At 33.0% G+C, this 72,089-nt stretch overlaps 2 protein-coding genes, 1 long non-coding RNA gene and 1 other non-coding gene across 5 annotated transcripts; 1 reads left to right on the top strand and 3 right to left on the bottom strand.

Moving 5' to 3' along the window:
* Window positions 1–15,036: 15,036 nt before the first annotated feature.
* On the bottom strand, window positions 15,037–16,768 carry LOC100246788 (oxoglutarate-dependent flavonoid 7-O-demethylase 1). Of its 2 annotated transcripts, none has more exons than XM_002267369.5 (4): window positions 16,502–16,768; window positions 16,019–16,260; window positions 15,598–15,922; window positions 15,037–15,515 (listed from the first exon to the last, which is right to left on the bottom strand). In XM_002267369.5, exons 1-4 carry the CDS (start codon window positions 16,754–16,756, stop codon window positions 15,267–15,269), a joined length of 1,071 nt encoding a protein of 356 aa, XP_002267405.1. In that variant the 5' UTR covers window positions 16,757–16,768; the 3' UTR covers window positions 15,037–15,266. The 2 variants fall into 2 exon arrangements, with proteins under 2 accessions (XP_002267405.1, XP_019081558.1); XM_019226013.2 differs by having other exon boundaries at window positions 15,661–15,922.
* A 14,310-nt stretch (window positions 16,769–31,078) lies between these two features.
* Window positions 31,079–32,257, top strand: LOC109124213 (uncharacterized). Its single transcript, XR_002032133.2, has 4 exons — window positions 31,079–31,175; window positions 31,418–31,501; window positions 31,810–32,005; window positions 32,104–32,257. It is a non-coding gene; the product is annotated as an uncharacterized LOC109124213 (long non-coding RNA).
* A 6,449-nt stretch (window positions 32,258–38,706) lies between these two features.
* LOC109124170 (uncharacterized) lies at window positions 38,707–48,223 on the bottom strand. The gene is made up of 7 exons (XM_059733830.1): window positions 48,016–48,223; window positions 40,623–40,770; window positions 40,233–40,480; window positions 39,938–40,141; window positions 39,686–39,778; window positions 39,495–39,602; window positions 38,707–39,393 (listed from the first exon to the last, which is right to left on the bottom strand). The coding sequence occupies exons 2-7, from the start codon at window positions 40,765–40,767 to the stop codon at window positions 38,881–38,883; spliced, it is 1,311 nt and encodes a 436-aa protein (XP_059589813.1). The 5' UTR covers window positions 40,768–40,770; window positions 48,016–48,223; the 3' UTR covers window positions 38,707–38,880.
* Window positions 48,224–65,143: 16,920 nt separating this feature from the next.
* On the bottom strand, window positions 65,144–65,250 carry LOC132252751 (small nucleolar RNA R71). The gene has a single exon (XR_009464530.1). It is a non-coding gene; the product is annotated as a small nucleolar RNA R71 (small nucleolar RNA).
* Window positions 65,251–72,089: the final 6,839 nt, after the last annotated feature.

Genomic DNA, 72,089 nt, shown 5'->3' with positions numbered 1-72,089 from the left:
CCACTCACTTGGTACTTCTCCAGTAACCAAAAAGTTTGCAATGTGAGAATACCATGGAGCTACATCTACTGACATGAGAGACTCCTCAGGGAAGTCATCATTGATAGGCAGACCATGTGAGTCATGTGCTATCACAAGTCTGGACAAATGGTCAGCTACCACATTTTCTACCCCCTTTTTATCCCGGATTTGGAGATTGAATTCTTGGAGCAAAAGAATCCATCTTATCAATCTTGCCTTGGCATCTTGCTTGGTTAGCAAGTACTTCAAAGCGGAATGGTCAGTGAACACCACTATAGAGGACCCTACCAAATAAGCACGAAACTTATCCAAGGCAAAAACTACTGCCAACAACTCCTTCTCAGTAGTTGTGTAGTTCCTTTGAGCCTCATTCAAAGTTTTGCTTGCATAATAAATCACATAGGGCTTTCCATCTTCTCTTTGCCCTAAAACAGCCCCCATAGCAAGATCACTTGAATCACACATTACCTCAAAAGGTAATTTCCAATTTGGGGCTCTGACTATTGGTGCAGTTGTGAGGAATTGTTTCAATTCCTCAAAACTCCTCTGACACTTCTCATCCCACACAAACTTGGCATCCTTTACCAAGAGTTCACAAAGAGGTTTTGAGATTTTTGAGAAATCCTTAATGAACCTCCTATAGAACCCGGCATGTCCAAGGAATTGCCTAATTCCTTTAACATTTGTGGGAGGTGGCAACTTAACAATCAGCTCCACCTTTGCCTTATCTACCTCAATGCCATTTTTGGAGATGATATGTCCTAAGACAATTCCTTTTTGTACCATAAAATGGCACTTCTCCCAATTTAGCACTAGGTCTTTCTCAATACATCTATGGAGAACAGCTTCTAAATGCATCAAACACTCCTCATAAGAACTTCCATATACAGTGATGTCATCCATGAAAACTTCCATGATGCGTTCCACCATATCACTGAAGATGCTTAGCATGCATCTTTGGAAAGTTGCAGGAGCATTACATAGACCAAAGGGCATTCTCCTATATGCAAAAGTACCAAAGGGACAAGTGAAGGTCGTCTTTTCTTGATCTTCCAAATCAATTTCTATTTGGAAGTACCCTGAATAACCATCTAGAAAACAATAAAAAGGATGTCCTGAGACTCTCTCAAGGACTTGGTCCATGAAAGGCAATGGAAAATGGTCCTTCCTAGTTACTGAATTCAACATCCTATAGTCTATACACACCCTCCATCCTGAGGTAGGACGTGTAGAGACTTCCTCCCCTTTCTCATTCTGGATCACAGTGATTCCAGATTTCTTTGGGACTACTTGGGTGGGACTCACCCACCAGCTGTCTGAGATGGGATATATGATCCCAGCTTGAAGTAGCTTCATGATGCGACTCATGGTAGCTTAGCTTTAAAGGCGTATCAACAAAATTTATACCTTGAATACTATTACTAAAGTAGCCAAGCTACTATAGCATAGTGGTTCTAGGATCGTTCACTGGGAAGGGTTTTCGCAAACACAAGTGATATTTAATTTAGGAAAATAGGTGATTTTCTTATGGCTGTTAGCTTTAAAAAAAAGATGTAAATATTTCAGAAAGATTTAAACTAATCTAAGCTAACATTAAAGACTAAAATGAAAGGGTGTAAAAACAAGTTTCTCAAAGATAGGATAGCTATGCTCTGGCTCTTATGCAAATTGGAAATCTCAGGATAGGCTCCTCGCGTTGGGGTTGCAACTATGGTGATGCTTGCTTCCCGAACCGGTATGGATTTAGCAAATCAAGTTTTAATCCTTTAAAATGGCAAAACAGATGGTAGTGAATTTCATCAATGGTTATTCACCTTAGACTTCCTTTGAATGGCTCGTAAGAGATAACTAATGGTCTAAAGCCAAAAGCTTACCAAATATTGGCAACTCAAAGTCATTCTAGGTGATAAACTCACCTTTCAATGGCCATTTGAAATTGGTTCTAATGGATTAATACAAAACTTGGAATTGAAAACCTCACCTTCCAATAGCTCGTAGGAGATAACTAATGGATAGAAATCCAAAAGCTTATCAAGTATTGGCCATTGGAAGTTGTCCAAAGGAAATAAAAACCAAACTTTGCCTTAATGAACCTTTAATGAAAAACGTCTACCTTACCTTCCGAGTGCAAGAAATTTCCATGGGATTGCATCCAAGCCATCACATAACATCCCTACTTTGAGAAACTAAAAGTTTTAGCCAATCATCCTCTAAGGAAAAGCCCTTAGAGGCTATTTGGCTACTAAGAAAATAGAAACGGGAGAGCTGGAGAAGAGAGAAAAACAGAGCAAGGCTCCGTCTATATATATGCGTCTATCTTTTCAAGAGGTGATTTCCACCCCTTATATAGTCTTTACAAAAGCCAAAGCTTATGATTGGTTAGTTACAAGGATAATAAAGGAAATTACATCACAAAATACAAAGGAAAATATCTAAAGTGGAGTCGGCAAAGGGCAGAGCAAAATTCGCAACACGCATGGGTTATGCGAACCAAATGCGAACCAAATGCAAATTTCGCATATGCTCTTGTGGAATGCGAAATTTTCGCATATGCTGGAGCAGTTGGCTTCCGAAGGCCATATCTTCCTCATTTCAACTCCAAATCGTGCACGGTTTGAAGCGTTGGATTCTTGACTTCCAGAGCTTTGAAATGGTATATAGAATGTAAAAAATGGACTTCGGGAAGTGCTCCAAAAGTGCGAAAGAAGACTGCAGCTGCTGTCCTCTGTTTTCCTCTTCTCCATTGTTTGCTTTTCCACTTTGCTTCTCTTTGCTTGTGCTCGTGTTTCTACTTGAAATTCAAGCCTGTAAATGTCCAAAATCCTTGCTTTAACTTGTCCAAGTAGCTCCTCCATCATTTGGCATGCTTGAATCGATTCATAAGCTGATAAAAACATGTAAACTTGCCACAAAATGGTTAAAACCAATTACTAAGGACCTTAATGAATTAATTGGGTTAAATGAATATGATTACTACTCAAAGGTGCTTAAAACCATTATAATTAGGTCTACAAAATAACACTTTTTGGTAGTAATCACACCCCCCAACCGACTCATTGCTAGTCCCTTAGCAATGGAGGAGATAAAAACTAAGTAAACTATAATAATATACATAAAAGGGATCATGCAAATCACTCCAAAAAATGATATGAGTGGCATGATGGACATCCATGGATCAATAAAGATGTGAAACTCAACCTATAATAAGAGTTGTCAAAGCATTCACTTGATCATAGAGTACAAAGAATGGATATTATGCAAGTTTAAGCATCAAAAGAATTTCCACTCTCAAAAGATCCAAATCAAATTCTTCCACTAAAATCTAAGTGTTAATGTGATTAGCTTCCGAGTATGGTATGGATAACTATCATCTCCCCCCAACCTAAGTCTTTCTTTAAGCTTAGCAAAATTAACCATCTCTTGATAGGCTAGGAACGCACCTTTTATTCACAATTCTTTTCACTTACTAAACTTAACCAATTCACCCATGTAACAAGCAGAGGATCGGTGACTCCCAACCAATAAAGGCTTAGGGCACCAGGCTTTAAAGGCTTTCGCCACCCCTTCGGACCATGCTCAAGTTTCAAGGCAAGCAAAGAAGTTTATTCTATATATATTTTTTTCTTTTTCTTTTTCTTTTTCTTTTTTTCAAAGACTCATTGGTCTTTATGAGGTGTCCCAACACTATTAAAGAGAGGTTAAAGGTGTCAAATTATGATTTCTCAAGCTTAGAGGGTGAGATAGTTTCACATCTTATAACCGGAATCTAATGTATGTGTGTGCGAATAGCTTAAGGTGGAAGAGATAAGTTTGCATGCAATGGGAGTTTCAACAATTCATCAACTTTTAGAAGAGCATAATACAAACTCTAAGACTCATGTAATCAAGTTGAAACTCGACTTCTCTCATTTAATTTTGAGAGTTAATCCTTAATATCCATGGAGTTTAAAGCAAAAATTTTAAAATTTAAACAAAAATTAGCTAATTTAACTAAGTAAGATAAAAATTTAAACTAATACTTACTTCCTCATCTCTCCCCCCAACCGAGATGAACATTGTCCTCAATGTTTGAATCGAAAATAAGGAGGAAGGAAGTGGTACCTCATGTGATGTGGACTTGGAGTTGAGAAGGTTGAACCACCTATTTCAAAATTCAAAAATTGAATGAGAGAGGAATTTATACTAAATATTTACAAAAATGATGAGTGGGCCCCACTTTGAGTAGCTGAGGACAAGGCTCAAAGGCTCCATGCCATGATGGTATACTGATATAAGTTGCAATGACATTTGAATGTAGCTTACAGGGGTGTTAAAATTGGAGATTTTTGGCTAAAAACAGGGGAAACTTAAAAATTCGCACAAGGGGGTGTTATGCGAAAATTTCGCACAAGGGGGAAAGGTAATGCGAATTTCGCATTTGCACTATTCACATGGTGGAATGCGAAATTTTCGCATTTGCACTATTCACACGCCCAAATGCAAAATTGGATTCTTTCAAATGGTGATAACTTCTTCGTTTCAAATCCAAATCGCACACCGTTTGAAGCACTGGACTCCTGAATTCCTAAGCTTCAAAAAGAGATATGGTATGCATAATTTGAGCTCCAGAAAGTGCTCCAAAAACGTGTCCAACAGTAGCAAAATGGGGTGCGGCTGCAACATTCCCGTTTAGCTTTGCACAGTCATCTTCAAACGGCCATAACTTCTTCGTTTCAGCTCCAAATCAAGCACCGTTTGAACCTATGAACTCCTGACTTCCCAAGCTTTGAAACGAGATATCGTATGCATAATTTGAGTTTCAGGAAGTGATCTAAATGTGCCCAACAGTTGCCGAAATGGGGTGGTGCGAATTGCTCTGTTTTGGCTTTTCTCCCCTGTTTTCCCTTGTTTTCACCATAACTTCGATTTTTGCAAGCATCATACCTGCATGAACACTTCAAAACTCATCTTAAAAACATATTAAAACTAAGAATTCAAACTAAAACATGCATAAATTTAAAGAAAGCATATAATTTAAATGAAGCTGATAGCATGTACCCCAAAAAGAAGATGAACTATTTAGCTCATCCTCACTCACACACCCACTTCATGCTGAATTCCCCCTGGATCCCACACAAAATTGGCATCCTTCCCATTTGGTCCAAGGGAATTCGTTTCTCTTCTCTTCCCCGGAGAAGTGGATGCTTTAAAGGGTTCAAGTAACCCTTTGTCATCTTGAACCTTATGATTTTCAATGGAAGGTTGGTCCATAAAGTTGTCATAGCAATCCCCCACCAAAGTGTCGATCTTCAACACTCTCCTTGATCTTTTTGCATTGGTTCCTTGAAGGTTATGGTGGGGTTGAGGAGGAAGCTTCCTTTTCCCCCTTGCTATGTCGAGATTGGTGAGCTTATCAATGGAGTCTTGAACTTTTTCTATCCTTAGTGATAGATCATTATAAACCCCCTCCATTCTTACATTCATTGAACTCTCCAAATTATCAATCTTTTCATTAAGATGAGAGTTGATCTTTTGTTGCTCACCTACAAAGTCCTCCATGACTTTGCTTATCTTCAAAATGGCTTGCTCCAATGAAGATGTACTCATTGATGGTTGAGGTTGAGGTTGGGTTGTAAGGTTGGGATGGTTATTCCAACTTGAGGTGTAGGAGCTTTGGTAACCGTAGATGTCTCTCATAGTTGGAATGGTAGGGCACTCCCCTACCGTATGCTCATATGAATCATCTCCATTTAAAGCATACTTACTACCCCATTGGCTTTGTTGAACTTGCCTTTTCCCTAATTCAATCCGATCCCTCATGGATAGGTATGCAAATTTGTCCTTCTCATGATCATAATGAGAGCTTTGATCTTCATGTGGAATTTCCATTTCTAAAAAAAATGATATTCAACTAAGGCTCTTTTCTTCAACTTGTACCAGGGTTCCCTCTTGGTCTCGAATCCAACAAGGAATGCACAAATTGAAATTAAGACAAAAATAAAAGAAAAGAGAATAAAAAATTTAACTAAATAAAACTAAACTAAAAAAAAAATTACAAGAAAACTCACCAAACTTGTGATGAAGATCACAAGTTACCCTTAATGGTTGCTTCACTGTGCTTGTGGCACCTTCCCCGGCAACGGCGCCATTTGATGCGACTCATGGTAGCTTAGCTTTAAAGGCGTATCAACAAAATTTATACCTTGAATACTATTACTAAAGTAGCCAAGCTACTATAGCATAGTGGTTCTAGGATCGTTCACTGGGAAGGGTTTTCGCAAACACAAGTGATATTTAATTTAGGAAAATAGGTGATTTTCTTATGGCTGTTAGCTTTAAAAAAAAGATGTAAATATTTCAGAAAGATTTAAACTAATCTAAGCTAACATTAAAGACTAAAATGAAAGGGTGTAAAAACAAGTTTCTCAAAGATAGGATAGCTATGCTCTGGCTCTTATGCAAATTGGAAATCTCAGGATAGGCTCCTCGCGTTGGGGTTGCAACTATGGTGATGCTTGCTTCCCGAACCGGTATGGATTTAGCAAATCAAGTTTTAATCCTTTAAAATGGCAAAACAGATGGTAGTGAATTTCATCAATGGTTATTCACCTTAGACTTCCTTTGAATGGCTCGTAAGAGATAACTAATGGTCTAAAGCCAAAAGCTTACCAAATATTGGCAACTCAAAGTCATTCTAGGTGATAAACTCACCTTTCAATGGCCATTTGAAATTGGTTCTAATGGATTAATACAAAACTTGGAATTGAAAACCTCACCTTCCAATAGCTCGTAGGAGATAACTAATGGATAGAAATCCAAAAGCTTATCAAGTATTGGCCATTGGAAGTTGTCCAAAGGAAATAAAAACCAAACTTTGCCTTAATGAACCTTTAATGAAAAACGTCTACCTTACCTTCCGAGTGCAAGAAATTTCCATGGGATTGCATCCAAGCCATCACATAACATCCCTACTTTGAGAAACTAAAAGTTTTAGCCAATCATCCTCTAAGGAAAAGCCCTTAGAGGCTATTTGGCTACTAAGAAAATAGAAACGGGAGAGCTGGAGAAGAGAGAAAAACAGAGCAAGGCTCCGTCTGTATATATGCGTCTATCTTTTCAAGAGGTGATTTCCACCCCTTATATAGTCTTTACAAAAGCCAAAGCTTATGATTGGTTAGTTACAAGGATAATAAAGGAAATTACATCACAAAATACAAAGGAAAATATCTAAAGTGGAGTCGGCAAAGGGCAGAGCAAAATTCGCAACACGCATGGGTTATGCGAACCAAATGCGAACCAAATGCGAATTTCGCATATGTTCTTGTGGAATGCGAAATTTTCGCATATGCTGGAGCAGTTGGCTTCCGAAGGCCATATCTTCCTCATTTCAACTCCAAATCGTGCACGGTTTGAAGCGTTGGATTCTTGACTTCCAGAGCTTTGAAATGGTATATAGAATGTAAAAAATGGACTTCGAGAAGTGCTCCAAAAGTGCGAAAGAAGACTGCAGCTGCTGTCCTCTGTTTTCCTCTTCTCCATTGTTTGCTTTTCCACTTTGCTTCTCTTTGCTTGTGCTCGTGTTTCTACTTGAAATTCAAGCCTGTAAATGTCCAAAATCCTTGCTTTAACTTGTCCAAGTAGCTCCTCCATCATTTGGCATGCTTGAATCGATTCATAAGCTGATAAAAACATGTAAACTTGCCACAAAATGGTTAAAACCAATTACTAAGGACCTTAATGAATTAATTGGGTTAAATGAATATGATTACTACTCAAAGGTGCTTAAAACCATTATAATTAGGTCTACAAAATAACACTTTTTGGTAGTAATCACTTCAAAACTTCATTCCTCACCACTTCTTGCATGTGAGGATTCAGTCTCCTTTGGGGTTGCCTCACTGGTTTTGCATCTTCCTCCATATAAATATGGTGGGTGCACACCAAAGGGCTAATCCCTTTCAGATCAGAAATTTGCCATCCTATGGCTTTCTTACATTTTCTGAGGACTCCTAAAAGACTATCCTCTTGATCACTAGTGAGGGTTGAGGAAACTACCACTGGACATTTCTCATCATCCTCCAAGTATGCATACTTCAAACCCACAGGAAGTGGCTTTAAAATAAGCTTTGGAGGGTCCTCCACAGCAACTCCTTGTGAGTCTTTCTGGTTGAACAGTGGTAAGATCTCTTCCCGTCTCCTCCAAGGAGACATAATGGCTAGCACATCAGAGGGTTCAAGGAACCCATCTTCAAGGACTTCCAGGTTTTCATTCAAGCTCTCCTCTAAACTCTTGTCACAGTGCTCTTCAACCAAAGTGTTGATCAAGCACACCTCCTCAAATCCTTCCTCCTCATCAGGGTAAAGATGCCTCTTACATAAATGGAATATGTTTAATTCCAATGTCATGTTTCCAAATGTGAGCTGCATCACCCCATTCTTACAATTAACAATAGCATTGGAGGTAGCTAGGAAAGGTCTCCCTAGGATGATTGGTACATAATTTTCTTCCTTGACAGTGGAATCAGTATCAAGCACCACAAAATCCACAGGATAGTAGAATTTGTCCACTTGAACTAGAACATCCTCTATCACTCCTCTTGGGATTTTGACCGACCTATCAGCTAAGGAGAGGGTCATGGTTGTGGGCTTCAATCCTCCTAGTCCTAATTGTTTATACACAGAGTATGGGAGCAAATTCACACTTGCTCCCAAATCTAATAAAGCTTTTTCCACATGTGTCCCTCCAATGTTGACTGATATGGTGGGACATCCCGGATCTTTATACTTAACTGGGGACTTACTCTGGATGATAGCACTCACTTGCTCAGTGAGGAATGCATTCTTTGTCACCTGTAAACCTCTCTTGACTATGCACAAGTCCTTTAGAAACTTTGCATATGTGGGGACTTGTTTGATCATATCAAGTAAGGGTATATTCACCTTCACTTGTCTCAGAACCTCAAGAATTTCTGATGAATTCTTGATTTCTTTCTTTCCATGTAAAGCTTGAGGAAAAGGGGGAGGCATATGTTTCTTCATCATATCCTCCTTAATCACTATCCTTGGTTCTTCCTCGATGCTTGATTTGGATGCACTCTTCTTCCCACTCTTCTCTTCCTGGTTATTGCCCTCTTTAATCAAGGGTCTCTTTGATATGAGTTCTTCATCATGCCCCACCTTAGGCAGGGGTTGATCAACCTCTTTTCCACTCCTTAAAGTGATCACAGCTCTAACCTCCCTCAAATTTGAAGACTCACCATCTTGGGTTTCAACTTCATGAACACCCTTGGGATTTTGGCTTGGTTGAGAGGGGAACTTTCCCTTCTCAATCACTGTGTTTAGGTTGGTAAGCCTAGAGATGGAGTACTGAATATTATCTATCTTCTGAGATAGATCATTTTGCATCCCCTCCATTCTCTTTATTTGAGAACTCTCAACATTTTCAATCTTTTGATGCAATTGGGAGTTAATTGCCTTTTGTTCACCCACAAAGTCACCCATGACTTTACTCAGGTTTACAATGGCTTGCTCCACTGAAGATGGTTGTTGAGGTACTTGGGTTTGGCCTTGTGGTTGGTATGGAGGTGGCCTTGGTTTCCAAGAAAAATTTGGGTGGTTTCTCCAGCTTGAATTATAGGTGTTTCCATGAGATGCACTATTGTTGGGCCTAAATTGCCCCACAACATTTACTTGATCACCTAACATCTCTCTCACAGCTGGCATGGTTGGACACTCATCTACCACATGATCACATGATTGGCAAATGGTGCATGGCATAACATGGACTTGCGTTTTGGAAATGGCTTGGACTTCATGTATTTTTTTCAATTCAAGTTCTTCCAACCTCCTAGCTATTGTTGCCACTTTAGCTTTTATGTCCACGTCTTCACTTAACATGTACATTCCAGCCTTTGGATTTTGGGTTTGTTGAGAGGGAAACTTTCCTTTCTCTCTTGAGTTGGGCTCATCCCATCCTCTTGACACCTCAGCCACGTAACTTAAAAAGTCCATGGCTTCTTCAGGATTCTTACTCATAAAATCTCCCCCACACATGGTTTCAAGAATTTGCTTCATGGAAGAAGACATTCCATCATAAAAATAGCTCACTAAGAGCCATGTATCAAAACCATGATGAGGACAAGCATTGATGGCCTCCATATACCTTTCCCAACATTCATGGAACTTCTCATTTTCTTTAGCAGAAAAATTTGAGATTTGTCTCTTCAACCCATTGGTCCTATGAGTGGGGAAAATTTTTTTCAAAAACTCAGCCTGAAGATCAACCCAATTCCTTATGCTTCTTGGCCTTAAAGAATTAAGCCATATTTTTGCCTTGTCCTTCAAAGTGAAAGGGAATAGCTTGAGTCTCATCAAGTCTATTGAAGCTCCTCCCTCTCTAAAGGTATTACACACCTCCTCAAACTCCTTGATGTGAGCATATGGATTCTCACTCTCCATTCCATGGAAATTTGGTAGGAGGGGCACAATATGGGGCCTTATAACTAACTGCTCAAGAGGGGGTAGGATGCATGAGGGTGCACTCATCCTTGGTGGATGCATTCTATCCCTCATGGATAGGTATGCATTGGGATTACCCCCTTGACCTTGTTGAGAATTCTGATCCTCTAGTGGAGGGTCCATGATATTTACACAGATATCCAACTCTGTGTCTTGAGGATTCTCAATCCTTACTAATCTTCCCTCTTGGTCCCTAATCCAATAGGGCATGCACAAGTTACAATTCCTGTAATAATAAAAACAAAAAGAAAACTAAAGAAAAGGTTAAAGTTAGGAAGAAAAAGAAAATAAAATTAACAAAAGGAAAATGAAAGAAAATGAAATTAGTGAAAAAGGAATTCACCCTGGTTGTGATGAAAATCACAAGTAGCCTCTAAAAGGTTGTATTACTGTATTGTGGCACCATCCCCGGCAACGACGCCATTTGATTCGATGCCCAGCCGGGTCTTTTAATCAAAAACATTTATAAAACCTATGACCTTATACTGGCGTAGCAAAGCTACTATAGTATAGCAGTTCTAGGGTCGAACTCAGGGATGGGTTTTCACTCTATCAGTGACAGACTCTAAATTAGAAATTGATTCTGATGATTTCCTTTAGCACAAACTTGAAATTTAAAAGAACATAAAATTGTTTTGAAAGTGGTGATTTAAACTAAACTCACATAGAACTAAGTAAAAAGTGGAAGAAAGAAAGTCTCCCGGAGCTAAAGGTTGCTAGGTTCAAGTTCCAGATGCAAAGTGGAAAATTCCGGATTTTTCTCCTCGCATTGGGGATTTAACCTATAGTTATTTCCCGAACCGGTATAGGTTTGACAATGAAGTTTTAATCCATAAAAAGTCACTAGAGATGGTAGTCAAGGTCCATTAATGGCTTAAGACACTATGGGCTATCACCTTGAATCACTTTCCAATGGCTCGTACATGATAACTAATGGATTGATATGGATCTAGCAATAAGCATCCACAGAGACCTTAAGCTTACCATGTATTGGCCAGTCAAAGTGATTCTAAGGGATTTAAGGCAAAACCTTGGCTTTAAAAGCCATTTATGGACTCCAACTACCTGAATTTAATGCACGGAAACTTTCCACCTTTTAATCTAGACTTTTCACCTAGCTTCCTTTACTCCAAGAAACTAAATGCTTAGCCTCTCATCCTCTGGGAAAACATCCTCAGAGGGTGTTTGGCTTGCAAGAAAAGAGAAAATAGAAGAGAGAAAAAGAAAGCAAAAGAGATCTCTGTATTTCACTAAGTATCAAATTTACATCAGTTGGTCTCCTAGAGAAAGCTCCGAAGATACTTTTCAGTGATTACAAGAGAATTTATATAGGAAGGTAATTTTACCCTTCCTTGGATACTTCCTAGCTAAGGAATTACATGAGTGGTTGAATACAAGGAGAAAATGGAAATTTAGACACAAAAATATCAGAAGAAAAAGAGTCGGCAAAAATATCCAATTTTCGCACGCTGGAGTTCCAATTTCGCACCTTGATTTGAGGTGTGCGAAATTCTCGCACAGTGGACTGAGGAATTCGCACCTTGCACAGTGGTGTGCGAAATTGTCCCTCAGCTTGATGCAGTTGTGTTCCGAAGGCCATATCTTTCTCATTTCAGATCCAAATTGTACATGGTTTAAACCGTTGGATTCTTGACTTTCTGAGCTTTGAAATGGTATATAGAATGTAAAAAATGGACTTCGGGAAGTGCTCCAAAAGTGTGATGAAAGACTGCAGCTGTGTCCCCTATTTTCATCCCCTGTTTTCCTCTTCTCCATTGTTTCTTCCTTGTATACTTTGAACGAATAAGGCAAAGGGTTATGAGGCTCCATAGCTTGATTTCTTCATAAATTTAAGCTTTCAAAAGCTTGTCCATGAACTATAAATAGCTCTCCCTCATTCTTAAATTGCTTTAGTGAGCATAAAGCTATCAAAAAGCACCAAAACTTAACACAATTGTTAGAAACGATTGCAAGGGTCCCTAACATGTTAATTGGGTTAAAAGGTAATAATTACTACTCAAGGGTGTTTAAAAGAACTAATTACAAGCTACAAAATAGCATGTTTTGAGTAGTAATCAATCGCATAATAGGTGGCCTCGATGAACGCAGCCCATCATTGATTCCCCAAGTGACACGTGTCCCAAAAATGCTTAGATAACTTGAAGAGACACGGAACCCATTCCACCTCTGCCCTAACATAGGTAGACGGGTTAAGAGGGCGTTGTAGGGGGCTCCCCTCCACATGTCCTTTTTTCCGACCTAGATCATTCTGTTTGGATTACACCTAGTTCCGCTTGGCATCGGGCCTGAGAAGACCATTTTTCCTTATAGGGCCAGACGACAAGGAGAGACCGGACCCCCCAAACAAGTAGGACTGTCCAGTCGAGTCTTCAAGACCCACTGGCATGCGTAATCATTCACACTTGACATGTGAACAACTGATGTGACCTTGTCTAGCCCTCAAGTTCATGTCAATTAATTACTGCACATAACCCTAGACTATCAACAGGCTGAGAGGACAGGCGACTGCACAGTCTAAGATCCTGGCACGTCAGTTGATGGCATTGCCAACCACCCAAAACTGTGATGATTGCCCAACCGTCTGCTAGACAATCATCATTATAGAAGAAAGTCATAGTGCCTAGCCAGCACTACAGTGACATTCTCATCAGCACTATATAAACCCTCCAAAAAGCACAAACAAGGTACACACACATACACCTATTCACTCTCTCTCACTAAACAACATGAGCTATTCTTACCAGACTTAAACTTTAGAGGGGCATACCTAGACCACCCGTCCTGACATCCTTTTTTGTGCAAGAAATGAGTCCATCCAATTTTATTATTGTTAGGCGGACTCTTTGAGTGGCACAAAGAAGGGAGGAGGGTTGTCTAACTATCATACAGTTGAATGGACCTGACTCTAGTTGGCTCAAAATCAACAATAAGTACTTTCTCACTTATGTATGTATCTACTCATGGATATATCCCTTGTACTTGATTTGATGTGAAGTCTTGATTTTTCTCATTCTATTGTTTTACAGTGCCATGCATTAAAAGGTGTATTTACTATGCAAAGATGACCTCATGAGTCCTCAACAATGTGTTGAGATACTAGGATGGATAAAGTTGGACAAAGGTTGCATGCACAAATATCAAAGGCTAGTTTCAAACCAATTTAAGGGGGAAAATTTTGAAAATTTCAATTCTGCATGGTAGAAATTGAAATACAATTGTTCTAGATGGATTTTCGGATCTCAAATTGATTTCCAATCGATTTCTGAGGGCGTTAAATCGATTTTCTTTTTTTTTGGCTTGGAGTGTCTCAAACTTGCTTCTAAATCAGTTTCTCATCTAAAATCATTTTGAACGTTGATTTCATATTTTAGCAGCCAAACTGAATTATGGGTTCTCAGAACCGAAATTTCAATTTCAATGCACCAGAAATTAGAATAAAGATTGGCCCGAGATCAATTAGACGCAGCCCTCCATTCTTTTCCTGTTCTGGTTTTCCATGCTTCCATCCAGGGAGGGGGGCGTATGATTAGAACAGTGAGTGGGAGGATTCACGAGACTTTCTTTCTAAGGATTTGAGAATATTTTGCTAAGAGTTCTGGAGAGAATGCTTCGGGGAAGACACCGAAGCAAATTGCAGTTTAGGAAATTCTGAGCTGCTAGAATTCAGTTTTTATTTGGATGCTAATGGATTGTAAAAACTTGAAAAACCTCTTGGCGACCAAATGATAAATGGATCGTTCCCTATGGACAGATTTTGGACATCATTCGTGCGATTCTCATATTTTCCATTTATTTAGGTTCATTTGTAAGGAACACACCATGTTAATTACACTATTTTCTTTTACATTCTACCATCGGTCGATCCATTAAATATCATAATTTCTCAATTTACTTAGTGTGTATTTACTAGATATTACAAAAGTGTGTTTGATAACGACTCTAAGAAGTGTTTCTAACATTTTTAATACTTGAATGATAAAATTTTGTATTAAAAATATTAAAAATATTTCTTAAAATCACTGTTAAACACGTTCGAAGTGTTTTTTTTAAAAAAAATTTATAAAGTGTTCTTTCAAAAAATGTATAAATGATTTTTCAATCTTACAAGTGATTTTAATATTTTTTTAAGTACTTCTTAAATTTTATCAAATATATATTTGTATTTAAAAAATACACTTTTTAAATCAAAAACGTTATTTTAAATTACTGTCAAACAAACTTTTAGTAAAAATTAAGAATATGTTTAATAATGTTTTTTTTTAAATATTTTTAATAAAAGTGTTTTCTTTAAAAATATATATATTTCGAAAAATCATTATATTTCTTAAAAAAAAAAATATTATATAAGTAATTTTTTATATTTTGAAATGTGACTCCTAACAAAAATATTCTTTAAATTAAAAGCGTTTCCTAACGTGACTCGCAAAGGGATAGTCGATTCACTTTCGTCCATGGTGTCTAGCGACTTTCCTATAGAGCCTAACCTAGAACTCATCATTGATTCATAGATTTCAACACTTCAAATAAATACAAAATATATTTTTTTTAATATCAAAATAAATAATAAAAAGAAGTTCACCGTAAACGCAGGTACATGTCGCCCTCCATGTCAGCGCCTGCCAACTGCTAGCATGTTAGCCCTATTATCACACATCGTGTGCCAAATCAACTGCCTAATTTGTCCCAAACCATTTCATTCTGTACTAATCATTCATCCATTGTTTGTCTCATTTTTTTATCTTCATATGCTCCAGGTTAGATTTCCCATCCAGCTTGCGAGAGAAGAAATCTTGGTAGTATTTTTCCATGCCTATTCGTTTGAACACTGGGGGGTTTTGAGGAGTTATCAAACCAGGAGCGGGTCCAATCTCAGCTGAAAATTTGGGGCTGAAAAACATGGCAATAGAGATCCTCTCTTTTGTACTATTTACAGTTGCCCTATGCTCAATGCTAGTATACATCCCATTGCTCACAATCTGCAAATTAAAAAGCGAGGATCACTACTGTGTAGCCAAAAAAGAGAAGCAAATTCTAGTAAAAGAATAAGGAGGGGGAAACCTCCAGGATGTCTCCCACATTAACTACAAGTGCATCTTGGAGGAGGTTTACAGGAATCCAAACCCCATCTTTCTTTATCTGGAGACCATCCACTTCATTAACTTGGAGAAGGATGGTGATGCCTGTAGGATCGGAGTGAGGCGCAATGCCCATAACCATCTCTGATTGTGGACATGGAGGATAGTAAGTCATCCTCACTTCCTGCCTTCCATCATCAAACAACTCTTCCATCTCTCTCTTGTCCAACTTTATAGCTCTAGCCATCAACCCTAGAAGTCTCATGGCGAGTTTCTGCGACTCTGATATGTACAGTTCCAAGTTATCCCTGCAGTGATCAAGAGAAAAAATTTATATACATGGCTGGTAGAAGAACAAGAATTAAGTATCTCTGAAGAAGAATCAGAAGAGGGATCAGGAGAACCTTAGTGATGGAGGGAGCTGTGGCAATAGATGTGGCTTCCTTCTATGAATAGGCTTGGTTATCATGTAAAACCTATCAGCCCAGTCAAGTTTTTGATCTTCTGATCTTATAGACGGCCCATATCCTTCAGCATCACCTGGCATCTTATATTTCATCTTCTCTTCCAAGGGAAGCTTGTAAAATTCTACAATCTCATGTTTCAGGTTCTCCACAAGGGAAGAACTGACTCCATGGTTCACCAACTGTGCATCAACCCAATTGTTAATTTCTATGATCTTATTATAAAAACATGACAAAGTACATGGAATATAAGGGCCTGTTCCCCCTGCACAAACACTTGTTCCCTTTGAACCTAAAGGGTCTTCACCGTTTTAAAATATGTGTACATGATTAAGAGAAGTTCATGCTTATATAACATTAAGAACTTTCTCCTATGTGAAATATCACAATTAAGATAAACAAGTGAAAATGGTAGAGAAAAACCTGAAAGAAGCCCCATTCTTTGCAAGCTGAGTGCAACTTGTCTAGTTCAAAATCTGTGGTTTCACTCATAATCAAACGTTTCATGTCGATGGTGGGGATGTCGGGGAGGGAAGCATTCTCTAAGAGAACGGGACGCTCCTGATCCTCCAAGAGAAAGATTTGTGGCACTGTAGCCATGGGCTGTTTGGCCAGCTCCTGAATACTCAGTATAGAAGGAGGAGTGCCAAAGCTTGAAGACGGTATTGATGATGCCATTGCTAATTGACCTAATCGAATGCCTCCATTCAGCAACATTAAGGTGGGCATTTATAGAACAACAAAACCATTTAACGAACATGTGCCTAATACTCTGCCTAACATTCATGTTCAGCGATCAGATTATTTTAAGTTGGCAAGGTCCATAATAATTAAGGAGAGTTGGCTTCTAAATAAAGTTAAATTAGAAGAGATGCTTCAATATTTCTTCATGGATTTCTTTGTTTATAGCGAAACCATGTGGTGTGTGACCAACATATAAATTATAATATGCATCACATTAATAAGACGGTCACGTGAAATAAGATGATCAAACAAATGATTAATTATGGGTTGGAATTTTCTATCCAATAGCTATTAAGCGTATCATTGAAATTGAAGTCCCTTGCGAGCATCAACTTTGACTTGCCCACTTCTTGAATTCATCTTGGTTGATAATTTCTTTTTATTAAGCGTATCAGCAGCTCCTATTTTTTTTAATAATATTTTTTATTTTCATTAGTTTACTTTGATACTTTTTTTGGATTTGTTACACTTTTTTTTTTTTTTTTGGTATAAGTTTATATACTTGAAGCTTAACTTTTACGATTTATTATATATTTAAATTAAATTAATTGCAAATCAACAAAAAAAAAAATCAAATGTACATAATTAATTATTTTATATTATGACCAATTGAAAGTTATGGCATAACATAATTTTTTTTTTTTTTAACAACTAAATTATGTGTAGATTAGCTCCACCATAAAGATAAAATAAATTATCTTCTATTTAAACAAAGGAAATACATATTTTAATGGTTAAAAAATAATTGTTAAAATAAAGATTGTTAAATGAAATTGACAAAGTAATTATCAAATCTAGTAAAGATACGAATTGAAGATTTGTAAATATAGATATATTAATATCTTTAGGTATTATTTTTAATTAAAGAATAATATTTCTAAGGGTTAAAACTATCAAATACGGTTTTCTAAATCTCTATAAATACTAATTTTAATTAAGGAATAATATTTCTAAGCAATCTAAAAACTATACAAATATAGTGTTTCAAATTCTATGAATAGGGTCAATTTGATTATTACAAGACACAAGCGAGAAGACAATTTATATAGACAAAAGTTGGAAGGGAGTTTTTCAAGTGAGATTAAAAGATTCTTCAAATTTCAAAGGAGACTTTAATGAATCTTCAATTTCTTTCCAGTGTCTTCCATTTGTCAAGATCTTCAAAAGCTCAAGTTTCAAACTTTAAGATCAAAATCTGCAAAAAAAAAAAAAACTCTTTGATATGAGATCAAGCGGGTCAAACCCTTAATCAACATTGTTCAAATCAAGTCAAGGTTTAAATCAAGTTGAAGCTATTTGATCAAGCTTCTTCAACAATATCTTCAAATAATAGAAAAGGAAAAACCAAAGAATAGAATAAAGATTGTACCTGCATTATTCTTCAAATAAATAAAAATCTCGGATATACTAGATACAAATAATGAGATCCTTATAACTTTATAAGATGGTTCATTGTTCATGAATATGGACAATTTTATGAAGACGCATATCATATATATTATTAGTTAGACACAATATCTTTTAACTACTATATTGCAGGTGCTCTTAACCTTGAGAGGTCATCAAGTTAACGTTCGGGTATGTAATTGCTTTGAGTCAAATGGTGTCATTGCTAAGGAACCAACATTTCCCAATAATGATAACCCAATTTACTATTAACTATAGCAATCTTTTTTCTATTTTTTGAGCAATCAAGACAATCTATAGAGAGTAAAGGGAGTGTCATATGGCATCTTTGCCAGGGAATTGATGTTGTTTTGTAGCTTTGGTTAGCTTAATTTATTGTTTGTTAGTAGTTGAGTTACGTTTTTGAATAAATTGGATTTATTGTGAAGATATGGTTGTGATATGTAAGAAGTGGATCATTTGTGGAGCAAGGATTTTTTATTTTTCACCCAAGTATGCTACTCAAAATTAGTCAAATTCCTTAATGAGTTTTTATATAAAACTTTCATAAAAAAATGGTATGAAGATATTGGAAAATATTGGGAGAGATATCAATCAAGGTTTGTTGAATGAGAATTCGCCATCTGATTTGGAAATTTAGGAGATCATTGAATATTTTTAGAATGGTTTAACTCATCAATCTCACCAATTTATAGAAGTTTTTTATGATCAATGTTTTAATAAAACTCCAAAAGAATGTTATTAGTTTTTAATTGCTTTGGTTGGAAGAACATTAGGAGATTGAGGAGAGTCAACTTCAAAACTAGGTGATGACCTATTGATTTTAGCTTAGAGGAAACTCTAAAGTTCTCCTATGCTCAAATGACTTCACTTGATGAACTTAGGTTTGTTCCTTATAATCATCGACAAAATTTTGATGCTATATTTAGAGAATTCTTGTTTCAAGTATTGGAAATAACAAGATTACCTAATGGAATACAATGTCTAATATCTCAAGTTGTAAATCAATGAAATTTTTTAATAAATACTTATATTGCTCGAGTTGATTTCAGTGACGATAACGATGATATTTCTTTCACTAAGTTGCTTGAGTTTCACCAAGAATATTTGATTGAAACTAAGCTTGAGGTTTTTGAAAATGAAGTCACTAGCAATGAAGAGAGTTGTAACACCCCAAAATTTAATCTAGGGGTAAAATAGTAATTTATAAAGTAATTAAGTACTTAATAAAATTCATTAAGGGTGAAATAGTCCTTTTACAATTAAAAATCCTAGGTATAAATTGAATTCTCCTCTTGTCTTTTTCATTCAAAAAACCTCATCAACAAAAAATAGAGAATTGGAGATCGTAGGGCTCAAGGTTTAGAGATTCAAAGTAAAGTTCGGGATTTTTCCAAGTAAGATTTCAATCCTAAATTAATATATTATATTCGTTAGTTAGTTCTGAACACACTAGTTATTCCAATCCTAAATTAATATATTATATTCGTTAGTTAGTTTTGAACACGCTAGTTATTCTTTGAAGTTTTTTTTTTTAATTTAGATTAGGATTAGTTTATTTTTTAAATTCATTTTAATATCAAAATATTGGAAATTTAGGATTATTGGTGGTTTTATTGTTAGAAATTGGGAAATATTCAGTTTTTTTTTTTTAAATGATTCTCTAGAAGATTTCGATTTAGGCTAGGGTTAACCTATTTAAAACTTTTAGGTCAAAATATTGAAATTAGGAATATAGATTGTTCTATTGATGAAAATAAGGAAATTTAAAATTTCTTAGATGAATAGATCTAAGTAATGAAATTTAAAAAAAAAAATGAATAAATAAATATATTATTATATGTGGCTTAAGGGATTAGAAAATATTAGAAAAAAAGAAAAAAAAGAAAAATGAAAGAAAAAGAACGCGTGTGCACTTGAGGAAGTTTTTTTTTAAAAAAAAAGAATAAAAAAAGAAAAAAGAAGAATGCGTGCTTGTGGAAGATGAAGAATGGTGAAAAGAAAAAAAAATATATTAATATTAATAATAAAGGAAGATGTGTACGGGTGGTGTTTGGTGGTTATATATATATATATATATATATTATGTTAGCAATAATGGAGAATTGTTTAGGATACAGTTTATGTTTAGTGGAAAAAAAAAAAAACCTGAAAGTGAGAGAATAGAAGTTATCAATATTATTATACTAATGATGAGTGTAAGTTAATAAAAAGCATAAAATTTAATTAGTAAAATAAATTGTAGTTTAATTAAATTATGTTGTGTCATAAGAAATAAATTGAAAATAAAATTTAAGTTTTATATGAATTAGAAATATATTAATTTTTCTAAAGTAGGAATGTATTAAATTATTTTTCATAATTAAAAACATTAATTTGAATACCTAAAATTTTAGAATTGTCAAACCTATAATTTTAGATAAATAGTAATGATTATTTCTGTTATACTTTGTCAAGTGAAGAGTAGATTTTCCAGAATTATTTTTCTCTCAAGTTTTTGAGGACTTCTTTTAAGGTAAGAGAAATTAATGCAGTTTTTTTTTTTAGGAACAAATTTTTATATACATCATTTGGAAACATTTTAAGTTATTATTCATTTTATGCACGGATCAAATATGTTTTGCATGCAAAGTATGTTAGAACCTTATATTTTGTTTACAACAGAAAAATGTGGAGATATTATGTTTCACAAATTTGAATAACTGAAATAAGTGTTTGACTCTTGTTTGTTTGGCCCTTGTCAACGAGATATAATAGTTGACCTTTACATTTCTTGGTAGGGAATGTAATTGATTTGGACCCCAACATCTAGGAGTTTGGTTAAAGGTTACTAATACTAGTAGTGTTTGGTTCCATCCACCTTAAAGGAACAATTTTAGGCTAACCACCTATTTGAAAAGCCCCACCTAACTGGACACCATTTGATGTTTGATGACTAGAGTAAATAAATGATTTGAATGTTCTGACTGAATTTGATATGAAAATGTTTGAATTAGAAATGAAAGTGTACAATTAAAAGTTTTGAATGTATTGACAAAACTGACTCAAAGGTTTATGAAAATAATTATTTATAATATCTCCTATTTTGCAAGTGAACTTGAAATATTTGATCCATGGATTGCATTAATGTTCCTTATTGGGCTTTGAGCTCATTCCTATTTGTTGATTGCTTTTCAAGTACCCTTAGTTCGGGCGAGGAATGATGGCTAGGTCGGGGAATGGTCATCATTAGGATTTTGCTTAGGATGCTATTTTTGGACATTGTTAGCTTATAAGTTTATGTTCATTTGGATTATTTGGTTTTTGGAAGCTATTTAGATATTGAACTGTTAATTTTTTTTTTTTTTTTTTTTTATGATAGTTTGAAGTTGAGATTTGGAGATTATGAAAATTTTGTTAGCACTTGAATTGTTTGAGTTTGCAATCTATTTGGATAATGGATTTTGGTTGATGGATGCTTAGTTTTAAAGTTAAGTTTTGAAGATTTTAGAAATTTTGTTCTACTACTCTGAACAGGTATTTGGTAATTGGTAACTTCTAATTACAAGATAATTGTTTGGGTCATATTACACTTTAAGCTTTTGGGTTTGAGGTGTGAAAGGACCGTCACACCCTTGGAGTGGGTCTTAGGGCGTGATAGAGTGGTGTTAGAGCACTACGTTGTGATCTTGATGGGAACTTGTTTAGTTTACTTTTGGGAGTAGATAAGTAGCGCATTAGTTTAAGTTTCAACTTCATCTAGTCTGATTCCTTTTATTCCTTACAATTCGGATTTGCTTATTTGGCTTCTTAATCCTGGTTCAATGCACTCTTTTGTTTTCGTATCTTTTGCTGGTTTGTGTATGCTGATTGATAACATGGACTTTAATTTATTTGTTGCTACTCATTTGGGAGATTTTGTTGTGGTTGATAAAATACTTAGAGATTGTTGTGTGATGATTGGGTATAGAGAGATGATAGTTGACTTAGTACTCCTTGACCTCTAGGATTTTGATGTGATTTTAGGGATGGATTGGTTAGCTTCATACCATGCATCTGTTGATTGTTTTGGGAAAAGAGTGACATTTAGCATTCTTGGTCAGCCTGATTTTAGTTTTGAGGGGAAGCATGTGGACAAACCACTGCATATGATCTTAGCCTTGCGAGCTAGTTTTTTGCTCAGGAAAGGTTGTCAAGGCTTTTTGGCTTATGTTGTGAATGAGGAAAATGATTTAAAGTTGGAAGACATATACTCATTGTAAGGGATTATCCTGATGTCTTTCTAGATGATCTACCTAGCTTGCCACTAGAGAGGGAGGTGGAGTTCACCGTTGATTTGGCACCAGGGTTAGCTCTTATCTCTAAGGCCCTTTACAGAATGGCACCAATGGAGCTTAAGGAGCTAAAGATTCAACTTCAGGAGTTGTTAGATAAGGGCTTCATTAGGCCCAGTGTTTCTCCTTGGGGAGCTCTTGTTTTATTTGTAAAGAAGAATTATGGATCTATGAGACTCTGCATTGATTATAAAGAGTTGAATAAGGTGATAGTGAGGAACAAGTATCCTCTTCCTCGGATTGATGATTTGTTTGATCAACTTCAGGGTGCATGTGTGTTCTCTAAGATTGATATTTGGTCTGGTTATCATCAGTTAAGGGTTAGAAGTGAAGATATACCCAAGACTGCTTTTCGAACTAGTTATGGGCATTATGAGTTTTTGGTTATGTCTTTTGGTTTGACTAATGCACCTACTGCTTTTATGGCCTTAATAATGAATAGGGTATTCAAGCCTTATCTAGATCAGTTTTTTGTGGTTTTTATAGATGATATTTTGGTGTACTCAAAGAGTAAGGAGGAGCATGAGTGTCATTTGAGTATTGTATTGTAGACTCTCAGAGATAAGTAATTGTATGCTAAACTAAAGAAGTGTGAGTTTTGGTTAGACAAAGTCTCTTTCCTTGGGCATGTGGTGACCAAGGATGACATCTCATTGACCCTAGAAAGGTAGATGTTGTGTCAAATTGGAGGAGACCTAATATTGTGACCGAGATTCGAAGTTTCTTAGGATTGACTAGTTATTATAGGCGGTTTATTGAGGGGTTCTCTAAGATCGCCCTATCTCTGACCAGGTTAACTAAGAAATGGGTTAAGTTTGAGTGGTCTAATGATTGTGAACGTAGTTTCCAAGAGTTAAAGAAAATATTCGTGATAGCTTCTATTTTGACTATCCCTTCAGGCTTAGGAGGGTTTGTGATGCATAGTGATGCCTCTCGTTAGGGTTTGGTTGTGTTCTTATGCAACATGGGAAAGTTGTAGCTTATGCTTCTAGACAATTGAAGCCTTATGAATGAAATTATCCTACTCATGATTTGGAGTTAGCTGCAGTGGTTTTTGCACTTAAGATCTAGAGACATTTTTTTTTTTTTTTTTTTGTGAAACTTGTGAGATATTAATAGATTATAAGAGTTTGAAGTATTTATTTTCCCAAAAGGAATTGAACATGAGACATAGGAGGTGGATTGAACCACTTAAAGACTATGACTGCATTATTCAGTATCACCTAAGGAAGGTGAATGTTGTGGTTGACGCCTTGAGCAGGAAATCTGTTGGTTCCTTAGCAGCTATTAGAGGTGGTCAGAGGCGATTATTGGAAGATTTGAGGAGTTTACAAGTCCATATAAGAGTTTTGGACTCGGGAGCTCTTGTGGCAAACTTTAGAGTGCAACCAGACTTGGTTGGGAGAATTAAGACCCTACAAAAGAATGATATGCAATTAGTGCAACTTATGGAGGAAGTTCAAAGGGGTAGTAAGTCTGACTTTATCTTATCAGATGATGGGATTTTGAGATTTGGGACTAGACTTTGTGTCCCAAATGATGGAGATTTAAGGAGAGAGCTATTGGAGGAAACTCATTGTTCTAAGTTTGCGATCCACCCAGGAGGGACAAAGATGTATAGAGATTTGAAGCAAAATTGTTGGTGGTCAAGTATGAAGTGGGATATTGCAAGATTTGTGGCTCAGTGTTTGGTGTGCCAACAGGTGAAAGCTGAGCATCAAGAACCAATAGGATCATTACAACCACTTTCTATTCCTAAATGGAAATGAGAACATATTACCATGGACTTTGTGATAGGGTTGCCAAGAACCTTAGGGGGTAAAAATGTTATTTGGGTAATTGTGGATCGACTGACAAAGTCTGCTCATTTTCTAGCTATGAAAGTCAATTTTTCTATGGATTGTTTGACTTCTCTTTATATTAAGGAGATTGTGAGAATGCATGGTGTACCTGTTTCTATAGTACCTGATAGAGATCCTCGTTTCACTTCTAGATTTTGGCATAGTTTATAGAAAGCATTAGGTACTAAGTTGAGTTTTAGTACTGCTTTTCATCCACAGACTGATGGTCAATCAGAGAGGGTAATTCAGGTCTTAGAAGATTTGTTGAGAGCTTGTGCTTTGGACCTAAAAGGTAATTGGGATGACTATTTGCCCCTAGTGGAGTTTGCCTATAATAATAGTTTTCAAGCTAGCATTGGGATGACACCTTTTGAGGCGTTATATGGTAGGAGATTTCGATCTCCTGTTTGTTGGGATGATGTTGGAGAGAAGAAACTTTTAGGGCCTAAACTTGTGCAGTTGACTGTTGAAAATGTCTCTTTAATGAAAGAAAGATTGAAAGCAACACAAAATAGACAGAAGAGTTATGCTGATAATCGCAGACGAGATTTGGAGTTTGAGATGGGTGATCATGTTTTCTTGAAAGTTTCACCTATGAAGTCTATAATGAGATTTGGAAGAAAAGGGAAACTCAGTCCTCGTTTTGTGGGACCATTTGAGGTATTAGAAAGAGTAGGCACTTTGGCTTATAAAGTGGCCTTACCCCCAAGTCTATCTAAGATTCATAATGTATTCCATGTTTCAACTTTGAGGAAATATATTTATGATCCCTCTCATGTTATGGAGTTAGAGCCTATTCAAATTTTTGAGGACTTGACCTATGAAGAGGTGCCCGTTCAAATTGTGGATGTGATGGATAAGGTACTACGACATGTTGTTGTCAAGTTAGTAAAAATCCAATGGAACAATCACAGTATTCGAGAAACCACTTAGGAATTAGAATAGGAGATGAGAGAAAAACACCCACATCTTTTTCAAGACCCAGGTATGTCAAGTTTAGAGGACTAAACTTTTTTTTTTAAGGAGGGGATGATGTAACACCCCAAAATTTAATCTAGGGGCAAAATAGTAATTATAAAGAAATTAAGTAATTAATTAAATTCATTAAGGGTGAAAAAGTCCTTTTACAATTAAAAATCCTAGGTATAAATTGGATTCTCCTATTGTCTTCTTCATTAAGAAAACCTTATCAACCAAAAGTAGAGAATTGGAGATCGTAGGGCTCAAGGATTAGAGATTCAGAGTTGAAGTTCAAGTTTTTTCTAGGTAAGATTCTAATCTTAAATTAATATATTATATTCATTAGTTAGTTCTGAACACGCTAGTTATTTTTTGATTTTTTTTAAAAATTTAGATTAGGGTTAGTTTATTTTTTTAATTCATTTTAATATCAAAATATTGGAATGTTAGGATTATTGGTGGTTTTATTGTTAGAAATTGGGAAATATTTAGTTTTTGAAAAAAAAATAAAAAATGATTCTCTAAAAGATTTCGATTTAGGCTAGGGTTAACCTATTTAAAATTTTTAGGTCAAAATATTGAAATTAGGAATATAGATTGTTCTATTGATGAAAATAGGGAAATTTAAAATTTCTTAGATGAATAGATCTAAGTAATGATTTTTTTTAAAAAATAAAAATAAATAAATGAGTAAATAAATATATTGTTATATGTGTGCCTTAAGGGATTAGAAAATATTAGGAAAAAAAAAAGAAAAGAAAAAGAAAGAGAATGCGTGTGCATGGGAGGAAGTTTTTTTTATTAAAAAAAAAAGAAAAAGAAAGAAGAAAGAAGAATGCGTGCTTGTGGAAGATGAATAATGGTGAAAAGAAAAAAAATAGTAATATTAATAATAAAGGAATATGTGTACGGATGGTGTTTAGTGGTATATATATATATATTATAATGTTAGCAATAATGGAGAATTGTTGGGGATACCATTTATGTTTAGTGGAAAAAAGAAAAAAAGAAAAGAAAAAACTGAAAGTGAGAGAATAGAAGTTATCAATATTATTATACTAATTATGAGTGTAAGTTAATAAAAAACATAAAATTTAATTAGTAGAATAAATTGTAGTTTAATTAAATTATGTTGTGTCCTAAGAAATAAATTGAAAATAAAATTTAAGTTTTATATGAATTAGAAATTAATTAATTTTTCTAAAATATGAATAGATTAAATTATCTTTCATAATTAAAAACATTGATTTGAATACCTAAAATTTTAGGATTGTCAAACCTATAATTTTAGATAAATAGTAATGGTTATTTCTCTTATACTTTGTTAGGTGAAGAGTAGATTTTCCAGAATTATTTTTCTCCCAAGTTTTTGAGGACTTCTTTTGCGGTAAGGAAAATTAATGCGGTTGTTTTTTTTTTTAAGAAACAAATTTTTGTATACATCATTTGGAAACGTTTTGAGTTATCATTCGTTTTATGCACATATCAAGTATATTTTTCAAGAAAAGTATGTTAGAACCTTATATTTTGTTTACAACAGAGAAATGTGGAGATATTATGTTTCACAAATTTGAATAATTGAAATAAATGTTTGACTCTGGTTTGTTTGGCCCTTGTCAACGGGATATAATAGTTGACCTTTACATTTCTTGGTGGGGAATGTAATTGATTTGGACCCCAACCTCTAGGGGTTTAGTTAGAAGTTACTAGTACTAGTAGTGTTTGGTTCCGTCCACATTAAAGGAACAATTTAAGGCTAGCCACCTATTTGAAAAGTCTCACCTAACTGGGCACCATTTGATGTTTGATGACCAGAGTAAATAAATAATTTGAATGTTTTGATTGAATTTGATATAAAAATGTTTGAATCAGAAATGAAAGTGTACAATTAAAAGTTTTGAATGTATTGGCAAAACTGACTCAAAGGTTTATGAAAATAATTATTTATAATATCTCATATTTTGCAAGTGAACTTGAAATATTTGATCCATGGACTGCATTAATGTTCATTATTGGGCTTTGAGCTCATTCCTATTTGTTGATTGCTTTTTAGGTACCCTTAGTTCGAGCTAGGTCAGGGAATGGTCATCATTAGGATTTTGCTTAAGATGTTATTTTTAGACATTGTTAGTTTATAAGTTTATGTTCATTTGGATTATTTGGTTTTTGGAAGCTATTTAGATATTGAACTGTTAATTTTTATTTATTTATGATAGTTTGAAGTTGAGATTTGGAGATTATGAAAATTTTGTTAGCACTTCAATATACATCACTTTAGGATTGTTTTGCCTATTTCAAGATCAAGTTAGGGTTTTCACTTACACTTCATTATTCCTATTGATTGAAATGTGGGATTTTGTTGTAGAAATAAGCATTTGGAGATTATGGAATGTTGGATGGTTATTGCTCCTGATATTTGAAATAAGAAACTAATATTATATAATATATTATAATATTTGGATGATTATAACATCTTAATTTTATTATTTGGAAATTAGTTATATAATATATAAGTCATCCTTGTTCAGAAAGTCTACATCTCATAGTCTATTTTATGACTTTGTTCGATAAGTTTTATCTAACTAGAAATATTATAACAATTAATTTATGAATATTGTTACACAATGGATAAATAGATATATAACATAGTCAAATCAAACTCAAAAGACGTGGGAATTATATTCCTGATTAATGTACAAATATCAAATAAGATTTTCATAAATGATATTATTATAAGAATCAATAAGTTTTTATAAGTTAAGAATAAACCATTTTTTTTTTAATTTAGTCAAAATATTTTTAACTATTATCGATAAAGATGGTGGATCAACTTTGACTACAATATTGCACTTTGGACTATACAACTGTAGTTTCAACTAAGATTAGTTTAGTTAGTAATTATATTACAAGTTTAAAACTCAATATTTTGAATATTGTATTTCAAATGTAATACCTTATTAGTAGTCATTGAGCTCAAATGTCCTTTTATCGTACGATAACCAATCTGAAAATTGGAAATATTAGAGAGAGCGATAAATAAATAGAAAGATGATAGTAATTTATCATCTAAAAAATATAACATAGAGAAATAAAGTGATTTTCAAAGAAGAGATAATTTACGATGACGGGGAATGTTTAATCATCTTGTCTAGTAGACTTAAAATTAGTTCACTAGAGTTTTCAGGCTTGGAATATTAATAATAAAGAGAAAAAATATTAAAAAAAATGAAGAGAAAAATTATAATTTTTTAAAATTTTAAAATTGATTGTCCATAAAAAATTTTCAAGGAGAAAATTAAATTATTATAAAATTTTATATTTCATACCAAGAGCAAGAGCATTAGGTAGAAAAAAAATTATAAAATAATTTTATATACAAAAATATTCAAAATGAAGGAAAAGGAATATTAATAAAGAGAAAAAAAATATAAGAAAAAGAAAAATATAAAGAACTAAAACATTGTTTATTATTAAAATATTGTAAGGGGAAAAAGGGCAAAAATTTCAAACCGTTACTCTTTCCAATATCAACATTATTAATTTTAAAAATTATAAAACAACCTTATATAAAAAATATTCAAAATGAAGAAAAAGGAAAAAAAAAATGAAAGAAAGGTAATTATACTCTATATTTTCTATTTTATTACAAAATGAAATTAATTAAATAAATTATTTGAATTTGATTTTTCATAAAGTTAATAAAGCTTGTTTATCTAAACGCTTATTTTATTTTTTTTACTAGTTTAAATTACGTTCTTTTTTATTAGAATATGATAAAAACCAATAAAACTTTTAAATATTTAGTGGACGAATGAATATAGAGATTTTAAATATAAGGTTCCTAGGATTGGAATATTAATACAAAGAGAAAGAAAAAAAGAAAAACATAAAGAAAAATTATATATTTTTTCTTTTAAATTTGAGTGCCCATAAAAAATGCGAGAGGAAAAATTAAATTATTATAAAATTGTAATTTCATTAAAATTGGAAAAGCTTAGAAAATATGTTTAAGATTTTTCCCATTATTTTTTTTGTTTGATAAGGTTTTAAAAATTGGAATATTAATAAGGAGAAAAAAAATTAAGAAAAAGAAAATCCTAAAGAAAAATTATAAATTTCCCTTCTTTTCTGAGCATACAAACAAAATGTAGGGGAAAAAAATTATTATGAAAAATGTATGTTCCCAGTTTCACCATGAGTGTTAGGTGCAAAACTTTAAAGCTATGTTTGGTTTAAAAAAATACTAAGGAGAGAAAAAATAATAATAAAAAATTATTTTTTCATGTTTGGTTGTAATACGGAAAATATGTTAAAAAATATATATAATTAAAATTAGATAAAGATTTATATATTTTAAAATTATTTAAGAGAAAAAATAAGTTAAATGAGTTTAAAGTAGCATATAAAATAATTTATTGATTTTAATTTTTTTTTATTTTTTCTTTTCTTCTATTTTTTCTTTTTAATTATTTTTCCTTCTCATTCTCTCATATTTTCTAGAAACCAAACATTGCCTGAGATAATTTATTTAATAGGTACACCTAGTTTTCCATATTTTAAAGCTAATTCATTTAAGAATTAAAACCCCAAATTATTTAAAATAACAATAAAATACTGTGTTTGAATTTTAAAACACCAAAAAGAACATAATTTTGATACAAAACTTTCTACTTTTGTGCTATTTAAAGTGCATTTGATAGTGTTTCTACTCAAACTATTTTTATGAAGATGTTTTTTTTTTTCTAAAAGTATTTTTAGGAAAATCGTTTATTAAGTGTTTTTCCAAAAAACTTATAAATGATTTTTCAATATTACAAGAGATTTTTCATATTTTTAATAGTGTTTCTTAAATTTTACAAACACCTAGGACCTATTTGGGAACTGTTTTCAAGAACAAAAAAATTGTAAAATACATTTGACAATCAAAAACTATTTTCTGTTTTATGTTATGAGGAAACAAAAAATAAAGTATTTTTAGATTACATATTTTTATTGTTTTCACTTGTTTTTTGAGTGTTGTTTTAAAAAATAATTATACAAACATATATAATGATTAAAAATAAAGTTATAGAGATAAAAAAAATATTTTTAAAACATATTTTAAAATTTTTAAAAACATGTTAAAAATATTTTAGATTTTCAAACAGATTTTTGTTCTATAAAACATCACAAAAAACTGATTTAAAAAAATATTTTTGAGAACTATTTTTAAAAATAGTTACTAAACAAACCCCTTAAAAAAATTTAGAAACACTTCTTATAATCATTTGGTAATGATTTAAAGAAATATTTTTAGTTTAAAAAATATTTAAAAAAAAAATATTAAGTATTTAATAAAATTTAAGAAACACTTTTTAAAATTTATTAAAAAATCTAAAACATTATTTATAGTCATGATATATATCTATTATTGGAATTGTACTTTATTTTATTTTGTTTTTAAAAAAAATATCTCTGAAAAACAATAATAAAATAATGGTATAATTTTTTTTTAAATTATTTTTAATCACACCCAAATAGGCTTTTATTATTTAATAAAAAAATTTCAAGGATTTTTTAAAAATGAAAAAAAAAAAAAATTCAAACTATGTACAGTAAGATTTTTTTAAGTAACAAAAAAAAAAAAATTTAATATTATAAATAATTATTTTCTTATTATTGATAACTTAGCCCTAGTGGATCCAGAGCTAGTCTCCAGTCGCTTCTTTTTGGGCCATGCTGGGCCAGGCCCCAAATATAAAAGAGTCGGCTCTGCGTTTATATTATGTCAGTTAAGTCAGTTGGTAAATGAGTTGGAACTTGGATCGCTGTGCGTGTGGACTCCGGTGTTCTGTGAGTAAAGCCTGTCTCCAATCCTCTAAACTTTACAATTTAACCCTGTTTGGTTCCCAAGAAAGTTCAAGAATCTGTGACTTTTTTGAATTCTTATTTGTATGCAAGCAAGTTCGTCTTCTTTGTTTTCTTGCTGAGAAAATGAGATAATTTTTTCCTTTTGTTCTTTTTGGGGCAAACATTATCAGTTTGATCTCTTTGCCTAGATCTTTCTTAATACCTTTCTTGTCTTTGTAATGCAGTTATTTCAATCGCGTAAAGAGCTGAATCAGTAGAGTTGGCGTGTGTTCAGATTTTTGTGAACCTCTGGCCGATCTTTCCTTCGAGTAAAGCCTAACTCTTAACATTCAAATACTTGTGTTTGCTTGGCAAGAAAATTTTATTATATTCTCTGTTCCAACTTTGAATAATATTCTTTAATTATTATACTTTGCAAAATGCTTTGTTTGGTTGCCGAGAAAATGTCAGAAAAGCAAAAGAAATTTTGTAGAAAAAATAAGCTCCACTTAATCCTTTCGGAAACCGTGATCTTTTCTGTTTCTGTTTCTGTTGTGCATCTCTGTTTATTTCGTAGTGCTTCTGTTTGATTGCCGTGAAACTCAGTGAAATTTTTTTTTTCTTGACCAAGAAACAGATACTGAAAATGGGGAACATCATTATGCGATCTTTTAGAGAGAAGCTGGAACAAGAAGAACTGGATAGAGAATTCTATTTCATCTTTGTGCTACTGTATGTCTTCCTTCTTCTCCTTGTTCTGCTTTCGTGGATTAATCAGCTGGCAGAGAACGAGATCCATTACGACCGTGAACACGAGAATCATGCGGATTGAGGTTTCCCTTTCTTCATGTTTCTTGAATTCTAACATTCTCTTTCATTCTTTCATTCTTTCATTTCTGAATTTTTACGTTTTCTTCTTTTATTGTTCAAGGCTGCTCAGGCGGAGAAGAAGAAAGCCCCATTGATGAAAAAGGCAAATGGACTTTTGGGTTCTGAATATAATTTTTTGTTCATTTTCATGAAGATTGCTACTCAGTCGGAGAAGAAAAGAGAGAAAATAAAGAATACGAATACTACTTCTCTGATATTGCTAATGTGATCATATAGATGTTTCCAATTTTCTTACTTCCTGTATTTTCTTGCAATTTTTCATTCCGGATGAGTTGAATTTCAAGGGATATGAAAAACTGATAAAGAGAAGTTTGAATATGTGTGGATGTCTTCCAGCCTTAAACTTACAACTAGTATTAACCATTTTCATTTGAGGATTCATAGTGAACTAGGTCCTTAACCAAACTTCAATATGTCACACACATAATATTAATACATAGCTTGGTTCTAACTTCTAAGTGAGTTAGCGCTATTGACGAGTCATAGGAAATAGCCCAATCTCATAGTCGTAGTCTCATGACAACTCTCACTTAGGTAAGTCCTCTAAAGAGGTACATATAACTTGTAGCTTGCAACATTTTCTATTTCAAGCTCATTCAGGATAAAAACCCTTCTTGGCATCATATTAGTAGCACTACTATCATAGCGATAGGGAAGAAACTCTTATCTTTAAAAGTAATGCTACTTACAAGTCATGTAGTATGAATTTTTTCTACACATTACACCTTAATGGGAATTTCAATAAAAAGAGTTGGATTACCTCTTGAGGTAACTCCCTAATAGGCTTAGCCCATAACCCTTGATGAATTTGAATCCAACTTACTTGCTAGTCGTCTTGAATTATTTGTCACACATAAATATTTTTCTCTAAATCATAAAAGTTAATATAGTAGGCAATGTCTTCATCCATCATTATCCTTTGAAGTTCAACACTCAAATCATTTGAATAACACCATGCCCCATTTGTTCCCACTTTGAGAAGGTAACATATTCTTATACTTTTTTTTAAAGATCAAAGAAGAAATGTACAGTGTATCTTTCATGAACTTAATTACGTTTGACAATGATTTTAAGAAGTGTTTTTAATATTTTTAATACTTAAAAAAAAAAATTTCAACCATTAAAAATACTAAAAATACTACCAAACACACTCTTAATCACTTACAATGATTTTGCCCTAGTCCCCAAAGCATGTTAATAGCAAAGTTCAACTTTAACCATGTTGGTAAGTTAAAAAATTTATAGAATTTAAGGTAAATTAACAAAGTTCACATATCATATAAATAGGAAATCCAAACTAGACGGGAGCATAAGTAAGCATGACAAAACAACAACAATATTAAACTTGCAACAAACTTGCCATAATCTAATAAGAACTAATATAGCAAGTAAAATTTGTATAAAATTTTATTAAGTCAATGCCTTACAAATACCTCAACGCGAACAATGACAATAGCAAAAGCAATAGTAACAATTATAGTAATTACGATAATATATTTTCAGCTATATACTATGATTATTCTGAGAGTAGTTACATTAAAAAACTAAAATAAATTCAACAACAAAACAAAATTCCATCTAATATTAAGGCTATGTTTGGTTCCCGGAAAGTACAAAGGAAAGAAAAAAAATGATAAGGAAAATGATTTTTTCATGTTTGGTTGTTCTATGAAAAATATCAAAGAAAATCAAATATAATTAAAACTAATTAAAAACTTATGTATTTATAAATTATTTAATCTTTATATTGATGAGTTAAAATAAATAAAATGAGTTTGAAGTAACAAAAAAAATAATTTATCAACTTTTAATCTATTTTTTTATTTTCCTTCACTTTTTCTTTCCTTCTACTTTTCCTTTGTATTTTCTTTCCCTTGCATTTTCCCTCAAATTTTTCGGGAACCAAACATAGCCTAAATGTACTTATTATAACTGAAACATGATTACATAGCTTTAGCAAGTAATAAATAGCATCTAAAACCAAATTTTACATTAATTATGAGGATCATGTGGAATGATCGAGGTTTCCATTTTTCATTTTTCTTTAATTCTAACATTACTTTGATTCATTCTTTTCTGGGTTTTGATATTTTTTCTTTTATTGTTGAAGGTTGCTCTGCTCTGGTGGAGAAGAAGAAAGTCTCAATGGTGAAGAGGCAAAATGACATTTTTTGAGAAAATCAAGAATATTGTATAGTGATGTAAATAAACAATACTACTCCGATATTTCTGATATGATAATGTAGATATTTTGATTCTTTGTGGTTCATGAATTTTGTGCTTTTGCATGGCTGCCATTTTTCATTCCTCGGTTCAATTTTGAAGTTGAAGGCTTTGAAAGATGATATGAAGGACCAAAACTTACATATATTTAAATTATTTAATATTTATATATGAAAGAAAAAAAACAATTTAAATCTATTTTTATTTTCATTCATAATTTATTTTATTTTTCTATTTTTCTTTTGAATTTTTTAGAACAAAACATAGTCTTAAAAAGAGAAAATTCAGAGAATGGACCTGATGGACCACTTTGTACTTAGCCAATCTTGAAGAGGTTGACATGAAACAAACAAAGCTCTTTGGTTGGAAGAGGGTAATGTCAAGTTTTCCACAACTTGGTTAATTCTCAAACGGTATTGGTTTGAGCGAGGCTACTTAAAGGCTACCTCTACCTTTTCGACAATTAAATTGGACTATATTTCTTGTAGTGTAGCTTCAATCTAAGAATGAAGTTCTTGCTTATTTCATTCACTTTAAGGCTACATTTGGTTTTCGAAAATAGTAATAAAAGAAAAAAATGTTAAAGAAAATAATTTTCTCATATTTAGTTTTATCATAAAAAAAATTAAAATTAATTAAAATTTTGATATATTTGTATATTATTTAATCTTTTTATAGTAGAGTTAAAATAAGTAAACTGAGTTTAAAATAAAATATAAAAGTAATAATTTTATATTTTTCATAATACTCATTATAATATTAAAATAAACTATTACAGAAAATTATATAAATTTAAAATTTAATAATCCTCAAACTGAAATAATTTAAATCTCAATCTCCAAAAACATGAAAAGCAAGCAATGTGTTGGTAAGCTCTTGTGTCTAGCAAACAAGGACCAAGTACTTCTCCAATACTTCTTTTGTTTCTTTAGATAATAGTTGTGGGCCTTCCACTGCCGTATGAATGTGCACCATAGTAATTATATTTCATTTAAATTAAAAGGTCAAGAAAGGTTGACCTATTTGGTGAGGTATGTGTGGACATATTATCTTAAAACAACTCTCACTTAGGTGAATCTTCCAAGGATATATGTGATATTTGTTGGAATTTTTATAGGTGAAAGGAAATTGGGACACATCTTTTCTTAATAGACACAATTTGTTTTAAAGGATGTGTCTTGTTTTTAAAAGACACAACCTCTTCCAATGTTTGGTATCTTAAGACAACCCTTCAAAGGACATGTCTAGTATTTTAAAGACACATCTCTTCTAAAGATCACCATCAAATCTATAAACAGAGACTCCCCATGACATTTTCATTTATTCATCCATTCTCTCCACTCTTTCTCCTTTCTTGTCATTTAAGTTCTCCTTAGCTTTAAGTCTAGTCATTTATCGTTTCTACCAAATATTTGGTATACCAGAGAGTACAAATCACCAAGTGATTCGTTGTTTCATGTTATTTGAAGTGCTACTATCACAAGAAAGTGATCGTTGTATTATGGGAGATGATTGTTAATAAATCGTAAGCACCTGAGCAAGACAAATTTGTCTTAAGTATAGGTTTTTATCGCAATACATCGACCTTTGACTTGCTGATCTTAGCGGATGATTGATTTACTGGTGGTATTAGTAGTGCGAGCACCTTGGATACTAGGACATATTTCTCTTCATAAGCCCAGTAATCCGACCCTTTGCATTTTGAGCCCATAGCTCAGAATCTGTTTCTTTCCTATCCGCTTCTGAGCCAATCTTCATTATTCCTTTCCTTTTAGGCTCTAAGCCACGTAGCCTTGAGCTATCATTTTTCTTGTAGCCCCAAGCCTCATAACCTTGAGTTGTTATTTCCTTTTAGGTCCTATTGCCTCGTAACCTTGAGTTGTCATTCTTCTTTTAGGCCTTGAGCCTAGTAGCCTTGAGCTATCCAATCCATTTTGAGCCTTAAGCTCATGACCTAGAGTTGTTCATGTCATCCATGACCTAGAGTCATTCATAGCATTTAGAGCATTGAGCTTACGACTTAGAGTTGTTCATGTCATCCATGACCCAAAGTCATTCATAGCATTTAGAGCCCTAAGCTCACGACCCAGAATCGTTCATCTCATCCGTGACCTAGAGTCATTTATAACATTTAGAGCCCTGAGCTCATGACCCAGAGTCATTCATCTCATCCATGACCCAGAATCATTCTTTTCTTTTAGAGCCCTAAGCTCATGACCTAGAGTCGTTTATCTCATCCATGACCCAGAGTCATTCATTCCATTTAGAGCCTTAAGCTCACAACCTAGAGTCATTCATATCATTCATAACTCGGAGTTGTTCATAGTATTTAGAGCCCTAAGCTCATGACCCAGAGTCGTTCATCTCATCCATGAACCAGAGTCATTCATAGCATTTAGAGTCCTAAGCTCATTAATAAATTTGAAATTCATTATTTATTTAATGATGTTCTAGTTTCACTTTTATCTATCCTTATTTCATGTATTATACTTTATAAGCATTCTTGCCTGCATCTTTTGCATTGTACGTGAGTTAGGTGCATTAGGAGTTGCATAGAAGATCTAAGTTATGAGTCCTTTGCAAATAGATGACTTATTCACAACTGGTTCATGGGTCTAGGCAATCCATTAGAGGTTGTAGTGCACTACCTCTTAATTGGAGGAATGACTAATCTTGGCTATCGGAATGGGTTTCCCATGGTAAGTGCACTAGTGTGTATAGTTACATATTGGATAGGACCTACAGTGAGTCATGACCTCACCAAGCTACTTCATTGTGTTGTCCTTCAACCTTGAGAGAATATTGGGCTTGTGCTAAAGTTAGCAATGACTTTGACCTACGGATGAGATCGTAAACTAATCATATATTCCCTATGGATTGGGTCACTATTGATGGAAACCAGTATCAATATGTATTCTCAATAAAGACACCATGATATCTCTTGGGATTGAGACAATGTGTCCCCTTGAATAATCCTAAGGAGGTGTGTTCATGGAAACTATGGTCATAGTAGTTCCTTAAGTGGAACTTGACATAGGCTCTTTAAGAGGTAAGATATGTTAATTGAATACACAATAAGAGGATTTATAACTCAAGGATGGTAGAGGTTGTCTTGAAAGACTGATAGATTTCACCTTGTTAGACTACAAATACTAGTTCATGGGGAGACTAAATACAATGTATAGTAGGTCATGGACCTGAGCACTTGGTGTCTCGTTGTTATTTACATAGGATACTGGAGTTCAGATTCTCTATAATGGGATGCTGAATCAACTTTAGAATTGGATTATGAGGGAACTAGTATTTCTATAGGTTCCAATGGTCTGTGGTTTGAGCTCATATACCTTGTTGGCATGAGTTATGAGGGTCAAATTGACTTTAGCTTCACTTTTGTGCATAAGGGCATTTTAGTAATTATGCGAGGTTGCACAGGGGTAAGTGACCAATCACTATAAGAAATAGGATTTTTGGTGACGGTTGGGAACCGTCACCAAATCTTATATATCCATGACCAAAACCTATTGTCACGGTCTTATGAAATCGTGACTGAGCGTCACAATACGAGGCGTAGCTAAAAGTATTGGTCACGGTTTTCTAAGTGATCATGACCATATGATTTCTTTTTTTGTGACGGCTAGAAAAAAATTGTGACCAAAAGTTAAGAATACTTTGCTATTTATTAAGTTGATTTAGTCACGGTTAGGTAATAAACCGTGACTACATGTATGTCTATAGTCACGGTTAATAAAAATGACCGTGACTACATGTAATCTTATGGTCACGGTCAATGCCTTAACCGTGACTGAATGTAATCTTATGGTCACAGTCAAATGCCCTAACCGTGACTAAATGTAATCTTATGGTCATAGTCAATGCCCTAACTATGACTGAATGTAATCTTATGGTCACGGTCAATGCCTTAACCGTGACTGAATGTAATCTTATGGTCATGGTCAATGTCTCTAATCGTGACTAAATATAGGTATATGGTCACGGTAATTAAGTGACCGAGACTAATTATTAGGTCTATTATCACACAATGTACACTTATGGTCACGACTATTAATGACCGTGACTGAAATTAATCAATGGATGGCCGCCCTATCCCCAAATTTTGGTGACGGTTCATTATTGATCGTGACTAAAAGTACACTTATAGTCACAATTTTTTAGTAGCCGTGACTAAAATTTGTTATATTTGGAAATTGATTTTTTATAAATTCAAATTCCCAAACCTGTTATAAACCCAAACAAACCCATTTTAGACCTGTAAATGCAATTAAGCAATTAAAACAATTTCAATATATTACAATCAATTATCCTAAGCTAGTTAAAAACTTATATATCAATACAAGTCATTAAATAAAAAAAACATAATATAACAAAAAAAAAAAAAAAAACCAAACAAACAAATGACAAAGAGATTCAAATTTAGTTTCACATTCTAACATAATATAACAAATCAACCAAACATCACATAATAGTCATAGAAAGCAAAAAAAGTTAGGAGAATCTATCATATAAATAAGTAGCATAATCTTCAAAAAAGTTAAGAGAATCTATCATATAAAGATGTAGCAAAATCTTCAAATTTCTACTGCTTTTGCTGAAATTGTTGCATCATTTGCATCATCTGTTCTTGAATTTGTGCTTGCATTTGTGCTTGCATTTTTCTTTGCATTTCCATCATTTTTTCTTCAAACTCTTCTTTCACTTCTTCTCGTGTCTTCCTTTGAAATTCTATCAACCTCTCTTCAAATGTTTCTTTCACATGTGAGAGTTTCTCTTTCACATTTGAGATTTCTTCAGTTGCAGTTGTAAACTTTTGTTCTGTAGCTATTAGCATCTCTTGGGCATTTTTAATTTGTGTTGAAAGAATAACTCCTGATCGCTTTCTACTAGTAGAACCAAAGATTGAGGTAGGAGTAGGACCAAATCCATACCCTCGAACACGACCATGCCTCTTTGGACCCATGACTTGAGTATATATCTCATCTACATATGTAAGTGCTACAGATGTAGATGATATAGATGTAGATGCTCCAGATGATGCAGAAGTAGAAGAAGATGTCCCCTCAGGTTGGGATAGTAATTGTTGAACTTGATCCTGGAATTATAAAAAAAATTAAAAATTGTTAGACTTTTAAAATAATTTAGTATGTGGCTATGATTGAAATACAAGTATATAAAATTTATTTACTTCATTACCATAATCTCCTTAGAATGATCATCAACAGGCGTCCCATCTTTTCTTGTGTGTGTCAAGGCAAACATCTCAATTCTATTGGGCTCATTTCGATCCTCCTTCTTTTGTACCTATTCTTACAAGTAAAATAATTGAGTTATTTATGATGAATTATTTATGTACAAACAAATCATATTAATAATAAATTTTCAACCTGTTCATATCGAATTTGAGCATAACTTTTTGATCTCGATGTATGCTTTATCACTTGCTTTGCCCTATTTGCCTTGTTTTTGTCTGAGATATCCTACATCAATTAAAAAATAGCAAGTCACCTATATAGATAATAGAAACATAATAAAAGTTATATACATGAAGTATTAGGTTAGATATAACTAATAAATATCATTTTATGTGAATATGAGTATCATAAGATACATTATCAAGAAAAGATCGTTATCTTTACCTTGGCCTCAGGTGTTCCCCAAAAGTGGATGAGCCACCTCCAATCATCATCCGATAAGTGTGGAGGTCGCTGACACAATCTCTCCTCATCTGTATTATAAGGGTTATAATACTTGGCCTTCATTTTATTTCTATAGCTTCTAAACAAATTTCCACAACATTGAAGAATGTAGCTCTTACATGTTTCTTCTAGTTCATATTTTTCCTGTATTGCATTAAAATCTCATGTATAAATAAGAGGTATCATTTTTAAACAATAACATTACAATTTAGATTGAATAGTAACTAGCATATACCAATACTAAGGCCCAAATCTTTTCCTTCACATCTTCACTAACATGATTCCAATCTTGAACTTGAATGGGTACATTCTGTTGAGATCGCACCAATGTTCCCATATAGCTTGACAATCTTTCCCCTTTTCCATCATAAACAACTTGCCCTTTGGTATTGAATCGTGTAGTTTTTTTTTCCTTGGGTTTCATACTAAGTAAATCTAAGTTACGCGTTGGGCCACGTGTCCTCTTTTTGCTAGAGGATGAACCTATTAAGAGTAATAATGAAATTGAAAGAAACATAATTTACTTATCTTATATAAAATTAAACATTAAAAACCTATCATTCAAGAAATTAAACATATGTAAATTTATTATATGTAAAGTTAAACATAATCTTCTTAATCATACCAACAACAGAAGGATCTGAAGAATTGGAAGGATCAAAACTACTAGGAGTAGTAGTTGCAGCAGGTTGTATGTCTGAGAGTTGTTGTAGATTGTCCAACTCATCTTCTGGAGACATTATTTGTACTCTTCCTCTTCGATGTGACATTTCCTACATAATAAAGTAAATTAGAAAAAGTAATACAAAATAAGTTACATAAATAATATGAAACAAATTACAATTTATATATCTGGTAAGTATATATTTATGTACTTAACAATATTATTAGCTACACATCATCTATATCATCATCATGAATAAATTCATTATCTCTTTCAACAATGTTTTCTTGTCGTGATAGTAGAACATCCGTTTGGATAGTTTCTCTTGCAATATCATTTCTATCCCAATTGATTAAATCATTCTCGACCAACTCATGCACATCATGTTGATTATGAAGTGTTATAAGTTGTTGATATGGCTCTGGATCATTAGTAGATACTTTCTGATTCATATCATAAACCCCTCGAGTTTGTATCTCTACAACGGTGTACCAATTTTCCTCATTTGAATTTTGAACATAGAAGACTTGTTTTGCTTGAGATGCAAGCACAAATGGTTCATCTGTGCATATGGTACGTTCAAAATTCAAACACGTGAACCCATATTCATCCTTTTTTATTCCCCTTCCACTATTGATTACATCCCACCAGTCACACTTGAATAAAATAACTCTATTTCCACCAAGGTAATGTAACTCAATTACATCAGTTAGCACACCATAGTAAGAAACATGACCAGGAATTGGGTTCTTATCTCTTGCACTTGCAAAGCTTAATACCTTTGCGGTCACAACAACTCCACTATTTTGAGTTTTTTTTCCTTTTTCTCGCTTTCTTGTGTGAAATCTGAACCCATTAATGATGTATCCTTTATAACATGTAACTGATGTACTTGGTCCACGAGACAATGATAGTATGTGTTCAGAAATTGGACCTTCATGTCGCATTTGTATAATCTATAGATTCAGATATAAGATGTTAATACATACATGTGTATTAGATAATAGAACAATTTATGTAGTGAATGAACTTACATGTTCTTCAAACCAACTAATGAATTCTCTTGTGTGAATCAAATCTACATCTCGTGCACGAATACGAGGCTTAACCCTTATAGATTGCTTATGCTCTCTGATAAAAAAGAAAAAATTAATTATAATGCTCACAAAGACCAAAATTAAATTTTTGTATGAGAATTAGTATAAAGTTTTATTCAAATAAGTGTCTTACTCAATAAATGATGTCACTTCCTCACAATTAGTCAACACATATAAATGTGCTTGGGACCATTCTTCTGTGCTAAGAACACGAGATGTTGACTTTCCTATTGTACGTCCCATGCATTTGAAAATGGTTAACCCTCCACCATTTGTTATGTTATTTTCAATGACATAATTTCTTTCTTCACGGTCATGCTTCGTTTCAACATCACGTAAATATCTTGAACAAAAGGTTGTACATTCTTCTGTTATGTACCCCTCTACAATAGAACCTTCTGGATGACTCTTATTACAGACATAAGACTTTAATGTTCGTAAATACCTGTCATTTCACAACATGATAGATTTGTTTCATGAACTATACGAAACCTAATATACATAAGATTAATTGAATGAGAACATACCGCTCGATAGGATACATCCATCGATATTGCACTGGTCCAGTGACCTTTACCTCACTTGCAAGATGAATAGGTAAATGCACCATAACATCAAAGAATGATGGAGGAAATATTCTTTCTAATTTGCAAAGTGTGACTATTATGTCATTCTCAAGGTGCTCTAATTGATCAGTCTTTAACATTTTAGAACACAACTGTTTGAAGAAACTACATAGTTCAACTATAATAACACAAACATCCTTATGTAGAACTCCTCGAATTGCAAGTGGAAGGAGTTGTTGCATGAGAACATGACAATCATGAGACTTCACCCAAATATCTTTCTTTCATTCACTTGTACACATCGAGAGATGTTAGAAGCATAACCATCTGGAACCTTTACTTCTTTAAAAAATTTACAGAATTCCTTTTTTTCATTTGAAGTTAGTGAATAGCATGCAGTAGGCAATGTAACCCTATTCCCTCTTTGTATGAGGTGAAGTTGATCTCTGATATCCATAGCTTTCAAGTCAAGACGACTATTGAAGTTATCCTTCGATTTACCATCAATACTCAACAAAGTGCCAACTATATTGTCATATATATTCTTTTCAATATGCATTACATCCAAATTGTGACGCAAAATGAGAGTTTTCCAATATGGCAATTGGAAAAAAATGTTTTTTTTTCCCCAATTGTGCTCAAGTTCAACATGTTCTCTTTTTCTTTTTACTGACATCTTATTTTTTGATGTCTTCCCTAAAGTAATATGTTCCATTCCATCTAATTGATGTAGAACATCTTCCCCAGACAATTGTTTAAGTGCTGCTCTATGCTCTTCATTTCCATCAAAGGACTTTTTATCACGTTGAAATCTATGATCAATCGGCAAAAATCGACGATGATCCATGTAACACCATTTCTGTCTGTTTTGTAATCGAAATGAAGAACAATCCTTATTATAAATAGGACAAGCAAATTTCCCTTTCGTACTCCAACCTGAAATATTTGCATATGCAGGAAAATCATTGATGGTCCATAATATAGCTGTACGCATACAAAAATTTTGTTTTGTTGAAGCATCATATGTTTAAACTCCAACGTCCCATAAGTCATTCAACTCATCTATCAATGGTTGTAAGTATATGTCAATGTTATTCCCAGGTGCAGTTGGACCAGGAATAAGTAGTGACAACATGAAAAATGTCTGTTTCATACACATCCAAGGTGGTAAGTTATATGGAATAAGAACTATAGGCCACATGCTATATGAAATTGACATATTCCCAAAAGGATTGAACCCATCACTTGTTAAACCGAGCCTAACATTTCGAGGTTCTAGTGCAAATGAAGGGTGTACGTTATCGAAGTTTTTCCAAGCCAAAGAGTCCACTGGATGCCTCATCATTTCACCTTCCATGCGATTATCAACATGCCATTTCATGTGAGAAGCTGTCTTAGATGACATATATAACCTTTGAAGCCTTGGTTTTAAGGGAAAATAACGCAAGACCTTAGCAGGAATTTTCTTTTTCTTTGCTGAATCAGTGAACTCATCTGTAGAATGATCATCACTTGATTTCCATCTAAAGACACCACAAACAACACACTCATTTGCATTTGCATGCTCTTTTGAATACAACATGCAATCTGAGGGGCATGCATCAATCTTGATATAATGAAGGCTAAGGTCACGAAGTATTTTTTTTTGCTTCATAATAGTCGTTTGGCAATGTCTCACCCTCAGGAAATGCCTCATTCAACAATTCAAGCAACATTGTAAAGGACTTATTACTCCATCCATTAAGACACTTCATATGAAATAATCTTATGATAAAATACAACTTTGTGAATTTTTTACATCCTGGATATAGTTCCTGCTCTGCTTCGCTTAACAAATTATAAAATTTGTTTGCATCCTCATTTGGTTTTTCAAACTCCTCATGCACATGTAGACTTCTTTCAGATTCCTCATTTGGCATTGGCATTCCAAATGCATCATTTAACATTTCTTGCATCTCATCATGCATAACAGACTCATTAGTGCTAGTATTTGTAGGTTCGCAAAACTCATATTCCCCATGCATCAACCATCGCACATAATTTCTAGCTATCCCATTGTCCAACAAATGGTCATACATGATTTCTCGCTTCTGCATAAGACAATTATTGCAACGAATGCAAGGACATGGGAGCATTTCTTTTCCAGATGCATTGCTAAAGGCAAAGTCTAAGAACTCCAAAACTCCTTTATGATATTCACTACTTACTCTTGACTTCTGCTTCCAACTCTTATCTATTGGCATTTTTCTCGTACTTCCGCAAATTAAACCCTTTAATCACATAACAATGAATCTTCATATCAACTTATATGAATGTGATATGTTTTTTATCGTCTCAAATTCCTATATTTGGTAGTGGTTCCTATCCCATTTAGAAATACATAATCCCTATGAATCAATCAATAACATGCTTAGTTTCATTTTGATAAAATTTCGGCAGCATTTCCCCATATTTCTCCAAGTACACGAATTGGCTAAGGTATAAACATACCTTCTCCAAATATGCACCCAGAGAACAAGGGGAATCACTGTCAAAACTTATCAATATGCTAAAGCATAGGCGTTTGATTTCATAGATATTATGTATTTCCAAACTGTCCAAACGGACAATTCAAGCATCATTTACAGACAATTCTACCAATCATATACAAAACATATAGGTTGAAAAACTTGAATATGACCACAATAAATAATCATATCCACAATTCTACAACTTATATGTTTTTAGTATATGATAAAAGAGACATTTGTCAAGCAAGGATACTTGAACGGGAATTCTAGGGTTTTCTAAAATGAAAATGAGTAAATGATAAAATTAATGACAAATAATATTAGAAAAGAAATAGATAAAAACACACAATGAGACTAACACATTCGATAATTTATAGAAATGAATTACTAATATTTCTATTGCATAAAATCAACAAGGGTTAGTTCAAAGATAACAATAATAAAATACAAAATCATAGATAAGGCCTCACAATAGATGCAACATATGCATATCTCAGATCATGAAGTAACGAAGGGTAAGGTATGAATAAGATGCAACAAAATACAATAAACATGCTTAAAAATTCATAATTGGCTAACAAGTATGCAGTATAAAAAATTAGTCTAAATAAAATACCAAACAAGAAATTATAATCCTAAGTGTGAACAAAATTAAAATTTGTAACTAAAAATCCTAACCTTTATTACACCCCAAGTAATTTCAGGAATCAAGATTATATTTTGGTATTATTCTCTTTAATTTTTTTCAATAATTTTGATTTAAAATCGAATTGTGAAAAGTGTACAAAGTTATAAGTATTTTCAAATTTTCAATATGCACAAACTTGTAAGTAATTGGAAATTTCATAATTTTCTAATTTGGGTACAAAACAAAATTTTTTCTAAATATTCCTATTCTTTTTCTAGAATAGGTTTGATATTGTTTTTTTTTTTTAATAATAATAAAAAATGGTTTTTGTTGAGAAGTTGTTTTAGAAGTAGGATATTATTTGAGAGTATATTTAATTAAAAATATAATATAAGTTTACTATCTTTAAACTTTAAAAACTAATTACTTTATTTTAAATAAAAAAAAAACACAACTTATAAATTAAATCATAAAAAGAAAGATATAAATTTGAGAATAGATTTTACTTGTATCACTTTTAAAATTTTTATTTTTTATTTTTTACTTTTGACAATAATTAAAAATGTAAATATTTTACTAAAGTCAAGCATGGTTTAATTAATAGTTCTTAAATTATATTTGGGAATTCAAAGATAAAAAAATTTATTTTCTCAATCTATTTTTCATGAAGGTACATACAATATAATTAATAGTTCTTAAATTATAATTTTTATATATATATATTTTCTATTTTTTTTATCTACTTAAAATATCATGAATTTTAAATTATAATATATATGCAGATTTAGGGCCTATATCCAACTCAACATTAGTGGGTGTAACGTTATATATATGTATATATTAAAGGAATTTGGAATCAATGAAAATTAAATGTATTCGGTCAAAATTTTAATAAATCACGTAAAGGAATGAAGTCTTACTTTGGTAGTTGAATCATTTATTACCTAAAATCAATTCAAACTTTTTTTCTCAAGCCACCAGCATCATTGGTATTTGAATCATTTGATCATATTCTCTCTCTCTCTCTCTCTCTTTCTCTCTCTCTCTCTCTCTCTCTCTATATATATATATATATATAGATAGATAGATAGATATTTAATAGCAATCGTTTTAGTAAATTTAATATACCATAACAATTTTTTTGCTAGCTATTATTTTCATAGACTTCCATACACCCTCAAAAGCTTTCTATGGCAAACTTAGAAAGACAATGGAAAGAAAAAAAAAAAATTAAAACTCGATTTCATATAAATAAATAAATACATGGGTAGAAAGTCTTACTTTGGGATACATCTAGTCATGAGGTGTACCTATATATTAATTTTATATTTAAATATTATAGAATATAGTTTTGTATTTAATTAATTTTGCATTTAAATAATATATGATAAAGATATTAGTTTTATATTTAAATAATATAAGATGGTAATGAGATAAAAATGAATGTTTTTATGGTTATAGGAATAAAGAAAAATAAAATAAAAAAGATTTCAATTACTTAATCAATAGTAATCCTAATTTAATTTCAATTAATATTAATCTTATTTATATCTGTCCTTTCTTACTTTGGGATACATCCAATCATGAGGTGTACCTATATATTAATTTTATATTTAAATATTATAGAATATAATTTTATATTTAATTAATTTTGCATTTAAATAATATATGATAAAGATATTAGTTTTATATTTAAATAATATAAGATGGTAATAAGATAAAAGTGAATGTTTTATGGTTATAGGAATAAAGAAAAATAAAATAAAAAAAGATTTCAATTACTAAATCAATAGTAATCCTAATTTAATTCCAATTAATATTAATATTATTTATATCTTTCCTTTCTTGAATATACCATAAAAAGATTTAAGTAGTAATCTGGGATAGATATTAATTTTATATTTAAGAAATATAGGATATACTATAGAGAATAGAGATACACAAACATTTTTTATAGTTAAGTAGTAATCTTCATGAGCTTTGCACAAACAAAAAACTTAGATGTTTACATCATCTGGAAGCCCCACTCTGCCTCTCTCTGCCCTCAGCCCACACAAACCTTTCTTATAATTATTGTTCATAGTCGTAGCTACCAAGAATTCCAAGTTAGGAAAAAAAAAATCATAAATACAGCAAAAAGAACTTCCACTACATGCGGCAGCAGGGGTACCAAATTAGGGAAATTAAGAAGTAAACCATGCCCAATCAATTACTGGGAAATATTATTTGGAAATCAAATTAAGGAAGCTATTATGTGTGGTTTTTGTAGTGTTAAATCAGAGAGAAATTTAATTATATTATGAATTTCAAATTTAATTATTCTAAGAACAATGAATTACTCTAATAGAATTTAATGTATAAAAACATTTCAAACACTCACAACATATGTCATTTTCAATTTTTCCAAAAGCATCAAAACCCTATAATAATGAAAATAAACCCAATAACAATGGAAATAAACCCAATAACAATGGAATCTCAAACCTAATCACAAACATTTCCAAAATACCAACTAACAAAACCCAAAAAAAAAAAAAAATTCCCAAAACTCACCAAAACCTAGAGAGATGATTTTCACGGGAGTTTCTTGGAGGTGGCTTCAACTTTACTGACCATAGCTTCCATGGGGCTTCTTCGGCATGACTTCCATAAGCTTTTTCTGACAATAGCTTCCTCCAAGCAATGGAGGTTGTGGCTAGGTTTTGTGGGTTTTATGGCCGTGGGTTTTGGAGAGGAAGAGAAGATGGGTTGGTAGGAGAGAGAAATAAAGGCTTTATATTCAATTAGGAAAGTGATGTGGCCGTGGGTTATACCCACATGGTTAAAAGAAAGACATTTTTCAATTAGAAAAAAAATGTCTCATGGCTTTATTGTTATTGTTATACCAAAAAAAAATTAATTTAATTTTATTGTTATACCCTAAAATTTTTTTATTGTTATTGTTATTGTTTTGTGTTCAAAACTATTAATTTTAAAAGTTTTTAAAGTTTTAAAATTATCAAGTTTTTAAAATTTACAATTATTTTAAAATTTTAAAATTACAATTATTTTTAAAATTTAAAATTTTAAATTATTTTAAAATTTTAAATTAATTTTGAAAGTTCAATGTTTTACTCAAAGTGTTATTTTAAAATTTTTATTAAGTTTTATCAAGTTTTTTAAGTTTTAAAATTATCAAGTTTAAAATTTAAAAAATTTATATAAATACAAAGAATAATTAAAAATAAAATATAACATATAAAAGTTATTTTTTAAAACATATTTAAAAACATAAAAAATATATATTAAGAATATTTTAGGTTTCTAAATCAACTTTTATTTTAAAATACATCGGCAAACAAATTTTTAAAAATGTTTTAAAAAACTGTTTTTGTATAACTGTTTATGAAAATGTCAAAATACTTCATAAATAAACCAGTTCGAGTTCCCTCAGGGCCACTGGAGGTTTACCCAGTTGTTAATTTCAGGGCCCCATGGGATTAGTCGAGATGTGCTTAAGTTGGTTCGGACATCCACGGTTATAAAAATAAATAAATAAATAAATAAAAAATAAAAAATACTTCACAAATAAAACTATAATTTATTGGTATTTTTGTGGGCCTTAGGTGCTAGGAAATGTTACATGTGCATCCTACTCCTACTCTGTCTTCATTATTTTCAGCCACGTGTCCCTTTATATCTTATACCAATCTATTATTATTTTATCATATGGTATCATTATTTTTAGCCATATGCTTGTAGCTTAATTTCATCATACATTTGGACAACAGAATTTCAGACTTCCATTTGGTACTAAATATAATAAACATAAACAGAGAATGGTGCATTTAAGAATATTTTTCCATGAATTTTAACTTTATAAATTTGTTAATTTTACAAATTTAAGAATTATAAGTTTAGAACTTTTATTTTTATTCATAAACAGAGAATGTTATTTTTGTAGTTATAAATTGTTTCTGTATTGCAAAAATCATAAAGATTAAATAATATTTTATGATTGAAAATTAGATAAAACTATAAACAATTTTACTAGTAATTGTTCATAGTAAAATTTAGTTATCATGACTATTGATACTTTGCATGTTCCTAACCTGATCCGAGCTTAGGAAATGGAGAGATCCGGGTTTTTCCCATCAATTGGTATTAGAGCCATAGGTTAGTAATAGTGCTAAAACCATTCTAAGGTGTACTAACTTGTTTTTGCAAGGTTTTTATTTATCCCATGGCCTTAGGGATAATTAATGTGCGTTCTTTATTATTATCTTGCTATAATATGATGACTATAATTGTGATTGCTTTTTATTGGGGATGTAATAATTACTTGGTTGGTTTTTACTTTTCCTAGATGGGTTGTAAGCCTAATAAGAGGCATAGGATTTTTGTTCTTTTGTAAAAATCTTTTTATTTATTTTTTATTTTTTATCTTAGAATGATATGTAAACTCCAAATCTTTGGAGTATAGGATTTTGTTGTAAAAATCCATTTTATTTTTATCATTCTTTGTAACCTATGGAGAGTATGGAAGCAATCCGAAGCATCAAAAAGTGTTAGTGCACATTCCCTTTCCAAAAAAAGAGAAAAGAAGACTTCAAACAGATGGCAATTTGGAGTTGAAACGAGGAAGTTATAGCCGATTGAAGCATGACAACACAATGACGCTAACTTTAACTCAAAATCAGGGCTATCTCCAATGAGCTTTTCGAGGCAAACCACATATGATTTTGAAGCTTAGGAAGCAAAAAATTCAAGGCTTCAGATGGATTGAAATTCAAAGTTGACACAAAAGAGATATGATTGATTGAAACAAGGTTGTGCAAATGGCATGTAATTACGGGATGAAGTTCAACCCAAGTTGTTTTTTATTGTTTAGGCTCATTTTTTAGGCCTCTTTTTGGGCTCAATTATTTTTGGGCCCATTGGATTTGTTTTTTTACTAACCCTATTGTGGACCCACATTTTTCACATCTGTCCCCACTCATCAGTGAGACTCATTTTTAAAGGGTGAAAATTTGTGTTTTATAAAAAATTGGAGTCGCCACTTGTTTTTATTATTTTTTTAAGGGAAAATGAAATAAGAAACTAAAACCTTAAGAAAAATGACTCCTTAAACCTTTGGAAAAGTGTATCTTTGAAAAATCCGAGTCTAGGTTAGGGGATCAGGTTACTTATTAGGAAGGTACCTTAAAAGGTAGCACCCCTCTAAGCCCTCAAAAGGTCTTTACTGGCTAGGTTGAGGGAAGTATGACAATTAATTAATTGATTGAGGGTACCAAGGAAGCAAAGGTGATCAAGCTTAAGAGTAAACAACATGCCATTCATAACCAAACAATCATACCACAAGAAACACTCATGTAGGAAGAGGGGATTGGTGTACCTGAGCTGTGTCTCAAAGCGCTTTCATGAAAACACCAAAGTTAGTTTAACAATTATAACATACAACATATTTCATCTCATTCAAATAATCAAGTAACAAACAAAACATATAAAGCAACAACATATATCCAAATTTGCACACTCAAAGTTTGCATGTTTGCATAATTATAGAGATAAAAGGTGCGAGACGTACTTGGATAGTATGCATAACTTACAACATGCTTACACGTGATGAGATAAGGTTAGAACAATTCATAATAATAAATAACTATGATGAAAAGCACTAATATATATAAAATTTGTATAGCTAAAAAAGGCAAGATTCTAAAGGAATATCATATATCACCTTGGACATACATACAAGCTCAATGTTAAATTTAAACTAATGCTTTAGGTAACCATAAGCATCAAAGTTAGTAACTAAGACAAAAACATGCAGAAAATGGGTAAAATAGTTGCATTCATTTGAAAAATCCTAAACAAATATCTAGGGATATCATTTCAACATGGGAAAAATCATACGACATCCTCATGATGTCTATATTACAATACCAAAGCCAAGATCAAGCAAAGATATATCAATTAACTCCAGATTAAAAGATAATTTAAGCACTGTTCAGAATTCTAGCATGCTATCAGAATAGGAGCCTTTAAAGAATAAATCCTAAAAAAATATCTAAAAGTAGATTTTAATTACAAAATTTTCAAAGGACCTCTTCCATACGTCTAGATTATCAACCAAAAGGCCAAAAAATTTAGTAAAGCTTTGATTGATTCCTATTTACATAACATCTCTAAAGGTTTAGACCAAGATAAAATTCAATAACAGGAATAAACTGATTTTTTTAAACTAATATAGAAGTGCCAATAAACCATACAAAAATCATTCAACATTTTTAGAATGTCTATTTTACAAGAAAAATAAATAAAAGGTAAAAAAAATACACGACTCAATTTTAAAAACAATCAAACAGAGCTTCTTTTCAAAATTGAGGCAATATAGTGGGCATGGAAAGGGAAAACTTTTCAATTTGGAAAATTATTTTCCAAATTTTATGTGTTTAAGATCAATTTTAAGAAGTTTAGAATTAAGGAAAAATATCGAATCAAATTTAAAAAGTCATTTCATATTTTATTTTTACAAAAACATTTTGGGTGTTTAGAAGTAGGTGAAAATAGAGCCCCCTAAAGACTCATTTATATCTTCTATTCCAGAATTACTTTCTAACTCAAACGAAATTTTAAATTCATAGTCAAGATGCCTCAAATATCATACAAGTAGTGGAAGGATTTTTAGAACATCATAAATAAATCAAATCGAATTTTAAATCTAAAGGGCCAATAGCTGAGTGAAAACTAGTAGCAAGGAAAATTTTTGAAATTTTTTCTCATGTAGGGGTTCCATCAAGTCCCCATTCAATATCCATAAGTTTTACCTATGTATCCCCATTGGTTTGGGAGCACAAGTCCAAACCTATATGAATGAAAACAAAATTTGGAAAACTAGAAAAAAGGAATGCAACTTGGATAAAATTGAGTTGCTTGTTTTTAAAAGAAAGTGAGATATTTCCCTAAAACTTAGAATGGATATTTTTTAAGAATCTTTAAACGATTTAAATTCTTTTGAAAACGATTTGAAGAGAAATGAAGGGAAACAAGTGAATTAATAAATCCAAAAAAATAGACACAAAATTAATTCTTTCTTAAAACAATTTGAAAACAAGAGGGGGTCAACTTGGATCATCTTTTTAACTACCTTTCATTTGGAATCAAGGAGCCTCATTCAAGATGGAGAAAATTCCTTTTTGACAAGTGAAGAGAAATTTTGATTCAATGACAATAGGATAGTCTTTAAAAGGATCGCAAATTGAACAAAAATTTTATTCGTATTAATTAATTTTCCTAAATCAAATAAAAAATTCAATCAAAATAAATATTTTATTTGAAAAGATTAATTTTCTAAAACAAGTAAATAAGATTCAATTGAAATAATTGTTAATAAACTTAAGATGTAAACCAACCAAAATTTCAAATTTAAATAAATAATATCAAAACAAACTCAAGATATAAACCAATTAAATTTCTTAAAACAAATAAATAGTATCAAAACAAATGCTAATGAAGGCAAGATGTGAACTAACCAACGAATAAATGAGGTTCAACAAAGCAATTATTTTATCCGAATTAACTAAATTTCTAACACAAATATATTGGAATCAATCAAAACAAATTTAAAACAAGGTTTTTAGCTCATAGGATCAATTATATTAACAAACTAAAAATTTATGGAAACTCTTAAACCCTAAATTGAATTAAAGCTAACTGAACCAATTTAAAACCAGATTTTTAGCACATAGAATCAACAAACTAACATTCATGAAAACACTTGAACCAAAACAAAAATAAATCAAAGACTATCAAAATAAAGAAAAACTATTAACTAACAAATGAATGTAAAACTGAATTATACCAAGTTTCAATTTTTCAAACCTATATGAAGAATCTAAACCAAATTAAATAAATTTAAAACTTATATGAATTAATGTAATGAATCTAAACTTAATAAAAAAATACCAAAAAAATCAATCTTTTCCAATCTATGTAATGAATAAAAAATTAAACTTAAAAAAAAAATTTAACTTACCTCCTAAAAACAAATTGCGTGTGGGTTGTATGTGTTTCAAATTATGGATGAGAGTGCATGGTGGATGATCCCTTCTATGTGGCTGGTGGTATGGCTCCTTTAAAAAAAGGTTTGGGTCATGTTTCCTTATGCAATGGTATGCAGCTCGATCTTTGAAAAAATCTGGTGACTTATATCTGTCCGTGGACAACCTCTTTTCTTCCCGAAATCCATTATTGTGCGGGCTGCATGTGATCCAAAGTGGCAGCCTGTGTGTGGATTACTTTGCCTTAAAGTGCTACTACCCTCAATTTGAATTGTGACCTATGGTGATGTTTTTAGATTCAAAAAACAAAAATCCCTTATAGTGCGGCTGTGAAGATCCAAGGGCGTAGGCCGCGTGATCCCCAAGTATGGTGCGTGGGTTAGTTTTTTTGGGATGGTAGGCTGTAGCTTCGAAAATATGTGGCTCCTCTCCTCTGTTGCATGATGGTGCTTCCCCTTAATGAATGAAAACTCTCCATGACTTGTGAGTGGACTTCTAAAAAAAAAATAAAAAATGGTGCGTATATATTCCTCCCAAAGAAAATTCTATTGTGTCCTCCCTATATGGCAGCCCACATAATTCCATAAATGATCTAAGGTGATCAGCAAGGTACCTAAGTGACCTAGGGTGAGTGTGTGTAAATCTGAAAGGTGCCTAGGTGACCTCGGGGCGAGTGTGTGCAAGCTGGAAAGTGCCTAGATTTGTCTAAGAAGTTTTTAAGTGAATCTAGGCAAGGGTCTCCAATGGGCCAGGCTAGGCCGGCCGGCCCGGAGGAGTAAGGCCCATGGCCCAGCCCGGGGCGGGCCACTGAGCCCGTTGACTGGTCAGCGGGCCACTGAGCCCGTTGACTGGTCAACGGGCCGGGCCCTTGGTAAATCTAAGGCCTGTGGCCCAGCTCGTGGGCCTTTAAGTTGGGCGGGCTTGGCAGGCGGGCTGGGCGGGCCTTGGCTAGGCGGGCTGGGTGGGCTTTGGGTAAAAATTAAAATACTTTTGAGTTTTGAAGGGAAGGGGATTCGAACCCCTTCCCTTATGGATCCATAGGCATTCAAGGAGAGCTAGCCACCAACTGAGCTGACCCTCTTTTGTGTAACTATTTTGCATTAGTCATATATATATATTAGAAATGTTGTATGATTTTTGAAAAAAAATAAAAGTGAGTTGGCTATTCAACGGTCACATCAGAAGCTGCTTTTAGTGCAGGTGGAAGAGTAGTTAGTGATAAACGATGTAGCTTAGCGCCGGATTCTATTGAAGCAAATATATGTGTGAAAGACTGGGCAATAGCAGATAAAAGGATATTTGATTCTGTTCAAGAAGAAAATATGCTTGTCGATATGGAAAAACTAAAATCATCAAGATCTTCATGGATTTGCGATAGTTCGCCATCACCGCCAAGAGATAATGATTAAAATATTTTACTAAATGTATGTCATATTTTTATTTTTATTTTTGTGGTTGAAAAGTACAAATGATTGACAAATAAGTAGGTGCCAACCTAGTTGGGATGTATTTATTTTGTAGTGATGTAAACTTTTCCCATATTTTCAAATGTAATGTATACATTCAATGAATAAAATAGTTAGCAATGAATATTTTTATTAATGTAGCCTTTTCTATTTCTTGAATATTATATATATATATATATATATATATATTTTAAGTGGCGGGCCTAAGGGCGGGCTAGCCCGCCAGGCCGGGCCGGACCTAAATTGGGGCCCATGGCCCGGCCCATCCAGAAATGGGCTCGGGCCGGGCCGGGCCATGGGCCGCGGGCTTTTTGGAGACCCTTAAATCTAGGTGATTTAGGATGCATCTAAGTGACCTAAAAAGTGTCCCTAAATAGGCCTAAGTATGTTATCCCAATAATGTATCTAAATAAGCTATCCTAAAAAGGAAGGAAAAACCTAAATCTAAATCAAGGCTACCAAGGGTCACAATGGGGAGCTAAATAAATCCCTCGACTAAAGTCTCCAAGGTGGCTTGAAAGATAAGATGTACAAGTAGAGTGGGCTGCTGAGGAACTACTATGGAATACTGAAAGATCACCTAATAGGACATGTGCTAAGGGGACAAAATGGAGGGTCTACACCTATATTTGGTTGCAAGGTTATTTTGGTAATTTGAATTTTATCCAAATTTTAGTTACCAAATTTGCAACAGGATCCCTAAGGCCATGAGAATTATTTATTTAATTTCCTTTAATGCCTTTTATCCGTTTTTATTTTTGGCATAGAATATATTTTGGTATTCTTACGTTAATGAATTTTCACAATTTTTTTCCTTATTTTAGATAATTTATTAAATTGGAATATGCTAGGAATTAAGAAAATTTTATTTTAGGTAAAGACAAGTTGGAAAAAAATAAGGAACTTACTTCCTTTTCAAAATTAAACTCTTAGAGATTTTTTTTTTCAACATTAATCTTTTTAGATTTTAGATCTCTAAGAATCTTTTTATTTTAAGGAAAAAGTTTTATTTTTTCGAGTCTTTATGAAATAAAATCTTTCCTATTTAGCACAAGGTTCTAATTAAAAGAAATAAATTATTTTTGGAAAAATATATGATAGATAATTCATGATTAAGATTACTTACCAAGATATAATTCCAAATAAAATAAATTAAAATGGTGATTTTAGATTTTCTTAAAAGAATAAATTTTCATGAGTTTTATTTCCACTATTATTTATTTAATAAATTGGTTGTTTTCATTTGGAATTTTAAATTCCTTTTGGAACTTTCCTTTATTAGGGTTAGGTGGTCCCTCCCTCCCTCCCCCCCCCCCCCCCCCCCCAAAGAGAATGAGAATGACACTTAAATTGGTCCTCCAAGCTCTCCCTCTCAGAGAGAAGAAGAATGACATCTAAATCGATCCTTCAAGCTCTCTCCCCCCTGAGAGAAGGAGGAAACTATTTAGTTTGAAAAGGAAAGTTCAAGGATAAGGAACATGAAAAATACCCCTATTTAGCACGAGAGTCCCAATTCAAGTAATAAATAAAAGTTTAGGAAATTTTCATGATAGACAATTTATTTCAAGTTAGTTACCAAAATTATCTTAAAGTCTCTTTTCCAAAATATTAAGTGGGAGCGGGCCATAGGCAAACCTATAGTCTCCAGGATTGATCCCATCTTGATTTTGGGTTCATCACTATCTTGAAGATGGGGTGGTCCAAAGAATCAAGGGATATGGACTATCATTTATGGACAAGACTATATATGTTTGTAGTGGGAATGGTCAATCCTAAAGATGGAACTTTTCCCTTGGTAACATTGATGTTAAGGATCTTGGTTACACACTTAACTTAGACATGAAGTGGTAGAATCACCTAAAGTGGTCCCACTTACATGGACGAAGGGCTAAACATAAAGGTGTGTTGATCAATGCCTTAGGATAACCTTTGGAGGTTTAAGGCAAGTTGATTAATTAGAAAGGGTCTCTACCTAGTAATAAGAGTCATGACTTGCCTAAAGTAGGCTTCATTCTTATGATACTAGGATACCTTGTATGAATATATGTAGTTTGAGAGCTGATAACCCGAATCTTGGTAGCTTGGCATGTAAGGGTATCAACAAAATTTATACCTAAGGTCCTTACACTAAAGTAGCAAAGCTACTATAGCATAGTGGCTCTAGGATCGAACACTAGGAAGGGTTTTTACTTTAACTGGTGAAGTTCGGAGGATGGAGTGAACTTTTCTTAATAAAAATTAGGTTAAGATGAAAACATAAAAAGATGAAGGTGTTTTAAACTAAACCAACATGAAAATAGGTTAAAAGATGGAAAAAGAAGTTTCTCAAAGCTTTGGATAGCCATGCTTAACTCACTATGTAAAAATGGAGATTTTGGAACTTTTCACCTCGAGTTGGGGAAGCAACTAAGGTGATGCTTACTTCCCGAACCGGTATGTGTTTAACAACTGAGTTTTATTCCTTCAAAACTTACAAAAAGGGTAGCTGAACCTCATAAATGCTCTTTTAATGATATAGGTCATCTCCTCGACTTGCAATACAATGACTCGTAGGAGATAACTAATGAAGGTCAGTGGATCTAACAATAAGAATCCACTGAGACCAAAAGGTTATCAAGTATTGGCCATTCAAAGCAAGTCAGAGGGATTAAAAGCTTTACTTTGAATGAAAACATTTATGATGCTCAGCTACTTACATTCATGGCTTGGAAATCTCCATCCTGACACGGGAGCTTCACATGGCATCCATTACTTCAAGAAACTAAAAGGTTTTAGCCTCTCATCCTTGGGGATTTCATCCTCCAAGGATGTTTGGCTACTAAGAAAATAGAAAATAGTAGAGAGAAAAAGAAAGCAAAAGATACTCTGTATTTCACTAAGTGTAAAATTTACATAAGTTGGTCCCCTGGAGAAAGTTCCCCGACAGCCCCAAAAATGAAAATTACAAAACAATATATAACAGGTTGTTTACCCCTGTATTCTTGCTTAACAACTAAGGAATCATCTAATTGGTGGATTACAAGGAGAGAATTGGGATTTAGACAACAAATATCTGAAGCAAAATATCAAAAAACGTTGGTCGCAAATATCTGGAAGCACTCAGGAGAATTTCGCAGGCGCACAAAATGGCTGCGAAATTTCGCAGATGAACAAGATGGCTGCGAAATCATTTCGCAGCCGAAGGCTGATTTCGCAGCCCTGCGAAATTGGCCTTCAGCTTGGAGTGATCTGCTTCCATTGGCTCTAACTTATTCATTTCAACTTTGATTTGTGAACCGTTTGAAGCATTGGATTGTTGACTTCCCGATCTTCGAAACGACATAAAGCATGCATAAATTAGACTTCAGGAAGTACTCCAAAAGTGGCTGAAATGACTGTCATCAAGAATGCTTCAAGGTAGATTCTCTCTTTACTTCTCCTCCTTGCATTCCGGATTGGTTATGGTAAAGGACTTTAAGGCTTCAAAGCTCTGATTCTTCATGTTCCTGAGCTTTCCATTGCTTTACCATGGATTCCAAATAACTCTCCTCCACCTTGGATTGCTTTGGTGATCAAATTACTAACAAAAACACCAAAACTTACACAAAATGATTAGAAGTGATTGCAAAGGTCCTCAATATGTTAATTGGGTTAAAAGGCAATAACTACTACTCAAAAGTGTTTAAAAGAGTTAATTACAAGCTATCAAATAGCCCTTTTTGAGTAGTAATCAAGAGCACTACATTTTTGCTAAATTAATTGCCAACTTGACTTGAATGCTCAATTATTTTTCATTAATGCATGAAGTTATTATATTTATTACAAATATTATGTCTTTAACCTGTCACCTATTATCTTTTGTTTAAATTGGACCTAATTATATATTGAAACTAATCTGGATATAGTATTAATTGCATAGAAGCTGATTTTGGTAGAGTTTGTTATTTTCTTTGAACAAACCTATCATAAAGTAAGAGAAACATATCAAAGGTGGCATAAGATGGATCAAAAGACTAAGTGTCTCATACTTGGGTCTTTAGATAATGTGTTGCACAAGCAACACATGTCTATTTCCATAGTCTATGCTTTATTTATTTATTTATTTTTTATATAAAGTCATATTATAATTGTATGCTAAAATTTAAATCATAGGTAGCATTGCCCACTGGTAAGGTCCACCATTCCAAACTCAAGTGCATGTGAATGGGATCAAACCTAAAGACCCACCCCTAGCCTCCACATTTTTTAATTTTCAAAAAGATATGGTTAAAATGCGTGGAGCATGGCCCGCATAGAGCTTGGGTTGTAAATCGCTTGAAATAAGGGCAATGTTTGGCATTGAGCGTGCTTTCCAAGTTTTGATATCATGTTGAATTATTAATTTTTTTCAAATTTAAACTTTCAGGATTTGGGTTTAATACACATGTCATATTCTTAACAGTATTTTTATAATTATATTTTTTCCTCAAAATAATATTCATTTAGAAACCCTTATTATATTAATTTTATATATAGTTTTTTAGGAAAAGTCCTTGTTTTGTGTTATTGTTTTTCAACTATTTAACCTTTAGTTAAGCCACCCTAACACCATCATAATTATTTTTTATCTTTTGATGTGTTTCTTTTTCTTTCTTTAATCACATTTATGAACATAGTGTTAGTTGTAATTTTTTTGCTTTCTTACATGATTAATATTTATTTATATATTTTCTTGTATTCGTAGATTTATGTTATATTCTAAATAATTAATATTTATAAATACAGAGACATATATCTACAAACACACATGCATATTTGTTTTGTTTATTTATTTACATAATATTATGTACTTCTATATAATTATATTTATTTCTTTTCCTTTTCAATTTCTTTTTAGAATAATCTATAAGGAGCCTTTTATTTTATATTTTTTTATATAAATTTTTTTATGAAAAATTCTTTGGTCTAGTAAGATAGTTTCACTTAAATGAATCATCCATCAAACATAGCACCCGATGAGAACTCATTAACTAAATGATGTACACTCAGGTAGCAAGGTCATAAATGGGACCGTTATGATTTTTATACAAGACAGGAAATCGTTAACTGACATATATAGTTAGTCATTACTGATAGCCAATAATTAAGCATTGCACATTAAAACTACAATAAATGGTAATCATAAGGGCATAAGCAACGTTACAGACTACTCACTATAAAAACACATTAGATACCAAATGAAAGGTATGCTCTCTTAACTCATACAAAAACTCTGTCAGAAATTCTCCAAAGCTAACTTGGCCATCGGAGAGGTCTACCCAAACAAACATTTGAACATACCTTTTTTGTGTTAAGAATCCAGCTCAAGCAGATTCTAATACAACTCAAAAGAATAAAATCTCCAAACTACAGGCTATAGCTCTAGAGAATAAAATCATAGAGAATAAAATTTCCAAACTACAAGCTGTAAAGGAAGGAAAATAAATATTGCATTTCCTATTATGTAAATACACACTTCCATATGTAAAATATACACTATGTATATTAAGATCTACTAGTCAATGAAAATAGCACGACTTAATCCATTCATTTTTTAACTTTCTTCATGATATCAGAGCCATCATCCGCAAACCAAAACACGATGTTTTCATTTTCTTCTTCCTTATTGAAGCAAGAACCTAAACTTAGCTTACAATTGTTTTACCAATGCTCAAATTTAATCTCCATCAAACTGAGCATCACCAACTTTCTGCTATGGCATTCACAAATCATCCCCTTAATCCACAACCTCAACATCTACCATTATATTGCTCCAAATGAAAGATCTGCTAAAGAAATTTTGAATGAAAAAAAAATGACAAAATTTCAAATCCCAATTATCAAATTTAGGTAACTAATGATGGACTTCTAACTTCTTGGCTCATCGGATCTATGAAAGAAGATTTCCTTAGTATGGTTTTTGAAGAATGAGGATCTGCCTTTGACCTATGGACTTCACTTGAACAACAATTGTTTCCAATCGCCATTAATAAGGAAGGAAACCTGAAAATTATGTTGATGGGAATCAAGAAGGGTTCACGTTCAATTAAAGAATACTAGAAAGAATTCAAATTTATCTATGATAATCTTGTAGCCATCAATAAGCCAATTTCAAACCTTGATAAGGTTTTTCAATTGGCAAGAGGATTGGGAAACTAGTATATGGATTTTTGTATAGCCATGTTGACAAAAGTTCCATACCCATCATTCAAATAGTTTTTCCTAACTTTCCAAGGCCACAAACAAACCCTATCTTTACATTATGAGTAAGAAAATACCTACATTCAACATGCTCAAGCCTTCTTCAGTCAAATAGGTCATGATCAGAATGGACAAGGAAAACATTTTAACTTTCGCAGTAAGGGTTTTACTCTTATTGGAAGATATAACAACCATAAAAAAAGTTTAACTCCCACCAACCAGAAGATGAACTAACCAACCAACAATCAAGGTCTTCAATCAAGGTTAGAAAATCAGCCACAACAGCGTCCTAATAACTCTAACAATGCTAATATATATTTTTTTTCAAATATATGGGAAGCTAATCATTTTGCAATAAATTGCTGGTATAGGTTTGACTATTCTTATCAGTTAGAGGATCTTCCATAATCCCTTGTTGCAATCAAGCTAAATGATGAACATGATCCATCATTTTATGTGGACTCTGGAGCTATTGCACATATGACTAATGACACAAGTAAGTTATCCTATGTTGAACCTTACAAAGGCAATGAGATGATATTTATGGGAAATGGAAATACCTTACCCATATCTCATGTGGGTGATGCTTGTGTAACAACTCACACCCAACCATGTAAACATTATCTGCTTTGAGCCCAAAAGGCTCTCATGGCTTTAAAACACATCTACGTGGTTAAGAGAAGCCTCTACATATATAGTGTTAGGAACTTTCTCCACTATTTGATGTAGGATGTCACAAACACCCCTCCCCCCTCCCCCTCTCTCCTTTCTCCATGCAGACACAACGTCCTCGTTGTGTTCCACGAGATTACGGGGCTAAATAGACAAACATCCCTTACGGAGCCAAACAAACCCTCATACCAAGGTCGGGGATCAACTCTAATACCATTTGTAACAACTCGCACCCAACTATGTAGATATTGTCCATTTTGAGCCCAAATGACTCTCACGACTTTAAAACGCATTTGTAGGGTTAAAAAGAGAGTCTACATATATAGTGTCAAGAAATTTCTCCCATATCCGATGTGAGGCATCACAAATACCCACATAACAGACACAACGTCCTTGTTGTGTCCCATGGGATTGCAAGACCAAACTAACAAACACCCCTTATGGGGCTAAAAAAGTCCCCACTCAAGGTGAGGGATCAGTTCTGATACCATTTATAACGACTCACACCCAACTGTGTAAATATTGTCCGTTTTAAGCCCAAAGGGCTCTCATGGCTTTAAAATGAGTCTACAGGGTTAAGTGGAGTCTCTACATATATAGCGTCAGGAACTTTATCTCCTATTCGATGTGGGATGTCACAACTTGTGTCTCTACAAAAGAAAAAAGAAATAAGTTAAATGATGTGCTAGTTGTTCCTCATTTAAAAAAAAATCTAGTATCTGTTAGAAAATTTATATATGACAATTCTTGCATTTTTGAGTTTACATCTTCTGACTTTGCTATCAAGGATCAAAACCGGAAGATAATTGCAAGGGGGCATAAAAGAGGTCAACTCTATGCTTTAGATGGAGTTATTCATCAAGCCTTAAGTGCAATAAGGAAATGAGGCACTCTTTCTACAGTTTGACATCAACGACTTGGACATTCTCATTCAAAAATATTATCTTTGTTAAAAGAGCAGAATATTATTGATATGTCTTATTGGATATTTAAGCCTAATATTTGCATTAGTTGTCAAATGAGAAAAAGTTGTGGACTTCCCTTCAAAAACAATAATAAAATCTCCAAGTTCCCCTTTCAAAAAATTCATTGTGATATTTGGAGACTAACTCTTACAGCCCCAAACCAAGGTTTTTGATATTATGCAATTTTTATTGATGATTTTAGTATATTCACTTGGTTATACCCTCTCAAGCAAAAGTTTGTTTTTTTTAGTTGTTTCATCAAGTTTCACAAGCTAGTTGAAAATCAATTGGATTTAAAAATTAAGATTTTCCAATGTGATAGAGGAAGAAAGTTCAGTTTAGTTGAATTTGTTAATGATAAGTCGATTTAGAGTGACTTATTATCTATGATTTAGCTTGATATTTCATTAGTTTAAGAGTAATTTTATCTTAACAATTAATATTTTTATTGTTTTAGGTTTCAAATAGCCAAGAGTATGAAAAGGAAGCAATACGAGGCAAAATTGGAAGAAAAATAAGAAATTCGACGAAATGTGAAAATTGCCACAGTGAGAGCTCTCAAGCATCGTAGCGGCCCCTTACCTGACAATTTGAGTGACTTACTCGAGAGGAAAGCGCCGCGGCGGGAAGGACTTAAGCGTCGCAACGCGCGCATGTGGAAAATCATAGTTGGGGACCCGAGAGAAAACCGCCGCAACGAGAGGAACTTGTCCGCTACGACGCCTGAAGGAATTTCCGAAATCTTTAGGACCCGAGACTAAAGTGTCGTGCTGCGATATTTAAAATTTGAAAATTATTTGTTTTTATCTCATTTTGTTCATATCCGAATTAGGTAGGTCTTGAGTTTGTGATACTAGGTCTATAAATAGATGAAAGTAGGATTTATTTCGAGACTTGGGAGAAGAAAGAGCTTAGAGAACAAGAAGGGGATTTGTAGATTTCCTTCTATTTTTCTCGTTTATTCTTCCATTTTCTTAATGATTGTAATTCAGGATGTTTATTCTTCATCTTAATATGAGCCAATTTCCTTTGTCTAGGGTTGAGATGTAGCTCAATCACAATATATGTTTTTGATTAGTTTAATTTAATTCTCTATTTTGCATCAATTTATTTGTGTAACTATTCTGCACTTAAAGCTCTCAATTCTTAAGGGCCCAAGTTGTGATTGAATTTATGATTTAGGTTGATAACGAGAATTAGAATCTAAATTAGATCCATATAATAGATTATGTTAGAATGAATGAACAGTAGAGATACATTACCATGTTCTAAGAGATTAATAGTTAAATCTATAATAATTCCATATATCTTAATTACTCCTTTAGACTTAAATTCACATAGAGATATGCTGGGTTAGTAATTTAAGGAGCAATCTAATATATTTTGAGAGAAAATATTGGTTAACTTAGGGAATTAAATCTCCAAATAAAGCATAATAAAAATCAGGTTAAGCAATTAATTGCATGAAAATGTTTGTAGTGAAATCAAAAGCCCTAGATCGTTTAAATCATAAGAATTTTAATTTATTTTCTTTAATTGCTTAAGTTACTTTCTTCTGCAACTTTAAAAATTCAGTTGATCAAATAGTAGGAAAAATAATAATTTTAGTAATTAGTAGCATAGTCCTTATGGGTTCGATACCTATACTTAGGTACAATTATATTACTTGAACGATTTGTATACTTACGAATTTGCACATCAAGTTTTTGGCACCGTTGTCGGGGACTATTTGTTACTAATATTAATGCCAATTATTTCTTTGCTAACTTGATTTATTTTATTTTTATGCTTACTCAATTGTTTATCTCTTTTTAGGTTTTCTTAGTGTATTAGACATACAAGGAGTTTGGACTTAGTACCAATCGACCTCGATACCGAAAAAACACTACGAAAGCTAAATTAGGAACACAAGCAACAAGTAATTCAAGAGGTTCCTGCAATAGGAGATGAGAATCACGGTGATAATGAAGTCCTAAATAGGGCACTCAAGGATTATTCTGTTCCTAATGTGGGTGTCTCAAGCATTCGAAGGCCACCCATCCAAGCTAACAATTTTGAGATCAAACCAACAATTATTCAAATGATTCAATCTTCAGTTCAATTTGGAGGATTGGCTAATGATGATCCTAATCTACATATTGCAAATTTCTTAGAAATTTGTGATACCTTCAAGCATAATGGTGTGACCGATGATGCAATAAGACTTCGATTGTTTCCATTCTCTCTAAATAACAAGGCTAAGGCATGGTTAACTTCATTACCTCCTGGGACAATCAATACATGGGATGGACTGGTTAACGTTTTTCTTACTAAATACTTCCCACTGACAAAATCTGCAAAAATGAGGAATGATATAACTAACTTTTTTCAGCAAGATCAAGAGTCTCTTTATGAAACTTGGGAGAGGTTCAAAGATCTTTTAAGAAAGTGCCCACACCATGGCTTACCAATGTGGATGCAAATGCAACCGTTTTACAATAGTTTTCACCCTAATACTCAAACCATGGTAGATGCAGCAAACAGATGAGCTTTTATTAATAAGACACCGAAAAAGGGATATCAGTTTATAAAAGTGATGGCTAGCAACAATTTCTTGAAGTCTACAGATAGAAATGCACGAAAGAGGAAAATTGACGTTCATGATATCGATGTTTTTAATAATTTAGTTGCTCAAGTTGCAATTTTAAGAAAATGAATGTTACTGTCGTTTCTAATGTAGTCTGTGAAAATTGTGTAAGTAACCATAGGAGCTTCGAGTGTCAAGATGGAGGCCCATATGAAGCAAATTCATCCGAACAAGTGAACTATGTGGCCAATAATCAACGTCAATACAATCCCAGCTCCAATTATTTCAACCAATGATGAAAGAATCATTCGAACTTCTCATGGAGTAACAACGCTAATGTGAAAAAACCACCCTCCAATTTCCAATCTCAAGAGAAGAAGCCAAACTTGGAAGAAGTTTTCACCCAATTTATACAAAAGACTAACGACTTTATTGATGATACTAAAGCAAATTTCAGGAACCAAGGTGCAAGTATTCGCAGCCTTGAGCATCAAGTGGGGGAGATTTCTAAGTTATTGATGGAGAGAACTCAATGAGCACTTCCTAGTATCACTGAGACAAATCCTAAGGAGCATGTAAAGACCATAACTCTTAGAAGTAGGAAGGAGTTAGAACAATCAAATGAGGCCGAGCAACAAGCAAATAAGAAGGATACTTCGGTTCCCAAGGAACAAGTTGCTTTCACTCCTATACAACCATCTACTCCAAAACCATCATCTAATGCCACCCCTTTTCCTCAAAGGCTGAAAAAGCAAAATTTAGATAAATTTTTTTCTAAATTTATTCATATTTTTAAGAGCTTACATATCAATCTTCTTTTTGTAGATGTGCTGGAGCAAATGCCGAAATATGCTAAATTCTTAAAGAAGGTGTTATTGAATAAGAGAAAATTGGTGGACAATGAGAAGGTGATGCTCACTGAAGAGTGCAACGCCATTCCTCAAAGAAAACTTCCTTCTAAGCTAAAAAATCCAGGGAGTTTCACTATACCTTGCACTATTGGTGATTTTGATTTTGATAAAGTTTTATGTGATCTTGGTGCAAGTGTTAATTTGATGCCTCTTTCTATTTTCAGGAAACTTGAACTAGAGGAAGTGAAGCCTACTACGGTATCTTTGCAGCTTGTAGATAGATCTATCAAACATCCAAGAGGCATTAGTGAGGATGTTTTGGTAAAAGTGGATAATTTTATATTTTTGGTTGATTTTATTGTATTAGATATGGAAGAAGACCAGGAAGTTCCACTTATATTAGGAAGACCTTTTCTTGCTATTGGTAGAACTCTTATTGATGTTCATCAAGGTAAGTTGATTTTAAGGGTTCAAGATGAACAAGTTACGTTTAATGTTTTTGAGGCTATGAAATTTCCATCTGATGTTGATGCATGCTTTGCAATTAGTGTTTTGGATAAGGTGGTAGCTAAAACATTTCATGAAACTTTTCCTACTTCACCTTTAGAAAATTGTATGATGAATGGTAGAACTTTAGAAACTCTTTGTGATGATGATGATATAATTGAATGTGTTAATAATCTTGATGCATTGCCAACTTATAAGTTTCCAAAAAAGTTAAATTTAAAGAATTAGAGGCTATTCATGTTAACAATCATACATTAAAGAAGGAGCCTTTTAAACTTGAACTTAAATTATTACCATCTCATCCCAGATATGCCTTCTTAGAAGATTCTAGTCTTTATCCTGTTATTATTAACTCTTCTTTGAATGATTTGGAGGAGGAAAAGCTATTAAGAGTTTTGAGGGAGCATAGGAAAGCTATTGGATGGACTATTGATGACATCAAGGGAATAAGCCCATCAATTTGTATGCATAAGATCCTATTTGAAGAAAGCTACAAGCCAATAGTTCAACCACAATGAAGATTAAATCCATCTATGCAAAAAGTGGTTAAGAAAGAGGTTGTGAAGCTTTTGGATGCAGGTATAATTTATCCAATCTCGGATAGTACATAGGTAAGTCCAGTTCAAGTAGTTTCTAAGAAGAGAGGTATATCTGTAGTGAAGAATGATAATAACGAACTTATCCCCACAAGAACAGTAACCGGTTGGAGAGTTTGTATTGATTGCCGAAAGCTTAATGATGCCACAAGAAATGATCACTTTCCTTTACCCTTCATTGACCAAATGGTGGAGAGACTTTCCGACCATGACTATTATTGTTTTCTAGATGGATATTCGGGATACAATCAAATCCCCATAGCACTAGAAGATCAAGAGAATACCATTTTTACATGCCCATATGGCACTTTTGCTTACCAACGAAGGCCATTCGGTTTATGCAACGCTCCGACCGTTTTTCAACGTTGCATGATGTCTAATTTCTCCGATATGATTGAAAAATACATTGAAGTGTTTATGGATGATTTTTCAGTTTTTGGTTCTTCTTTTGATGATTGCCTTTTTAATCTTTCTTTGGTTTTGCAGCGATGTGTTGACACAAACTTGGTTTTAAATTGGGAAAAATGTCATTTTATGGTAAGAGAAAGTATTTTGTTGGGACATCAAATATCTGTAAAAGGAATTGAGGTGGATCGTGCCAAGATATGAGAAGCTGCCACTGCCTACAAATGTTAAGGGAGTTAGAAGTTTTCTTGGTCATGCAGGATTTTATAGAAGATTCATTAAGGACTTTTCAAAACTTTCTAAACCTCCTTGTGATTTATTAGTTAAGGATGCAGTTTTTGATTTTTCTAAAGAATGTTTAAATGCTTTTGAAACTCTTAAGTCTAAACTGATATCTTCTCCTATTATTGTTGTACCAGATTGGGAATTGTCTTTTATATTGATGTGTGATACTAGTGAATTTGCTATAGGTGTTGATTTAGGGTAGCGGAAAGGTAAAAATTTTCACGTGATTTATTATGCTAGCAAGGTTATAACAGAGGCTCAAGTAAATTATGCAACTACTGAAAAAGAACTTTTAGCAGTTGTTTATGCTTTTGAAAAATTTCAGTCTTATTTGATAAGTTCTAAGGTGATTGTCTATACCGACCATTCGGTTTTAAGGTATTTGTTTGCTAAGAAAGATGCAAAGCCAAGGCTACTTCGTTGGATCTTGCTACTACAAGAATTTGACTTGGAAATCAAAGACAAGAAAGGAATCGAGAATTTAGTTGCAAATCATCTTTCTCGGATGGATCATGTGGAGCCTAATGAAGGAGTTGATGATGATATTAATGAAAGATTTCCTTATGACCAGCTTTTTGCAGTTGAAGAAGTGCCATGGTATGCAAACATTGTCAACTATTTGGCTAAGAAGATTTTGCCTCCCGAGCTTACTTATCAAATGAGAAAGAAGTTTTTCTTAGATCTCAAGTACTATATATGGGATGATCATTTCCTATATAAGCAATGTTCTGATAAAATAATCAGGAGATGTGTGCCAGAAGAGGAGATGGAGAGTATTTTGCATCATTGTCATTCCTGTGAAGTTGGAGGACATTTTGGAGCTATTAAAACTGTAGCCAAAGTCTTACAATCATGATTTTATTGGCCTTCTCTTTTTAAAGATTCATTTAATTTTGTTGCCAATTGTGATAGATGTCAAAGGGTTGGGAATATATCTAGGAAAAATGAGATGTCTTTAACAAATTTTTTAGAAATAGAATTGTTTGATGTATGAGGCATTGATTTTATGGGTCCTTTTCCACCCTCTTATGCTAATCGTTTTATTTTGGTTGTTGTAGATTATGTTTCCAAATGAGTTAAAGTTGAGGCGCTGCAGACCAATGATGATAGGGTGGTGGTTAAATTTCTTAAGAATAACATTTTTGCAAGATTTGGTACACCAAGAGCTATCATAAGTGATGGGGGATCTCATTTTTGTAATAGTCAATTTGAGTCACTATTGGGTAAATATGGAGTAACACATCGTATAGTTACTCCTTATCATCCGCAAACAAGTGGTCAAGTTGAGGTATCTAATCGTGACCTCAAGCGAATTATGGAGAAAACAGTTAATTCTTCTAAGAGGGATTGGTCAAGTAAGTTGGATGACACTTTATGGGCTTATAGAATGGAATTCAAGACACCTATTAGGATGTCTCCATATCAATTGGTTTATGGTAAATTGTGTCATCTTCCTATTGAGTTGGAGCACAAATCATTTTGGGTTGTTAAATTTTTGAATTTTGACTTATGAACTGCAGAGAAAATAGATTGTTACAATTAAATGAGATGGAGGAGTTTCGTAATAATGCTTATGAGAATGCTAAGATTTAAAAGGATAAGGCAAAAAGATGGCATGATAAGCATATTCAGAAGCGCGATTTTGAAGTTGGTCAACAAGTTCTTCTTTTCAACTCACGTCTCAAGCTTTTTCTTGGTAAATTAAGATCGCAATGGTCTGGTCTGTTCATAGTTAACAAGGTTTTACCATTAGGAGCAATAGAAGTTCATCATCCATCAAAAGGAATTTTTACAATGAACGGGCAACGATTGAAGCACTATTTGGGAGACCATTTTAGCACCGAAATGGTGTTCATTGTACTTTCAAATCCAAAGTAGCTAACAACTTAAAATTTAGCGCTTTTCTGGAGACAACCTGATTTATTTTGAGCATTTATTTTATTTTATTTTATTTTGAACAATTTTTATTTTCGAATTTTGAATTATTTTAGTTGTTAGGATTTTTATCAATTTTGTTTTTATTTTGTTTCAAATTTAATTTAGTTAGTGAATTTTTAGAGTTAATTATTTGGTAGTTTAGGAATTATTTTTATTTTTATTTGTATAAATTTTTAACTACTTTTACTTTATTTTTAGGTGAAAAAAAATGGTTTTTTACATACCCAATGAAAAGCGCCGCGATGGGAGGCATTGAGCGTCGCGGCGGGCTCTTCAAGCTCTGCATAATAAGAAACCCCGAGGCTAGACCGCCGCAGCGGGTAAGGCTTTGTGTCACAACGGTCACACCCAATTGAATTTAACTCGTAAAAATTAGGGTTTTGCGCCGTGACGGAAAGACTTGAGCGTCGCTACGCGATAAGTAAGTGGACGTTTTAAGGGCCATTTTCATTCATTTTTCACGAAAAATCTTTTCTCATTTTCTCTCTATCTTTTGATCCTAATCATATTTAAACCTTGAATTCTTTGTTTTCTTTTGGATGATTCATGGGTTTTAGAGATTTGGAAATATTGAAGATTCATTTGGTGTAATTTTGGAAGAGAAATCGCAGATTCAATCCTTCTTCTTGTTGGGTTGCGATTTGGGGTGATTGTTTCTAGCTTTTTACTGCAATTTGGTAAGGATTTCTACCTTTGATTTTCGTTTATGTGATTTGTTGCTAGATTGAAGATTGTGTTGAATATGGATGTATCTAGTAGCAAAAAAAAAAAAAAAAGGATAAGGGTGTGATACAATTTGATAAAACCAAATTTGTTAGTGAAAATGCCCAAAATAGATATTATGATTCTATTTCAAACCAAAATCTGATAGCTGAGAGGGGTTTGTGTGTAACTAGAATAAATTGGCCAACCATTACTGCTAATATTAGGGAGAGAAAATGGGATAATTTTTGTGCTCAACCTCAAGCTGCTATTGTTCCGGTTGTTAGGGAATTTTATGCCACTGTGCCTGAACGTCATCATCGAAAGGTATTTGTGAGAGGAAAACAAGTAGGTTTTAGTGGACATGCTATTAATGTTTTTTTCAACTTGCCTGATATTGAGAATGATGATTATACTGCTTTTCTTGGTGGAAAAATTGATTATCAAGAGGTATTAAGGACTATTGCAGTTCTGGGTACTCAATGGAAGATGTCGGATGATAAGCCGGTCACCTTCCCAAGTATTGGGTTAACTAGGGAATGTAAAGCTTGGTATTATTTCTTAGCGGCGAGGTTGATGCCACTAAGACATTTTAGTGACATTAATAAAGAGCGGGCAATGCTTCTGTATTCTATTGTTACTGGAAAGTCTCTGGATTTGGGGAAATTTTTATGATCTCATATCATTCAGTGTGCTAAGCATTCATCCATGTCCTTATTTTATCCATCATTGATTACTGCTATGTGCGCTACTAGTGAGGTCCAATATGGACCGAATGAGGAGTCTTTGGCTCCTATGTCGGCAATAATGGATAATAAGGTGCAGGCAATGAAGGGGAATGACAGAATGGGGCTGGTTGTTCAGGGTTCACAAGCAAGGCGACAATCTTCTTCTTCAAGGCCCCTTACTATGGTCAAGCGTATGGAAAGATTAAAGGGACAGGTTACTCATTAGGGTGAGCAACTACAACAATTGATTGATTATCAGTATTCCTCCAATAATACTATTGGAGAGATGATGAGGATGTTGGCGATTGGAATGGCAGTGGATATGTCTTAATTCCCGACTATGCCAGTTTTTTCGGGTCGTCCACAACTAGAGGAGCATGCCTCTTCATAGCCAATGGAGGGTGGCAGAGATGTTGGTGGTGATAAGGGTAATGATGAGGAGCTATAATAATTTTTTATGTTTTATTTTCTGTTTTTATTTATTTTATTTATGTTTTATTTTATTTTATTTTATTTTGGTTTGTATAAACTAAATTACGATTACTGATGTTAGCTAACAATCTTATTTGGTCACAAGAATTTTCTTTTTCTTTTTCTTTTTCTTTTAGGACACTACTAAATGAGAAAGAAGCAATTAGTTTTTCTTTTCCTTAACTTTTCCTTACTTTATTTTCTTTTGTTCATTGAGGGCAATGAAAGTAATCAA

The sequence above is a fragment of the Vitis vinifera genome, chromosome 16 (assembly GCF_030704535.1).
Source record: "Vitis vinifera cultivar Pinot Noir 40024 chromosome 16, ASM3070453v1".
Taxonomy (NCBI): Eukaryota; Viridiplantae; Streptophyta; class Magnoliopsida; order Vitales; family Vitaceae; genus Vitis; species Vitis vinifera.
Note: the sequence above shows the minus strand (reverse complement) of the source record. Positions and strands in the feature narration are given on the sequence as shown.

What these genes read in the sequence shown, in the direction of transcription:
- LOC100246788 (XM_002267369.5), bottom strand. Translation starts at nt 16,756, where the DNA reads ATGGCATCATCAATACCGTCTTCAAGCTTTGGCACTCCTCCTTCTATA. An exon ending in AAGAATGGGGCTTCTTTCAG is followed by an intron (nt 16,261 to 16,501) that starts GTTTTTCTCTAC and finishes GTTGATGCACAG; the next exon opens with TTGGTGAACCATGGAGTCAG. An exon ending in CAGCTCCCTCCATCACTAAG is followed by an intron (nt 15,923 to 16,018) that starts GTTCTCCTGATC and finishes TGATCACTGCAG; the next exon opens with GGATAACTTGGAACTGTACA.
- LOC109124170 (XM_059733830.1), bottom strand. Translation starts at nt 40,767, where the DNA reads ATGTCACATCGAAGAGGAAGAGTACAAATAATGTCTCCAGAAGATGAG. An exon ending in TTCAGATCCTTCTGTTGTTG is followed by an intron (nt 40,481 to 40,622) that starts GTATGATTAAGA and finishes TACTCTTAATAG; the next exon opens with GTTCATCCTCTAGCAAAAAG. An exon ending in CTCAAATTCGATATGAACAG is followed by an intron (nt 39,603 to 39,685) that starts GTTGAAAATTTA and finishes TTGTAAGAATAG; the next exon opens with GTACAAAAGAAGGAGGATCG.